At 39.3% G+C, this 72,089-nt stretch overlaps 1 protein-coding gene across 1 annotated transcript; it reads left to right on the forward strand.

The window, feature by feature from the left end:
* Nucleotides 1-11,339: 11,339 nt before the first annotated feature.
* On the forward strand, nt 11,340-30,314 carry LOC309876163 (uncharacterized protein C6orf118; the record flags this gene model as incomplete). Its single annotated transcript, XM_082756163.1, has 10 exons — nt 11,340-12,029; nt 13,782-13,904; nt 14,804-14,863; nt 16,573-16,697; nt 19,589-19,647; nt 23,006-23,193; nt 23,612-23,689; nt 25,697-25,750; nt 26,773-26,834; nt 30,236-30,314. 10 exons carry the CDS (start codon nt 11,340-11,342, stop codon nt 30,312-30,314), a joined length of 1,518 nt encoding a protein of 505 aa, XP_082612289.1.
* Between the last annotated feature and the right edge of the window lie 41,775 nt (nt 30,315-72,089).

The following is a 72,089-nucleotide window of genomic DNA, read 5'->3' on the forward strand; positions in this document are numbered from 1 at the left end:
TAGAGTAGAATAGTTCAGTTGTAAAGGGACCTACAAGGATCATACAGTTCAACTGTCTGACCATTTGAGTGCTATCCAAAAATTAAAGCATTTTATTAAGGACATATATATTATGCCCTAATATACATATATATTTAAATTTATATATGCCTCTTGTAGACAGACAGGCATGGTTCATAAACCATCTTGCTAGGAAGCCTGTTCCAGTGTTTGACCATCCTCAAAGAACTGCTTATTTATTAATCTTTAATTAATTAATCTTTAAGATATATGCTTCTCCCGCAGCCTTTAAGATTCTCCAGCACTGTGTCTATGGTGCATTCAGTATCTGTTTCAAACACAAGTAGCCCAGCAGAAAAATGTAACATGCTATAATTTCTACATGCTGATAAAAGGTAAGAGGGGAGGTTCTTGTGGAAAAACTCTTAAATAGAGAGTGATATTTTGGGCATATGCATGTGTGACGTTTTTACACTGAGGACAGTTACACTGAGTTTTACACTGAGGACAGTTTCAAGGTTGTGTAGACCCTGAACAGCCATTATAATAGCTGGAAATACTGTAAACTCAACATGCTAGTAACATACTGGGAACAAACAGAAACAAACTTCATAACCAGGAAAAATAAAATGGGCTACACCAAGAAAAACATCAGTGTTTTAAAATACTGAAATATTGAGACATAACTTTCTCCACAACCCTTAGCATGTAGCATGTCTCCAGCTTGTTGGAAATGGGGTGTTGGCAGGGTAGGGAAGACTAAGGAAGCTGCAGTTGCTTTTCTCTCTTGTAGTTGCATCCAGCTGTGAGATACTGCACCTCACTTCTTAGCATGGTCTGTTTAGAGTGGTCTAACCATTAAATTGCTCTGCATGCCTTTCACTGCATTGATTGGATCAGAGGGTGCTCAGTGTGACTGGACAGAGTCCTTCCCTGTCAAGGAAGAGGTAAGTACCACTGTTAAGGCAATCCCTGCCAGTCACCAAAATAAACAGTACGCACCCAAATGAATATACACGTGCGCAGAAAACTGGAACAGGAGTCCGTGGTCTTACCTCTGCTCCCAGCAACATGAGATGGTGAAATTTACAAGACCAGAGATGATGTGAAAGCTTACCTAAAGGGCTTGAACCTGGACGGTGTTCCTCTTCACCATGGAGGATAATGAAGTCAGGGCTTTGCTGTGATATGCAGACTGCCATATTCTGTAGAAAATGACCTACAGAATAAAAAAGTTGCAGGATGGACCCCCAACAGTCTTTCTAAACAGGCACCAGTTTTATAAAACATAGAACTTCATTATATTTGAGACTGTTCCCCTATGAAGTTTTGATGAATTCAGCCAATAAATTCAACAGCCTTATGGGAGGAGAATGAAGGTTCCAGGGAGAGAGCAAGGTCTTGCATGATATTACTAGAAAATCACCTAAGATATCAGACTGTTTTATAATTTATACTTTGAATTTAGAGCTATGGTAAAAGAAAAAGATATATTGAAACCCTACATGCCGTATGAACACCAGCAAGCTTTTATTTCTGGTATTCCTAACACACAATCTAAACAAAGCAATTTGCGTGCAGTACCTCAGAACAAGCCTGAGCTTACTTGTTTTTTTTTTGTTTTTTTTTTTTCCCCCTGTTTAAGATGCTTTATTTATAAATACTTTCCTGCTGTCCACAGCAGGAAAAAATACTTCCTAGTGGATGAATCTGGGTTTCAAAACTGAGTGCAACAGTGCTTTGGATTACCTACAGGTTATATTTCTGAGGCAGAAATGTGTGTAGTGTGATTGTGAAACTGGGTTGGAGACAAACATCTAAGTAACACATTATTAAAAATGATTTTAATTTTTGACTTAAGGGCTTTTTTTTTTTTTTTTTAAGTAATTAGGTTAGAAAACTGAGCCTGCTGATGTTGATACCAGCCTTCCCAGTGGTATTGATGTGATGGTGTTCATAGATCCTGTAAATGCTTTCTGATTTAAGGACTCTGTTGCCTCTTGTATAAAACCTTCCCTGCACATCAGACAGGTTTGAATTACCCAGTTCAGGTCCCATGGACCTGAGTACAGGGTTGCTCCTGCTGCAGTAGGCTGCTACACAGATCACTGTGAAAGCTTGCAGAACAAATGCTCCCAGCTCCTCACACAGCCCCCTACACTCTGGTTGATTCTGCCTTTTTACGTAATAACAATATAAATTAAAGTAAATGGAACTCATTACTGTGACAAAGTATGTGACAACTGTAAGATATTTGCATTTCAGGGCATTTGAGGGGAAAGATAATAGCCATAAAACTTGTAGCAATAGATCTGATTTCTTGGCAGCATTTTCTGTTGTTCATTGCAAACAAAAGTCCCACTGTAGTACCAACAGTAATGGAAGGAATGCTGCAGCTTTTCCATTTATGCAAACATGGCTTGAGGAGCAGGAGCAATAGCTCAGGGGTAAGAGAGATTTTTGCAGCTTGGCGCCTACATGTTTCACTAGTAATAAAGAAGTATTGACTTAGCCAAATTTGTGGTCACCATACATAGGAATGCTGGCTGGGAGTGATCACTGCCTTGTGCAGATGGGAGGTTTCACAGTTATTATAAACTATAGCTGGATCCAACTCATTTGTGTCTCCTGAGCATAAACCAGAGAGCCTTTGGAAAGAGAAACTCAGGCTGCTGTGTGCAGGCCTACAGAATGGCTACTGACCTAAGAACAGCTTTCTGAGTCAGGCAGATGTGATGACTGGTGCTGTGCTTGATAATCACCAAAGTGCTTGTCACCTAGTTTACCAGAAATCAAAACACATAGTATGATACTGCTTGAGGTTCTGGAGAAGTGGATTTCACTAAGTATGCTTGTGGGATTAAAGTACAGGCATTGGTGGTATTTACTTAATTTCTTCCTTTCTTCTTGCACTGGGAACAAAGCACATGATTTTCAAGTTAAAGAGCATGTAACCGAATGGCCATCACAAGATGATGAGGCATTGTATATGGTCTTAAAGACATGTGCCTGCTGTTTTCTGTTAGGGATAATCTAGGTTCCCCCTTATTTCCCTTGTATTCTTCCTATGTCATCAACTTGCCTGCATTTTGATTTGATGACTTTGTGCAGGTTCAGATTCTGGTCTGACTGACACTTAAGGAGGTTCCACTTTGGCTGTGGTTTTGCTAGATATTATGTTTTTTAAGACTACCACTTTTTCTTTTTTTTTTTTTTTTTTTTTTTTTTTTTTTTTTTTTTCCCTTCACCCTCTCCCACAAGCCATTTTCTTGTGTACAGACTCAGCTGCAGCCCACATCCCATGTGATGGGTCCTTCTGGTACACCATCTACCTCATGTCACTTCAAGTTCCTGGAGAAGCCTGTGACCTGACTTCATTCTGCATCCAGGTCTCTCACTAGATACTGGCCTCTCTGTGGAAGGATATGGGAATGCAGCTATTAACAGGTTATAAACCTCAGCTCAGTCCTGGAGTAAAAGACTTCAGTCCCTGAATGCTGTCAGCAAAGCAAAGTAGGAAGTCCTCTTTCCTTGAAGGTTAAAATACTTTTGATATATAATGAAAAGTTTTGGTGCTCAGTGAACTAACGGCACCCCCTCAGACAAGAACAGATTTTTTTTGGAGGTCAGACAGTGTGACAGGGAAAAAGAAAAAGTTACCACATGATTAGATATCAGGTCTTGGTGCTTCAGCTCCCTTTGCTTGTTAGATTCCAGTCTCACCATTGTGCTAGAAATTGGTGCCAACAAGCAGCAGGTCAGTGCCCAGGAGACATGAGTGGGTGCTGGGTGCCTCAGACTTACTGCAGCCCCATTGCTCAGCAGTGTTGCATTGGGCCTGCTTTGTCACAACCTTTTTGATTTCTTTAAATGAGGAAGGGAATGGAGACAAATGAGGGAAAGGGGAGAAGGGGCAGAGCACAAGCGAAGAGGAAAGGAGGCAGCCTGTCTGAATGGAAAGCGCTGCTCTTTGTTCATGTGAAAGGGAGCAGCTGAAACTTCATGGTGTGAGTGTGGGGAGGGCAGGGGTGTAAGGTTACAATCACCTTTTAAAAAAAAAAAAATAAAAGGTATCACACAAATGTTGTCATCCAACTGGAAAATAGCAAATATACTACCTGCATTTAAGGACAGCAGACTCGTTCCTCTCTTGTTCCTCTCTTTTCTTTGGTAACTTGTTCTTTTAGACCAGGGAAGCATGATTGTCTGCAGGGGTTTGCAATAGTGTCAGCTGTTCCTGGACAAAACCGAATAAAACAGTAATTAGCACAAGAGGCAGTGGTAATTAGTACAAGAAGTGCCTGGGGGGTCAGAGTGGACCTACATCTGCGGAGTGTGGGAGGACCTGCTGGGGAGGGGAGGAGAGGGGAGGAGATGGTGTGAGGAGAAGGATAGTGCATGCATGGGGACAGAGGGCACCCACAGTAGATCTGGGAGGGGATAGGGGACTCTCAGGAGGGGACTTTGCCAGGGCCATGGTGGGGAAGCCCCACACATGGCTGGTCCCAGATTAATCCTCATGGCCCGGACTGAAATGCTACTGAGGCAGGGTGAGGCACAGGTCTGTGTTGCTGGGCGGGGACCTGGGGTCGGCAGGGTGTCTGGCTGGTGTCCGTGGTGATGGCTGGGCCCTGGTGGACTGGAGGAAGCTGGTGGTTGTTGAAGTGCCAGCTTGGATGCTTGGTGTAAGGTGAGAAAGCCATTTCACCCAGCCTGATGGCCAGCTCAGGGGCTTCCTATGCAGTGGGAAAAGCCAAGCATCACTGGTGTGGTCCATGCCACCACATGGCTACTGCCTTCAGTGACCTTATCAGAAACATCACACCAGGATCCAGTGCATGTATGTGTTTCACTACAGGCAGCCTGAATTTCCCCATGTCCAGGAAGCCATGATCAACTATACTGAAGTGTTTTATTGTGCTTCAAAACTCTTTTCCACCCTCATGTTCTGCAGGCAAAAAATATCCCTCTGCCTCCCTCAGGAGGTATTGAGAGGAGAGGTGAAAATGTAGTTAACATCTCTTCCACTCTGCAAGTGTCAATTACCTTTCTTTCCCCCCCTCAGATGGTCTATATATATAGCTATAAATATAGCCAGCTAAATTCAGGCTGTTTTCAACCTGTTTTCAACCACTGAAGTGGACAGGTTCTATTTTAGGGCTGAAGAAATGTTTGCGTGCCTGAAATCTCCAAGTTTTTCTAACTTTATCACTTGGTCTAATAAAAGAGATTACCTCTTCCTACAGACCTTCCCTTGCTTACATACTTCAGGCACTGTGTCTACAGTAAAACTTCTTTCCTATTGCTTCTCTGCCACCTGCAGTGCACAACTTGAATGCACAAGGCAGAGGATGAGGGAAGGCATATTATGGTATTTCCTGATTTTTTTTTTCTATTGTTTCATTTTGCAAGTTTGAAAATATTCCTGAAAACAGAAAAAGTTGGGTTGGAAGGGATCTCTGGCAGTCACCCAGTCCAATCCTTCTGCCAAACTGGGCTAACAAATTTTGATCAGATGCTCAGGATCTTACCCTATGAAACTGTGAGTACTTCCAGGGATGGAGATTTCACTCTCTCTCTTAACACATGGTCCAGTGCCAAACCATTCTTGATGTGAAGAATTTTATTTTCTTATGTCCAACCAATTTCTCCCTTGCTGCATCATGTAGCTGTGTCCCCTTGACCTTTCAATGTGCACCTCTGAGAGGAGGTTCTTGCTTCTCTACCACCTGAGGTAGTGGGCGACAGCATTTTTTATTTATGTATTTATTTATTTATTTTCTGCCTCCTCTTAGAAGTCTGATCTCTGGTCTATGCAAAATGAGGTCCTTCTGGGGTGCTCCAATCTCTTGGGAATCTCAATACTCCTCTGCTAGTCTCTCTAGTTTGTCAATGTCTTTCTTGCACTATAGTACCTAAGACTGGACACAGTGAGCCGGTGTGGAGTAGAGGAGAGCAAGCACTTTCATATGTCTGCTGTCTATGTATTTGCTTTCTTAATTTCAAGGCACACTGCTGGGCTTGTGCACCTTGACCATAAGGAACCACAGGTACTCTTCTGCAAAGCTGCTATCTATCCAGTCCACCCCAAGCCTGTACTGCTAAGTAAGGTTAGGCCATCCTCGATTATAGGCATTACATTTTTCCTGGTTGACTTTCAAGAGGTTTCTGTTGGCTCATTCCTCCAGTCCTGTTGTCAAGGTCTATGACTTTTTTTTTTTTTTTCCAACCCCCAGTTTTTCTTAAGCATGCAGTTCCCCAGCCTCTTGTTCTTGTGTTTATGCTATGTAAACATGTTCAAAGACCTTGTTCCCCCTCAAGGCAGTATTTTCTTTTACTATAAACTGAATGGGCATGGTGGGATGGCTTTTTACAAGCAGGCTACACTTACCTGAAGTAGATACTCTTAGACAGAGAAGGAAGGTCTTGTGCTGCCCAGCCTGTTGCTCAGTGCCTTCGGACACTTGTACGCCACTAGTCATACTGTCTTCCCACTTACCACGAGAAATGATGGTAATAGGATGCAGACCTGTCCCCTACCAGGAAATACATACCCTGAGGTGTTCATCTTTGCTATCTGCTCATTGATATAGTCAATAAGGAGACAAAATTGTGAATTCCTGCTCCTGGACAGGTCAAGAAAACCCTTTTATTACAAACTACTTTTTTTTTTTTTTTTTTTTTTTGCTTCATGCCTTACTTTACCTCATCTCCCATCCATTTAGAACTTAAAGCCTCAGCTTATAAGAGGGCTGAACTCAAGGCTGCTCCTCCATTGAGGTTCTGAGACTACTGTGGTCTGCCCAGAGAGGAAATTAAGGGACAATATCTGAGTATGAGCTTATTCCACTCCAACTCTAGATGTCTCTTCAGGGTAATTGCAGGCTCTATTCTGAATGGGCAAACAAAAGTAGTCTTCTTATCTACCCTACACCTAGCCAGCATACTGTTACATTTCTAGAATAAATAAAGTAACTTTCACAAGAGGTTTGTGTGTGTGCTTAAAGAAAGAAAAGGGGAGCAAATATAATCAGTTAGACAGTTCTTTCTCAGTAGCAGCTGCCACTGCCTCTCCTCCACTCAACGTACTGCTATATGATCTTTTATCTCTCATGTATTTTTATGAAAAAATCACAATCTTATTATCATGTCAATTTCCATCCCTGCAGCACAAATCAATCACAGTAACAATTAAATGGTTCTCAAATCAGAAGAATTAAAAATAAGAAAATAAAAAATGACTGGAGTGGCAAGAAGGGAAAATTAACTTATTTCCCCCCACTCCTCACTCCCTGCATCCCTGTTGTTGAAGGAATGATAAGGAATGAAGGAATGACTGCCTTAGTAAATGTCAGTCAACAGCTTTTATTCTGTGCTACTTGAAACCTATGCGTATCTATAGGCTTCTAATTCTCCCCAGTGTACCCTCTTCCAGTGAGCCTATCCCATGTAAATATATTACTCCTTGTTATGTAAGTCAAGGCTCTGACTGCAGATAAATAAATATGGGTTTCTAATATTGTTTAGTAGTGAGGGAATCCTGGTGGTTAAAATGTTATCTCAGCTGATGGGTCAGGATTTGACTTTCTGATTGTGTATGTGAGTTCCTAGGTTTATTTTCCCGGGTAGCAAGGGCAGCCATGTATGGTTTTTGCTCTTTCTCCCTTTATTTAGTCTCTTCAGGCTAAATTAAATTCCTCCACCTATATAATTTTTCTTCTCAGCCGTGGTTTCAACTCACTCTTGTCTGGAGTCCTCCATTGTCCTAAATCTTTCCCAAAGAGCAGTGGCTGAAACTGGGCACAACATCTGGCTGGAGCCTCTTCTGTGCTGCTAGCGTTGACAGGAGTATTTCATCTTCAATAGTGCTCTGTACATCCCAGAATGGCATTTGTCTTACTCACCACACTGACACTGTTGAGTGGTGTTGACCTTATCATTCACAATATTCCCAAGATATTTTCTAAATAATTTTCTGCTGAACCAGCTGTTGCTGGCTGCTGGGCAGCTGATTGTTTCTGCACATATTGAAGTTCATGCAGCTGTTCTCAGAATGTCTCTAATTTATCAAGAGCATTTTCAGTTCCAACCCCTGTCTCTGAGACTATCTGCATCCCTCTCCATTTCATGTCATCTGTAAATTTAACTAGCATATTGTGTATTCCATCATCCACAATATAAATAAAAATGCTGGGAAAATCAGGTCCAGATTCCAGGTGAATCTTCATAGAATACTGCTTGGTACCTCCTTCATTTGGATAAAGAAACTTTTAAATTCCTCTTTGAATATAGTTTTACTTTTTTGTTTGTTTGTTTGTTTATTTTATTTTTTTATTTGTTTATTGTACCCAGGCTAGCCTACCTACTTCTAGATTATTATTTTTTCTCACTTAGGAGAATGCTATAAAAGGCAATACTAAAAGCCTAAGTAAAGTCAAAATATGCAGCTACTACTGTTTTTCCCCTGCACTAACACCCTTAATATAAAACACTAATAACATGTGTTTGTTATTCAGCTCATCATTAGTTGTTTAGGTTCTTAAAGTAATTTTATTTTTCCAGGATACTTTTTTCTCTTGGGAAGTTGAAGGTAAAGTTGCTGAGCTTTCACTCCTCTCTTCTCTCTCTTCCCCACTTTTTTTTTTTTAAAGATAGACCCTGTGATGAAGCTTTTCCCATCATTGGTGGGTCATCTGTCTCCAGCTGTCTTCTCAAAAGTAACTGCTAATGCATCTGAGACTGTTTCAGGCAGTTTTTCTCATGTGCTAGACAGATGTTCATCAGGTTCAGCCAAATCAGCAACACATTACTCTAAGTACTGTCTAATCCATCTATTCAGGCTATAACTTTTTTAACGTTTATTTACCCTTCTCTCACTGTGTTACCTGTACTAGTCACTTGCTCCTCTTTTTCACTTATGAGTGAAGGAAAAAGCTTAATTGGGCATTTTTGGCCCCTTGTCTCCCTTCCCTACTGCGTAGAGTGGACATGTTTCTTTGCTTTACCCATTAATGTTAATGCATTTTAATCATGGTATCTAGTACTGGTATAAATGTAGAGGTGGTGCTTCTGTATGTTTCTCTGCAGGGCCTGTATCCCTCCATGAGGAGATGTGTCCTCCTGTTTCAGGATGGCTGTCTGGAGGTGTCACTGTATTGGCAATGTTGTCTCACTGGCTTGAAGGCCCTTTTCTACAAGCACTGATGCCAAGCCCTCCATGTTCAGCACTGGACAGGGCCAGCTTGCCAGGAAAAAACAAAACAAAACAAAAACCTGTTGTGCCACCAATTCAGCAGCCATAGGCAGACTGGCTTGGCTGGGGAGGCAGGAGTGGGCTAAGAGGAACCTCTTTTAACCATATTGCCATCTTGAGAAGGTGAAGCAGGCTGTGCTAGGGAATGTTGTGGTTTAACCCAGTCGGCAGCTAAACACCACACAGCCATTCACTCACCTTTCCCCCTCCCTCTCTGGGATGGGGAAGAGAAATGGGAAAGTGAAGCCTGTGGGTTGAGATAAAGACAGTTTATTAAAACAGGAAAGTAATAATAACAATAATAATAATGACAATAATGATGATAATAGTACCACCAGTAATAATGTGTATGAAACAAGTGATGCACAATGCAATTGCTTACCACCTACTGACCGATGCCCAGCCTAACCCTAAGCAGCCGGCCCCCCACCCTGGCTAGCCACCCCTATGCATGATGTCAGATGGTATGGAATACCCCTTTGGCTAGTTTGGGTCAGCTGTTCTGGGTTTGGCCCCTTCCAGCTCTTGTTGCACCCCCAGACCTGCCCGTTGGCAGGACAGAGTGAGAAGCTGAAATGTCCTTGGCTTGGTGTAAGCACTGCTCTGCAACAATTAAAACATCAGCATGTTGTCAGCACTCTTCTCACCCTAAGCCAAAACATAGCACTCTACCAGCTACTAGGAATAAAACTAACTCTGTCCTAACTTAAACCAGAACAGGGAGACAAAAAGAAGAGCTACTTGGAAATATTAGCTCATTGTAGCTGGCCTTATTGTTGCTAGCACTGACAGCAAAATTCCAGTCATCATGCTGACAATGCAAATGCACTGTTGTGTTTCTCATTGACTTTCTCATGGGTGGCCAGTGGATCTTGGGAGTGGGATGTTGAGGTCAGGCCTTGCCCCTGCCCTTCTAGCATGGCCTCCTGCAGGTACCAGTTGCTTTCATGTATCGTGTGGGTATCTGTCAGGCTGTGTGGCCATTTGAAGATCTTGTACAGATATGGAGAGCTGTCCTAAGCACCCATAGGCTCCTTGGTTGCCTCCTGACACTCAGTCTCTATGCAGCACTGAAAGGAGTTGAATTGTTTCCCTCCAAATTGCTTCCCCCTTTAAAATATCTCACAAACTTCTTGTCTTCCTAATTCTGCTTTTGTGGGCATCACTGCCTCATCCCCTAGGGATACAAGGTCCTGCAGGAGCAGGGTATCTGTGTACATAAGGCTAAATACTATTAAACATATCAGAGCACAACAGTGACTCATTTATTAGGTTACTTTGTGCCAGAGTACAATAATAATCGAGTTTCAAAAAAGTTTGCAGTTTGTAACAGCGATCTCATGTGAATATGCCATCATTACTGAAATAACTAGAAGAATTGTGAGACTTCCTCACAAAACTGACTTTATAGATAAAAAAATATATATATATCAAGCTTGTTTTCTTTTATTAGGTAAAATGAAGGCTGAGAGGAGCCATAATATTTATCTCTATAAAAGACATTAAGGAGTAGATGATGGGAGAGAACTATTAGCAATACAGAAACTGGGACAAGATTAGCAAGTAGCAAAATATAATCTGACGATGAACAAAGGTTTAAAATGAGAAGACTGAATGTCTAAAGCAACACGCTAATGATGATGTTGAAAGTTTCTGAAAGGGATTATTTGATATACAGTAGAAACTGACCAACCATGGGCCTAATGTTAGGCAGAATAGGCTCCTTGAGCAGCAGGACCATGGAGAGGCTGGGGGGGTTGGGGTGGGAACAAACAAACAAAAAACAGAGAGCATTACCTATCAGTGTGAGCAGATGAGCAGAGTCTGAACTTAACAAGAACCTACTGGTGTGTCCAGGTCTCTTTGGTTATTTATATACTATTTATATACTGCTGTGAATAAGAAGGAAGGTAGCATAGTTTTGTAGGGCATGTCTGTTTAAAATGTTCTGTTATAGAACTGGGAGAGTTTTGATCTGTGAAAACGTTTGGTCATCCAAAGCTTTCCATTTTTCAAGTGTATTTTGTGTATTAAGTGTATTATTTCTTCTTTCTTATAAGCATATGGCACAAGAATCCATTTCATCATGGAGAGAAACCGTGAAGTGAGGAGCCTGGCTCATCCCTCAGATAGCGTGGAACTGACCTACAGAACAGATGTTAAACTATACACCTCAGGACACTTAAATCATAACAAGATTTATAAGCCTTCAGAGAAAATAAAACAAGGCCGATGGTACTCTACCAGGAAGCAAACTAGTTTCGTCACAGAAAGAAATCAATTCCTGGTTGAAAATGAGAGAACAAGGAAGATGAAAAATTGTTCTGGCAACTTTTGTTTCAGCATTCCTCTGCTTCCAGCACAGGCTGAATCTTCCTTCCCCAACAACAGACATCCACAGTCACCTGTGATCAGCATTGGTGCCTCAGTAGATGCAAATTCTACTGCACCGGAAATATTAAAGTTGAAAGCACTGAAAAAGAAAGCAGAGGAGGGAACTGACAGATTCCATATGCGTCTGAAAAGAGAGGAGTTAGATATGTCAGAGATTATGGTGCTGAAAAACAAACCAGTTAAGAACAGCCGGCAGTGTGCTGTTGAGCTTGCCAAGGAAGAATACCAGTTCATACCTTCATATTTGGCTGGTGTAACTAAAACTGATCAGTTTAACAAGTTCCTACAGTTCCAGAAGGAGTTCATAGCAAAGCATGAATTGTTACAGAATGACTTAACAGGAAAAAAAGTATCAGAACAGCATGAAAGGAAGCTGGCTAAGGTAAGAGAGCCCCAAAACTGATGGAAAAGTAAATTTTGGAGCACCTTTCTAGGTGGATGGGTTATGTGTATTCCAGGAAAACTGAATGAATGCGTTTAGGCAAAATCACCCTCTTGTTTCTTTTCAGAGAGCTAATCGCATGTATTTGCTTAGTTGCCCTCTTGTAAGGTGCATCTACTCTGTGTTCCAAAGCCTTGAACTAAAACTGTACTCCACTGTTTTCTCTTCCCCCTCTTGTCTTGTGGAAATGCTAAGTATACAGTAAAGAAGGATACTGCAAGCTAGTGATCTGCATGGGAAAATCATTTGGCCAGCAGCTCTGCCTCTTGTCTAGGAGCATGTTTAAGATAAACTGTAAAAGCTACCTTCTCTGTGCATGCCGTAGGCTGTCTTTATGCACAGATATTTGCTGCATTCTGACTGGCCTCATGTGATGGGTAGAATGGGGGGAGTGAATTTGGTGAGTAAAGCAAATACACCTTCTAGAATTTACTTGAGTTACTGCCCTGGGGTAACCATTAGCAATCTCTTCGAACCAGCTGCAGGAGTAAGAATAAGGTACTGGAGTCATAGAAATTAGAGATGGAACTGAATGAAAGCAGACTGGGGTAGGTAAACTAACAAAATGGGTAGTGTGAGTAAGAGCTCCATTCTCCAGTGGATTCTAGGAAGTATCATCTGTCATGCAATTAAGCAACTCGCCAAAATGGTTGCTTCCCACCCCAATAAATGATTTCAAGCAACCATTCTCCTATGCCTCTGGTTTAAGAAGCCAGAGAAAAGGGAAGAAGGGATGGAGGAAAAACATTTAAGGCAAAGCAATGTATTATAGCAGAGTAACAGCTTGATATTGTATTTTTCAAAACAGTTTTTCCCAGAAAAACATTTTATCAGAAACACTTTGAATCAGTAAATTTTTGTGAGATAGGGTAACTCTTGCAGTGATGGTAATCTTTGGCCTTTGATTAAATGGTCAAAATTTCTATCAGCCTTGGTTTGAAATAAGGATATTCACAAAGTGAAAAACTGCCACAGTTGATTATCTACCTAGGAGGCTTGTTTCGGAAAAGTTAATCTTAGGAACAGAGCACTTTGAGGTGAGGCCAGCAGCACTCTGGAGAAAGAATTTTTATGATAGAGGAGGTTTCCTGAGAGACTCTTTCGCTGTCTCAGGTTTATTACTCAGAGCTGATATGTAAAACCATGAGATTATAAGCATATGATTTTAAGCGTTGCATTCCTTAGATAGGGTTTATCAGATTATTTATATATTAATTATGTCTTTCTAAGCTAACAACAGTTGCTTTAAGGGATGCAACATGTTCCAAGGTCTGCTTCTCCCAAACTGGCGATGATCTGTTAAAATCAGTAGAGAGACTAATTTATGCTTATGGCAGGGTTGGCTGTAAATGTGTAAACAAGACATTCAGCAAAAGGTTGAGGTGTAATGTCATAATTGTCTTTTGCAACAAAAATCAGTGACTTCTTCGTTTTCTAATATTTTTATTATTATTATTATTTTTAATAATCAGTACATCCAGTCTTTTTGAATGTGATCTTCTTACTGTGATAAAAATGCAGTTTTCATGTTATGACTATGAAATTGATCTGGATTCTCATGATGTTTCTTACTGCATACTATCAGAAGAAATGACACGAACTTGAACAAAGTAACTTATTCTGACAGTAACTGCTGTAGAGCACCTTCTGCACATGTGGATACGTAGCTGTTAATTTTGGTGCTTTTACCAGGAGCTTCAGAAAATCTGTGGCTATGATCCCCTCAATTTCAAGCGACTACAGGTTGTTGAGGAAGTTTTTGAAGATATATGCAACAGTTCTCTGATATTTGGTGATATTCTCAAGGAAATTAAGGTAAGAATTATTTCAAAGATTTAGCACAACATAGGGTGAATGTACCTGATCAGGTAGGAAGAGCAGTCAGCTTTTGGGAAAGATTTATAAGTTCTTTTCTAGGCTTTCCCCTAATTTAATGTGTGAGTTGCACAGACACAAAACATTTGGCTACATCTTGAACAGTTTGAAAAAGACATTATTAAAAATAAAACAAACAAAACCCCAACTCTAGCCCTAATTCTAAAGTCCATAAAGTATTTTGGAAAAAAAAAATCTATCTGTAACCTACAGGTGAATTAGCTGTCTACCTCTCACTCATGACAGTCGCATGTGAGGAGTGATAATTCTCACCTGACGTATATTAATGACTTTCCTATTTTTTCCTATTTTTTGATTTTTCACTGTCCTGAAGGATGAGGATTGAAGCCTTTTATGTGGGAATCAAATCTGTTTCTCTTCCTGGGCACTCAGGACAGTAATTTGCATGTGAAACAGAAATAAAATGTTTATGATAAAAATGAAGTTACACTCTGATTCTGTACACTGTAATGTGTTGCTAATGGCATAAATTCTACATTAACTTTCCCAGAAAGAACTGAGCAGAAAAATGTAATTCCTCTGTTTGTTGAAAAATAATTACACACTGAAATTCAGCAGCTATAGGTGAGGGAAAGATAGGTATTACAAGCAAGTAATCCTTGAGGAAGAGGAGCTAGCTGGGTAATTGAATTGTACTGGGTATAACATTGGCAAATACTAACTCTGTGTTTTAAGTAAAACCATGTGTGGCAGCACAACTAATCTCCTCATGTCAGCACAAAAGTTATGATTTTTCTGGAACCAAAGCGAAATAAGACTTTATAATCTCTAGACTGTGTTAAACATTTTCTGATGTTCTTTCCTCTCAATTTGTTCAGAGTGAGTATGAGCTGTACATAATGATGCTTCTGGACTCTCTGCCTATAGCACAATACAAGGTAGTATTTGGTTCTTGATCTTTGCTCCTAATTATGCTGTAAAGCCTAAGAACTTTGGTTTTGAAAAGAGACATCTTCATATCCACGTACAGTTGTGAATTTTTCCCTGAGTATGCTACAGAGAAATGAGGTATTTGAAATCGGACAATTTCAGTTTCTGTGGGAGCAACCCTTAGGGATAATAACTGAGAGAGTAGCTGCTGCAGAATAACCAGAGAATTAGCTGAATAGACTTTGCTGGATTTCTGAAGTATCAGACCTATTGTCCTTGTATCAAACTTATTACTTATTTGCATGTGCCCCCCACTGCTAATAACAGATAAAGAGGCTGGCCTGAGCTCCATTTTGGTGGTCTCTCTGAAAAGAGTAAATGACTTCACTCTCAACCCTAGAACAGGCATATCCAACCTTGTGAAAAGTTGCTTTTCCTCTGTGTCCAAACCTTTAGGGCTATGGTACATAGGCAGGTTACAGACATATAGACAGCTGTTGAAGGCACATAGAGGGAGGAGGCCTCAGGTAAATGTCTTCTCTGTTCTTTGTAGAGGTGGCCAAATTTGAATTTCTGCTGTGAGACATGCGATGAATGTGGCAGAAGGATGTGTGCTTATTACAGTCCAGTGTCCTCTTCAGTGGTTCCACGTCAGGCTTACTGCAGAAGTGATGCTGTGCAGGAGGTGACATTGGCTTCAGGCTGCCAGGAGTAGGGTTGTGCATCCCCTTTTCCTCCTAACTCCCTTGTCAGTATCATCTCATCTCTGGAAAAAGGAAAAGGCACCAGGAAAGGCATGCTCCACCACGGAAAGAGAGCACAGAGGAGGTGTCAGACCCTGACACTGGGTACCACCAGCCCTGCCTGTCCCTGCTGAGCCTTTCCAGGGTCTCCTCCCATCCGTGGCCAGGACCCCATTTCAGCCTAGCTTGGACCTGTGAGTCCCTGCTCCCTTCTCTTGCATTCTTCCTCTTTAACCTTCCCTACTCTAAAACTAGCCCTTTTCTGACCTGCTAGCTTTTTATGCTGGTGTTCTCTATTGACCCTGAGCAGACTGGATTTGCTCTGAGGATTTTGCCTTAGTTATCCACTCTCTTTGGCGTTGAGCCTGGGAGCTTCTCTTTGATATTAACAGTCTGTTGAAATGAAAATGAAAGTTTATGCTGTAAGCTGTGCTGCATTCGTCATTAACATCTAGAAAAAGTAACATGGCAAAGCACCTGAAAGGATTGTTGGAAAAGCAGGGGTTTGCATGGGTCTGAGTCTTCATATTGGCTGGTTGGGATGTGCAAAGGAAAAAAGAAATTGTCTGTATAATTGTCTATATTCCTTTTATATATATATATATATATTTTTTTTTTTTTTTAAAAGGGAATATAGACAATTATACAGACAATTTCTTTCTTTTCTTTTTTTTTTTTTTTTTAAGTAATATTTATTTATTTATTTATTTATTTATAATCTGTTACAAGCCTTTAATCTAGTTACAAATTGAAAGAAACTCTTTGGCCAACTCTAAAACCTGCCATAGTTTTTTGGTTCATGCCTGGGCTTGTTAGCTGTTAGTCTCATGAGTATCTCATTCAGAAGTTTTCATCAGAATTTATTTTTACTAAAAACGTAATTTTAAAAATGGTACCAGAACTTGCATGTTTTGCAAAGGAAATGCTGCTGCTACATGACTTGACATTTTACTCTTGTTTATGCATTCTTACAGGCTCTAAAGGCTCAGGCCAAAGGGATGGAAACAATGTCTTCAAGGGCTTCAGAAATGCAGTCTGTCAGAAAATACCTGAAGGCTCTCGTGAAAAAAGTCAGTACTGCCCTGGAAAGAAGCAAAGAGTAAGTGTTGCAAATGCTTTCAATCCCTCTAGTAACAACTACCTAAATGGGCTAAAACAGCAACAAGTAAACCAAGTTCTTGAAGTTTTCAGAAACTTCAAAAGATTAGACCCTGTGGATGACTTATTCTAGGTAATTATCTTTCTGCTTTCTTAATATATATTTCTGATATTTCTTTTTTCTTTCATACCAATCACACTGGGGGACATAGTTTAGCATTGAAGCTAAGGCTCTGAAGTCCAAAGGGTTTCCCGTTTTGCTATTCCTGACTGATGCCATTCAGGCAGCTAATGTCATCACAGAGAAGTCTCCTGACCACATAGGCAGCAGCCTGCATCATGAGATTTTAGACTTGTGACTTCTGCTGGAACCCAACTATGTTCCTTACAATGGAAGCAACAAAGCATGCCCTTTGTTGATTGCTGGTGTCCTGTCCTCTAAAACCAGACTTGGTTTGACTAGCTAATTCTCAGAGCTTCTCAGGCACTCTGCCATCATTGGACTGGCCCCATGTTTCCATGACTCTGTTACATGATGCTGATGTTACACATCACAGCTTCTAAATCTCCTTTCTCCTGCTCCAAACTCTGATCTAGGTTGCTAACCTGAGTGTTGGAATTTATGGCTGGTTAATCCCAGAGCTCTAGTCTTTAAGCTTGAAAACTATCCTGCAGGAGATCTTGCCTAGCAGCTTTCCTCTTCTTTCCCCCTTTACTATCTTTCAACAGCCTGAAGAATTCAGAAATCACTCTTTCACTAAACTGGTGGTTGCCTGACTTATCTATCCCTTTTTCTTGTAAACAGTTTTCTAACTAGACTAGATGACTTGAGGTCTTTAAGTCATTGCAGTTGTTGTTTCCATAATATTTAGTGTGTACACATTAAGCATTACATTGTGCTTTCGAAATGTAGTTTGGATGATTCTGCATTTGAGATAAAGTGTGAAAGAGACTCATGTTCCCTAGTTTCTACTAGTGTAAACAGGAGGATAATAGTGGTCCAGCACTCTACACATGTATGCTTGTCTATACAGAGACAATTCATTATTACATAGTAATGTGGGATAAAGTCAAACTGGCATGAAGTTAAGATGGATCAGGGCATAGTATGTAATATTTATAGATCATGCATATACAAATTTTGTCTAGGCTACAGAGATTGATTTTTGTGCAAGTTCTTATAAGTATTTAAAGGTAAGGGGGAAAATACGACATTTGTCTTCTGCCAAAGGGCTGAAAGAAAATAATGATAAACATCCTAGAATGATTTAGTGAAGTTCTTGAGAGATTTGACAGCTCTAGGTAAATAAATAAATACCCTAGAAGACCTTTCAGTTCTGGACAGTAATCTGTTACCACAGAAATTTAGAACCTTGCTGTATTGTAATGATAAAACTCAAGTTTTGCAGGAAAATTAACAATCAAAATCTGAAATATTTGCATGCGTTATTTGCCACTGGAAGCCTAAGACCAATTTTTTCCTTTTCTTACAATGGACCATGTAGGAAGGAAAACTTGAAGGGTAGGCAGAATAAAAGACTTTCATACAAGACTTTTTGTCTTTTGTTTTGTAAATAAAATTGGTTAGTAGATATTAGAATATCTGATAAGATTTTGGAGATTTGATAAGGAGGGGGGAAGAAAGAATATTAAAGTGTATACAGAACTAAACTGTCCACTTATGTTATTGTGCTGCCTATCTGTCTATGTGCGTAGGTAATGTGTAATTGCTTCAGTATTTTCATACAGTGAACAAGAAATTTCCTCTCCCATGAAAAGAAGCTGCAATTTTAATGAAGCAGAGGGAGACTGAGCACCATGTTCGCTTTTGGGCCCCTCAGGATTTAAACTATGTGAGGCCGCACCACTGCCAAGTACAGAGGGACAATCATTTCCTTAATTCTGCTGACCACACTATTTCTGCTTCAGGCCAGAATGCCATTGGCCTTCTTGGTCACCTGGGCACACTGCTGGCTCATGTTCAGCTGGCTGTTGACCAGCAACCCCAGGTCCTTTTCTGCCAGACAGCTTTACAGCCACTCTTCCCCAAGCCTATACCGCTGCTTGGGGTTGTTAAGACCCAAGCGCAGCACCCAGCCTTTGACGTTGTTTAAGGTCATGCAATTAGATGTGGTCTATCAACCTGGCCTATCCAGTTTCATCTTCCTACCCTCAGGAAGATCAAAATTCTCACTCAGCTTGATGTTGTCTGCAATCTAACTGAGGGTGCACTCAATCCTCTCATCAATGCTGTTGATAAAGATGTTAAACAAAGCTGTGCCCAGTACTGAGGCCTGGGAAACACCACGTGACTGGTGGCCAACCAGATTTAACTCCATTCACAATGACTCTTTGGTCCTGAGCATCCAGACAGGTTTTAACCCAGTGAACAGAACATCGGTCAAAGTCATGAGCAGCCAGATTCTCCTGGAGAAGACCGTGGAAAACAGTATCAAATGCCTTTGTCAAGTCCAAGTAAACAGCATCCACAGCCTTTCCCTCATCCATTAAGTGGGTTATCTTGTCATGGAAGGACATGCCTTTCATAAACCCATGCTGATTGGGTTGGATCAGCTGGTTGTCCTGTACGTGCCGTGTGATGGCACTTGGGGTGATCTACTCCATGACCTTCCCTGGCACTGAAGGCAGACTGACAGACCTGTAATTTCCTGGATCATCCTTACTGCCCTCATGTTTGCCAAACTCTAGTCAACTGAGGCCTCCCCAGTTAGCCAGAACTGCTGTTAAATTATTGAACGTGGCTTGGCAAGCAATTCCACTAGCCATACATATAATAATATTCCTTACATGCAAGAACTATGTACTCACATCATTTGTAAAGGATCTTGAAAATGTTTTTGTGAATCTCTTGTTCCTTTTGTTCTATTCTAGATTGAAGGATGAATTGGAGATGGCGCTATGGATAAGCCAGACTTCAGAGGATAAAACAGGTAAGGGATGGGACAATTCTGATTAAAGATGAAATATGGTGCAAATTGTGGCTCTATAGTGTTCTAAATGGCTGGAAAAATATTCTCAGCTGTTGAGATTTTTCCTGTTAGTATGATCAAAATGTGCTGACATATAATGAAATTAGTCATGTGACATCTTTCTTACATTTTTCACTCCTCGCCTTATCTATAACTGGAAGATGTCAATGGGAGACTTTCTAGCACTGAAGGAACCTAAGGAACTGCCAAATCATCTCTGAGTCTGTGACTGATTCTGTTGCTGTCAGAGTCACAACACTCTGGTGTGTTAAAGATGTCTCAGGGGAGAGTATATTAAACCCTTCAGCTATAAGAAGTGTGATAACTGGATTTCATGCTTTTTGTGAGTAGGTTAAGCCCTAAATCATGTGACTTCATAGCCCATCTTAAGCTTCTTTTCAGTCTTGATTGTACCAGCCCTGGACCCTCTAGTTAGCCATAGTATTGTCCAGTCCCTTTTGGATACTTGCAGAGTACTATATTTCAGTAACAGAAATGAAGTTTACAGTCTGTTTGTGTGCTGCCTGGGTAACAGTATCTTTTGATAAGGCTTTTGATCAGTGGAATCTGGATCAGGATCTTTGAATTAGCCATAGTAAGATAAAATATGTATATCTGGACAGTTGTGGAAGAGAAAAGCTAATAGATGATGAACTGAGAAATCCTGCAAAATTCCATTAGGATACAGTATAACTGTATACAGTATACCTTCATTGTATGCCTTTATTGATAAAAAGTATTCAAAGCATAGTTTTGTTCTAGAGTATGAGAACATGCCAGTTTGCAAATTATAAGGTGGCAAATAAGGAAATAGCTGTTAAAATAGTGATATGAAATGTCTTCTGCATTTCCTTTTGAGGGTAGATAAAGATTTAAGTACTTTTTATGCTCAGTGTGCCACTGTCCTACTCCAGGCTGTGGGCAGTTGTTCACCTCACCATGTGCAGCTCCTACCACTAGCATCTAATTCACTTTTACAAACACACTCTAAGTAGGAACAATGAACAATCAAATCAGCTTCTGCTTGCTTTGTTTGCTTGCTCTTGTTTTTCCTTCCCTTAGCATTTAAAATGGTCCAAATTCCTCCCTAGTATAACTGTTTTCACATCAATGAATGCATTTCTTGATGCAGCTTCCCTGAATATGTTTGTTTCTACAGCATGCTACAGGTTTTGAATTTCAGAGCTTTGCAAAAAACCACTAAAAACAAACAAACAAACATAAAATTGGTCATTGGCTCTAGATCTCCTGCAGTACTAATGAATAAAACAATCAGAACTCTCTAGGCCAAGGCTTTTCTGAGGAATGTTTTTGCATAAAATGATATAAAGACATTTAAACAGTGGGTAAAGGTTTCTCCCCTTCTCCTCCCTACCAGGTACTAATTTCAAAAGTACTTAATCAGTTAACATCATACTTCCCTTCCCCACCTTCCTTAATTACACATTGAGGAATCAAAACCAGCCAAGTCAGAAGGATGTAAACATTGCTGTTCCTCTTTTCATGTTACAGCTGTATTTAGAAGCCCCAGCCATGAAACTGGGGCCAGAATTTGTCAACAAGTACAGGCACCTCAGGGAACAAGGCTCTGCAAATACCGTTTTCCTTTTTGTTTTGGGAGGTGGGATGCTAAGCAATCAAAAAAAAGTATTCACTCAAATTTAACTTGAAATGAGAATTTTATGATTTTTCCAGACAAAAAAATGGGGATTTTTTTTTTTTTTTAATTGGATAAAACGTTTTCCTAAACTTTTCCAAATAAAAAAGTCATTATTTGATTCTCTCAATGTAGCATTTCTGTAAAGCTCTTCCAGGTCCAGTAGCCATCTTGATCCACAGGAAGGTTATTCTGTTTCTCACTTTCACTGGCTCACATGAAAGGGGAGGACTTTTTGAGAAGCTAGCAGCTGTTAGCCCCTGGGATGGGGAGAGATAGGAAGTATGGCAGGGTATTGTACTTTTCCCACACAAGTGAGTGCATCGCTTAAGTCAGGCTCACTCTCTTCCTCCACCCTGTCTCGCTTTCCATCAAAGCTGTCAGCTCTTGCTGAACCTATTGATTGCATATAGATACTGCACCGCAAACCAGAGGATGGCAGAAGGAGCTGGCTGCCTATTGACAGGCTGCTCAGAGAGTAGGAAATGTAGGTGTTCTGGGAGCAAAACAGGCAGTCTTTAATCGTTAAAACATCCTCATTACCCAACACAGTGGCGTAGTCCTGAATTAGACAGCATGGCACAAAATTGTTTGATTGCAAGCATGCCTAACGTGAACTACGGTGGGCTTCAAAAGCCCCTGCCAGCTTCAAGGTAGCCCCTGAATCACCAGGATTTTCTTGATCTGCTCACTGCACCAGTCAGACAAGCCAGGTCACACCATTAGGAAGTCTCATGCAGTGGAGAGATGAGTTGTTCTTCTTCCCTTTCCCATTCCCTTTGCCAGTGATTTCTCTCCCTCTCTTGTTCTTTTCTCCACCTACTCTGCAACTGCAGAGCCTTGGAGGTATAACCACACACCCTGACACTTTTCCTGGCTGTCCTATTTATTTGTATTAGACCAGATGTATGGCCTTGGAGTGAAGGACACTATTAGTTTGTGCCTGCAGACTCCCTCATTTCCTAGATGTATAGCGAGGAGCTGGCTGGTGAGATCCTGTAATGCAGCTCCCACCACAGCAGAACAGACTAGAAGGCTGCAGGTGAGCTAACTGACAAGCTATGAAAATCTGAAAAGTGCTTTGAGTTGAGTGAGACCCTGGCTGGGCAGGACTGTGAGCTGGCTGTGTAGGACCTCGTAGAATCATGCTATTTACTTGTTTTAGTGAGGTGAGTGGGTGAGGTGGCAGTGAAGTTGGCCTGTAAAATACTGAAGTATGTTTTCTGAACTGCTGAGGGAGTACAGCATGTTTATTCTGCTCCTTATATGCTGTTATCAGTTTCTCATGCTGGTGTGGGATACAGGAATTTTCTCCTTGTCTATGTTCTCATTGTATAGAGAGATTGACCATTTTTTTGCATGAAGTGCTAAAGGGCCTTGTTTGGGATGACAGTGAAAGGTGAGTGCCCTAGCTCATGTGCCAGTGTTCAGACATTTGCAGGTGGATATTAAGTGTGGGTACAGTGGGTGCAAGCATCAGCTGAGCTAGGGTAATGTCGTGGGTGTTCCTGTCCTGTACGGTTTGGCTTGGTTAACTCAAGCTTGTTATCGGGTAAGCTTACTGAAAGAGCTATGGATGCAGCCTTAGATGTCAGGTAACTTCCACTTCCAGCTCTGTCCTTTTAACTATGTCTTTGTGTGTGTATGTTTTTATACTTCCAGAAACCTGCAGACAACAGGATACAAAGGGAGCACAAAAACCTCTTTCTGTTTCTGAACAGCATGAATCTATGAGGTGTAAAATTCTCAGTAAATGGGAGGAAATGAAAATACTAGAGACCAAGAAGAAAGAAACAATGGTTTATGCTGGGATAACAGATATTATGGAAAACACCCTTAAAGAAATAGAGGCAAGAAATCACTACTTCTAAACCTTTCCTAGCATTGTTTCTTGGGAAATACTGTTATCTAGGTACTACAACAATGGAACCTTTAGAACTGAGATTGGTAGTCAGCACTCTTCATTTTCTCCTCTAGGAACATAGTATGTTCTTAGAGCACAGGAGCACCTGGATAAGGTGCTGTGTGATCACCACGGTGTCCAGCCTCTGCCCCTGAAACAGGAGGCTTGTAATTTTATCCTGACTGTGGCAGATGATGGTCTACAGACATAGATGTATTTTCTGCATTTATATTCCAACTTTGGGCATTTGTAACCAAATATACCTTAAATAACTAGATTATTGTTAGTTGTTACCTCTTGTATTTCTTGGCCTGAAGGGTGGTAATAAGTTGGTTTAACTATGTCTATGAATGGGATACTTCCAGGTGGAATCTTTTGGGAATCCCAAGTTGGCTAACTCATCTACGCTTGAACCAAATTCTGAAATACTTCTGAAATACCTGGTAACTTCAATGGGGCAAAGATAGGACAGTTCTGATGATCTTTGAAATCTGATTTCTAGATGGCCAAATAACTGAATATGACTGCTGATTCTTTACAGGGGTATATAAATTACCATATCTGTGAACACATTCCAAACACAGGCAGGAGGCCAGGTTTAATTCTAGACTGAAAAAGAGGTTTATGATGTATCGTTGATATCAAATAACTGACTTTTAATAAACGTACAAATACTAGTGTGAATATTTGTAACAGAATAGTGTTATTACTTTTTTTTTGGGGGGGGGGAGGGGGAGGGAATTTGCTAGGCTGTATTGTTACTCCTTGAGCTGTCATTGTGATTGGTGTTGTACAAAGCAAACAGTGGGAGACAGGCTTGTATTGAATACTGTGCAATCTCATCCAATGTACAGAACTTGTAGTAACTTATTTATGTGCTAAAATTTGCATACTGAGAGTGGCTTGTATGAGAAACACTTAAACTATAAAAGTTAAATGCTTATAAATTTCTGCAGGATTTACACATTCAGTGTTAAAAGCATTATACCTTTTGTAATGGCAGTTGTGTAGTTAGAAATAGTACATGATCTCACTAAAACCACTTTTAACCTGTCCTTGTCACTGGTTACGCCAATAAGTGTTCCAGCTGTGTGAAGTAAGGAGGTAATTTCATGCAGCTAAATAGATGTTAAAAGTACATGAGCAGGGAATAATGCGTCACTTTTAATGGTGAGCAAACAGCAAAATGTTTACATAGATCTTAGGTTTAGATAAGCATTTAAAAGGTCAAACATTTCTTCTAACTTTCTGTCCCCTGAAGCAGAGTAATTACCTGTTGACAGAACATCAAATTGATTAATTAATTGTATAGAGAGTAGAGCTAAGATGCCAGAAAATCACAGGAAAGCTGAGAAAAACACGTAACCAAAATTGCCCCAAGTCTATATTTCTGTCTTTACAAGTTTAGGTATAGATACAGCTGTTGTGTTCTTGTACCATACTAGACTGCCCTTAAATTGAATTGATATATTGAATCTCATTGTTTTTCCAGTAAAATTTTTCAAACAGCCTTTTGCACTACTACCTCAGAGTACAAGACAGAAGTCTGTCACTTGTTTTAAAAAATATTTATCAGGCCTCCAGCACCAAAACTTGGGGGGAGGAGGTGAACTCTTGATTAATTTAGACAATTTTACTTGGTATCAAGATATTAGAAAAATGAATAGAAGCAATTAGTCTTCACATTTTCTATTTATTTATTTATTTATTTTCCTGTCAAACAAGAGATCATATGCTCTCCATGCCTTCAGAAATTTAAGATTGTGTACCCTGTAAGATATGCTCCCACAGCATAACGGATGTGTATATGAAATCTGGTCCTCTAAAGAAGTAGCCAAGCTGAGAAGTTCCTCTCTTTCAAGTTTTTGTTTGTTTGTTTGTTTGTTTTTTATTCTATTTAATATGAACATTCAGAGTGTATTAAATATAAATGGCTCGTTTTTTCTTTTTGGGGGGGCAGGGGAGGGGCTTGGGGAGCTTTCGTCGTGCTTGTAATGAAAAAGAAGAGTCAGCAGATGGCAATATTGTATAGTTATTAGAGCAGGAGATCGTCGCAGCAGCAAGGCAGGGAAATCTGAGACACCGTAAGTAGTCTAGATAGAAAACTGAGTAGTCGCTCTAGGCCAATGGAGAGTTTGCCCTCCAAGTATACTTTGGCTGAATGTTTGTGGAGAGTTATTGAGTTTTTATTGTTATTTGTAATAACAATTCATAATTTAAAACCTTTTATTTGGAAGGACAAGACCGTTATCGTTTAAAAAGAGCAATCTAATTGAACCAGTGCATTGCCATATTATTTTAAAAACATGATTTTGTAATGCTCCATAAGTACAATGTGTTTGTTCCCATACAGATTGCATTTTTCCTTTTTAAAGATAAGTGGATTTGATGCATTTGGTTTTGCTGGTATGTTGTGTGATAATTTAACTGATCTCTTACTGTCTTTTCAGGCTGAAACTATGAAACTCAATGCATCAAACATGTTTCTCCAAGGCCAAATAAAAGTAAGTTATTTCCTTAGAACCCATTGTGCTTCAGGCACAGTGCAAATTAGTTTGTATGTGAGATACCTTTAGTATTTCTAATAACACATCATTGGAAAGATTCTCTTTGGCTTCAGCAGGTTCCAAGTTAGGCCTGTTATATGCTACCAGCTAGAATGTTGAAATGTACTGGATATATTTTCACTTTTTTTATTAATTATTTTTATTAAATTATTATTGTTGTTATCATTTTAATTACTGTGGCAAGCTTAGGGTACTTTGATCTGAATATCTAAATCAAAGCTGAAAAAACTCTCTGCTTCCAATTGTACTGAAGGCATTGGAGTGAGGTAAAAGAGCCTGTGGTAGATAACTCCAATATATTAAATCAATGGAATATCTCAGCAAGAAGAACTTAGAAAGATTTCTATAAAATATACACACTAACAGATATCTTGAGAAAAGCGAATAATAGCTTGAATAAAACAGTCTTTGGCTCAGTTGATACTCCATTGCACACTGAAGCCTGAAGCTCTGTGTCAGTAGCCAAAAGAGCAGGCATTGTTTCAGATGTCAATGAAATGTGAAATACAAAACTTACTACACCCAAGCAGAGTTTGTTTTACCAGCTCAATCCAGAAGCCAGAAAAGGATGTGTATGCTGAAAGACAAAAATCTACTCGTTTATATAAAAGTAATTGGTTTAACAAAAGTAATGCTATAAACACCCTTACTTGTTTACACACTAGGACCTGGTTTTACTGTCTGTTGGGTTTCCCTCAGGGTGTAAGAACTGGCAAGAAATGAGGTTTGATGTCAGCCTCAAAGACGTGTGTAACTTGAGATGTAGTGTTAAATTAAAACTCCTGTCACACAGGAACCACTTACTATAATTTATGTCAAGGTTAATGGAGTAAAAAGTATTGGAGTATTTTAAATGCTGATCAGATGTGTTGCTAATTAATACTAATACACTGCAGATTCTTTCTTATGTAATGAAGGATATTTTGATATTTCTCAAAAATTAATCTATTTTTTTACAGGAAGTTGAAGGACATATCACAGGAATTTTAGGTAAACTGAGTATCACTCAGGAAAATCAAAGGTGAGTCTGAAATGTTCAAATAACTATGTCAGTGTGGTTATACAAAAAGTGTTAGAGTGATGGAAATGCCTGTCCTAACAACTTGTTAGACTAAAATCAGATTAGTTATTAACAGCAGCTGTGCTGTATTCAGGTGTTAGTTGTATGGCACATACACAATAGCAGCAGGGAGACAGAAACAGAGATTATAGTTTTAACATAGATAAGGCCCAGAGAATTAAACTAAGAAAAAATATCAATGGGAATTATATATGTTTTTTGATTAACCTCCCTGATTGATTCAGCTGTTTATTTACAGGTTAGTGAAAGGCCTGAGCAATACACAGAATGGCTCACTGATCTTATTGCATTTTGGATTAGCCTTTTAGTTTTTCAGACTTCAGGTAGACATCGTGGAATTGTTTCCTGTTGTTATAACATGATGCTATGTAAGGGAGTGGTTTCTCAAACTTAGATGGCAGGTGGTATTTTGTGACATATAACCCAGAACAATTACTGCAGATTCTTGTGTGAGAACAAATCTGTGAGCTGTGCGCTTTAATGTAGAGGTATGAGAATGTGTGGGTTTTTTTTTTTTTTTTTTTTTTTTTTTAGAAGGCCAAATTAGTACCAATAAATGCTGAAGAAAATGATCCATTGATACAGAAAAGAATGATTCTATTGTGAACTTACTGCCAACATTTGGTGTTAAAAGGAGGAATATGTTTTATTAGCTGACAAAGACAGATTTATTTTTTTACTTTTAAAAATGTAGTAATGTAGTAGAAAAGTGTAAAAAAAAAGGGGGGGGGGGAATAGTGTTCCACAGAATTCTTAAGACTTTAGCAAAATAGAACACTGAACTCAAATCTTATGATGTGTAAATATTTTCAATTAAGTTTTAACTTAATAATGAATTCTAGAAGTCTATGGACTTCTAAAATTAAGGTTAAGCTTTACATTTCTGTAAATTAATCTTTAATTAACATGAGAAATGCCAACATCAGATTTCACAAGGTGGTAATGACCAGGCACAGTAGATTTTGTTGCTGGAGGATGGCAGTGCAAATAGCTCTCAGTTCAAGAGCTGCTACCTAATGATCTAAGACCACTAATATATGATAATTTCACAAACATGGAAAGTAACCTGCTTTATGATATAAAGTTACTGTATATTATGTTGTTAAAATTTCCTGGATGGATGCATTCATTTAGCTTAATGAGGGGAAGGGGAGGAATTGGAAAAGAACAGTAATGCAATGCAAGTGATCTGAATAAACCATGTCCCCACAAAGAGCATGGAGAGCAGTTACCAGGCAGTGTCATATTTCTGGTTTCCTACTTCAAGCTGCAAGCCTTGCTTTGCCACAGCAGAGTACTAGAGAATCTAGAAGCTAATGGGCAGCTACAAATCTATATGCAAAATAGCACAGAAGTCTGTTAGCTACTGATAGTAAAAAATCAAGGCAATTAGTAGTAGCTGTAGTTGAATACAAGGTTAATTAGTCACATTTGTATGATATTAATTATTAAAAATAATCAGCCCTAGGATGCTTAAAGAAGCACACTTAATAAATGTTGAAAAAATTTAACAGAACATTTTGCTTTCAGTAGATCTTAGCTATAAACACTTCAAAGATGTACACTGTCTTGGGACAATTGCATAATAAGATGTTTTATAAAATGGATGTCCAGAATTCTTCCCCTCTAATGTTATGATTCATATTTCTGGAGTTGACATTATTCCATTTCTCCTGGACAGATCAAGAACACTAAAACATTGACTTTCATGAAGCATGTGATTCCTGAATCAAAGTCTATCTTGAGGCATAATTAAAGGAGGGCATCTAATTATCTGAAGTCAAAACTGTATCATCCTTTGCCCTTAATGCACATAAGATAACTTAGATGACATTTAATTAGAGGCAAAGCATGGATTAATACTTACTTAATATCTACAGTAGAAGCTTCCCTCAGGTGTGAAGAGATTGTCCAGTGATTTGAGGGCAAATATTTTGCTTGTGTCTGCAGCTAAATAAATAATTTGCAGCAAACAATTTACTCAGGCTAGTTTCTACTCTTTCTGCATCAAGGAAGTGATCTGTTCAGGCTTAGCAGCTAATTAAAAACATTTTATTTCTTACTACTCCATTAAGAAAATAAAAATATTCAAAATACAGAAGTTTAATTGCTGTTCTCAGGTTGTAAATGGATGGATTAAGTCACGTGGTTTTATTTGTTTTCCTGGTTAGATGGAGGTACCTAAAGCTTTAGTGTAAATAGTGAAATTCCTTTTGGACTTAGCTTTCCATTCTTATTTGTGTTGGTCAATTGTCTCTCTTAAGACTTTGTAGAAAGTGGCTAGGAAAAAAATTAGATGAAGTACGTACTTTTTAATATCAGCGAGTATTTATGAGGGAAAAAAATTAAGACACTATATTTATTGCCAAGTTTTAATAGCACTGCTTGATCCATGTCTAAGTCAGAGTAGGAAAGGATACAGCAGGCAAACAAGCTGTGCTGTGGATATGATGACATCCACACTCGGCATGATAAAAACGTATGGACCAGTGCCATGAAGTTAAACTGTTCTTGCTTTCAGCAAGGAATACCAGATCTAGAAAAGTTTGCTCTCTTGGCCTCTATTCTTTAGAAATATCTAAAGGGGTACAGCACATCTTTATGTATCAGACCTTATGCATTCAACTGAGAAGATTGGGCAGGTATGTGGTAGCTTTCTGCCTAGATCCAATCCAAAAAATTTTCATCATCTGGGGTAGCATGATTTTAGAAAGAATGAACCATTCTCCCTGTGGATATGAATCTTTATATATAAGCAACTGCAGGTATCTGAAGTTAGGTGAGATAGGGCTTAGTTCCTTTTGTATGGCCTATAATGGGAAGATTCCCCAACGCTGTCTGTATTTTCATCAAAGTGATGAAAAAAAGTGAGGAGGGCTACAAAGATGACCAGATGGCTTGAGCACCTCTCATATGATGAAGGGCTGTGGGAGCTGGGGATGTTCAGTCTGGAGAAGAGAAGGCTCTGGGGAGACATCTTTGTGGCCTTTCGGTACATAAAGGGGTCTTATAAAAAGGATGGAGAAGTACTCTTTACTCAGGTACATAATGACAGGACAAGGGGGAATGGTCTTAAACTAAAATAGGATGGATTTAGATTAGATATTAGGAGGAAATTCTTCACTGTAAGGGTAGTGAGACACTGGAACAGGTTGCCCAGAGAAGCTGTGGGTGCCTCATTCCTGGAGGTGTTTGATGGAGCATTTGCCAACCTGATCTAGGTGGCATTCCTGCCCATGGCAGGGACATTGGGGTTAGATGATCTTTAAGGTCCCTTCTAACCCAAGCCATTCTATGATTCTACTCAGTGATTTTGTTGTTTATATGCCATATATTTTTAGGAAGATATGGGAACTGATAGAGAAAGTCTTGTTACGTGAAGATGAAGACAGAGTTTCTGAGAATCCAGAAGAAGAGTAATGAAGTAAAGGAAGATAAATACTCGCCCGTCCAAAAGGACTCTTAACATCCTGAAGTTGTACAAGTGGAACCCAGGCATGAAAAATGTACTGTTGGACCTTAGAATACAATATTAAAACACAATTTCAAAACTGGAAACATTACTTTTTTTTTTTTTTTTTGCATATGTTATTATTGATTGCTATACTGTCTGCATAACAAGCTATATGATATATGTCCATATATCCATATATATTGGTATATTTCCATATAAGGAAATGGTATATTTCCATATATCATTTTAAGAAGATGTCTAGTGCTAATAATTGTTTAATTAACTAGCTGTGTTTTTCTGTGAAGCTTTCACTAGACACTTCCCTCATTCTGTCACAAATTCTCTAAATAGAGGAACTACTACTAGAGGAATATCAGGTATTAAACTCCCAGGACAAAACTCACAGCGGAAAGTTATTTAAGTAAACTGAAGTTGCATCTTCTAAATAAGACATGAAAGCTAGTCTTGAACTAGGCCTTGAATTATGGTGCCAAGTACTGGAACATGAGCATTAGTTCTGTCAGCCTTTTCAGGATTTGTAAATTTTGCCTTTCATTTTATGAAATCTATTTATGGCTGCAAAAATTTTGTGAAAACACAATTCAGGTTCAGATCAGGTAGGCACTTTTCACAGAAAGTCTGAGAGAACAAGTCAAAGAAAAGAAATAGTCCCTTTCTATTGGAAGGGAAGTTATAAATACCAGTAATTCAACTTATGCTATGAGGATGGTTCTGTTTATCTTTATGAATGAATGTGAAGAAAAAGCAGGTAGGAGAAAGATTACACTTTTTGTTGTTGTTGTTGTTTTTAATTGAATCCATGCTAAAGAAACATCTTTAGGCCCATGCAGGATAAATGACATTGGATTATTATTATTACTATTAATTAAAAAAAAAATAGAAGGGGCTCATGAGAATAATCACACAGCATCAAGCAAGAGAAATCCAGACATACTCGTGACAAGACTCATAGACACAGGGATCTTGGTATTTCTTCAAGCCTTTTATTATTTGAGAAAATTTAATGGCTATTTCAATTACTTTTTTTTTTTTTTTTTTAATAAGGTGGTTTCATCAAATTTCACGAATAGGTTGTCACTGTAGTAAGTGACTTTGCAAGGTGTCAGGCTGGAGAAGTTACTTCTTAGAGCTGACTTGTTAGGTGTGTGTTTGTTTGTTTGTTTTCCTTTCTTTAGGTGCAGATCCATAAAAACCTGTAGCTGCCAGAACTAAGAAAATAAAAAAAAAATCTGCTTCCTTCTGTGTACTAGATACACACAAAGACCAAATCCAAAGTAGTCACATTGTACTCCTATGGGATATGCTGTTGAGGCATTAATGTCCCTGTTTTTAACACATAGACATCTCACAGAAGGATTCTAGCTTGTCCTAGGAGTTGTATTTCAAAATACTCTATTTCTTCTTGTGTTTATTTTTGACATGTAGATCCTTTATTCTGTCCCCTGAGGAAGAACACAAGAAAAGGAATGATTAAGAGAATATCCCCCCAGCATTTTCTCCCACCTTTTAGTGAACTACTTTTTGTTTGAAACTGTGTTCTTTTGCCATCCATGTTAGAGAGCAATTAAACAAGCCACAATGAAAAAGGAATAGAGAATAGAGAATAGAGTATACTATCTTCACAGTTTGCCACTCAAGATTTCAGTTGACTGTGGAAACCTGCCATGGAATGATATTGTCACCAAGAAGTGTGAGAAGGATAGGAATTTCTACAGGTAACAAGAGTAGTCAGAATTATAACAAATCATGTTTAAAACAGAAAGGAAGTTGGAAGTAAGCCAGAATCTAATCTATCTATCTAATCTATTGAGTAGAAAGGGGACTTCATATAGCAACATATGGTGCCGCTCACTGCTGGAGACAGAGTTCTGTGGAAAATGCTTCCTCAATTTGGGTCCATGGTGCCAATTCCCATGTCCTTATTTTAGAGAAGGAAAAGTGGGAGCAGCTGTGATTTCCCAGGAATATACTTTAGGATGGTAAAGTAGAATACAGTAACCACAAAGCCCCAGATTCCATATTTTATCTCTTTTTTTCTCTCTCTCCCTGTGGTTTGGAGCCTTGTAGATCATTTCAATAAAATCACAGCAGGGGAAAGGATAGAAATGTGATTTGAACTTTCTTCTGGTAAAAATGTATGCATTAGTCTCTCAGTATAAGACTGCCATTAACCCAGAAATGTTCTATATTAGCATATGAGTAATTATTGATATTTTGTGAACTAGAATGTGCATTTTGGAATCACTAATTATTACAGCAAATTTTTAATAATTCTTGTAACCCTGAATTTCTCTTTATTGCATTTATGAAATAAATATAGGGGATCCCAGAAGGTGAATGTGATATTATTTTCGAATCACCTCTCATCAGGGACTCTAGCAAAAAAAAAAAAAAAAAAAAGAAACACATCAATTAACTTTCACCATGCTGACATATGGGTAATAAACCTATGTTACAGATAAATAATAGGAGTTAAATAACTTGGTCTGGATCATGTAGTAGATTGGGAAGAGTTCTCACACTGTCTCCCAGTTCCTAACTCATGACTAACTAGTAAGCATGCTGCCACATGGTTTATTTACATTTTGAGTCTGTTTTTAATGGATTAAGTTGCTGTTTCTTTTTCCTCTGAATCATCCAAAATTTGGCAACACTGTATGTTAATAAAGCTTTTACATACTTAGGCTGGTATTTATAGCTAAAGAAAATATTTATTGTCACCTTTGGTTGTTTCTAACATTTGTGTATGCTATTCTGCGCCTCTATTCTGATGTCGTCTTTCTTGCACAGATAGACTCTTACCCCTGATAGCTGAGACTCTGGTTCATAGAGCTTGGGAGCAAGCTCAATTCTCTTCAAGTTGCTGGACCTGTTCAGGAAATAGTCTCCAGCTGAGACCCAGGCCTGAAGGGAAGACAGCAGACTCGGGGTACTGAGAGAACTGGCAGAGGAGCTGGCCAAGCCACTGTCCATCATTTATCAGCAGTCCTGGGGATCGGGGGAGGTCCCAGTTGACTGGCGGCTAGCAAATGTGACGCCCATCTACAAGAAGGGCCGGAGGGCAGACCTGGGAAACTACAGGCCTGTCAGTTTGACCTCAGTACCAGGGAAGCTCATGGAGCTGATCCTCCTGAGAGTCATCACGCAGCACTTGCAGGGCAAGCAGGCGATCAGGCCCAGTCAGCATGGGTTTATGAAAGGCAGGTCCTGCTTGACAAACCTGATCTCCTTCTATGACAAAGTGACGTGCTGGGTGGACGAGGGAAAGGCTGTGGATGTGGTCTACCTTGACTTCAGCAAGGCTTTTGACACCGTCTCCCACAGCATTCTCCTCAAGAAACTGGCTGCTCTTGGCTTGGACTGGCGCACGCTTCGTTGGGTTAGAAACTGGCTGGATAGCCGAGCCCAAAGAGTTGTGGTAAATGGAGTCAAGTCCAGTTGGAGGCCAGTCACTAGTGGTGTTCCCCAGGGCTCGGTGCTGGGGCCGGTCCTCTTTAATATCTTCATCAATGATCTGGATGAGGGCATTGAGTGCACCCTCAGTAAGTCTGCAGATGACACCAAGCTAGGCATGTGTGTCGATCTGCTTGAGGGTAGGAAAGCTCTGCAGGAGGATCTGGATAGGCTGCACCGATGGGCTGAGGTCAACTGCATGAAGTTCAACAAGGCCAAGTGCCAGGTCCTGCACCTGGGGCGCAATAACCCCAAGCAGAGCTACAGGCTGGGAGAGGAATGGTTGGAGAGCTGCCAGGCAGAGAAGGACCTGGGAGTGATGGTGGATAGTCGGCTGAATATGAGCCAGCAGTGTGCTCAGGTGGCCAAGAAGGCCAACGGCATCCTGGCTTGTATCAGAAGCAGTGTGACCAGCAGGGCTAGGGAGGTGATCGTCCCCCTGTACTCAGCTCTGGTGAGGCCGCACCTCGAGTACTGTGTTCAGTTTTGGGCCCCCCGCTACCAGAAGGACATCGAGGTGCTTGAGCGGGTCCAGAGAAGGGCAACAAAGCTGGTGAGGGGCCTGGAGAACAAGTCCTATGAGGAGTGGCTGAGGGAGCTGGGCTTGTTCAGCCTGGAGAAAAGGAGGCTCAGGGGTGACCTTATTGCTCTCTACAGATACCTTGAAGAAGGCTGTAGTGAGGTGGGGGTTGGTCTATTCTCCCATGTGCCTGGTGACAGGATGAGGGGGAATGGGCTAAAGTTGCGCCAGGGGAGTTTTAGGTTAGATGTTAGGAAGAACTTCTTTACTGAAAGGGTTGTGAGGCATTGGAACAGGCTGCCCAGGAAAGTGGTGGAGTCACCATCCCTGGAAGTCTTCAAAAGACGTTTAGATGTAGAGCTTAGGGATATGGTTTAGTGGGGACTGTTAGTGTTAGGTCAGAGGTTGGACTCGATGATCTTGAGGTCTCTTCCAACCTAGGAATTCTGTGATTCTGTGACTTTCTTCATACTGCTTTTGACCTGCATATTGTGAAAACCGTATTTCTTTTATAATAAACAGCACATTCTCATGATTTCCACTTAGTCAAAGTAGCAATCTTTCCACCAGTATCCATCCCAACCTGTTTCTACTTACCACAAGTCAAAATCTGCATTCACGTTAAGGCACCTTTTTCACACAGCCCGTTTTTCAATCTTCCAAATACTTAAGAACCTTCTTCAACGTCAGGCTGACCTGTGTGTACTTGGGTTTCTGAGGCCTTTTTTTTTTTTCCTCCAGTGCTTGGAAGGGAGTTTAGAATCCACCTAAGTAATTTCACAGAAAACAGATAAGGTGAAGGAAGTACTCAAACTCCTCAACAGTAACAACCACAGAACCCAGGAACACTTACCTGCTGTCTTCTGAACTCGAGTCACTTCCAAAGTGCTTTGCAGTGAAATAGTGCCACCAGCGTTTTTCTGAAGAAGGCACCACCAATGTAACTAGCTCATAAAGTCTTTAAAACTATTTCACAGAGAGGGCAGAAATCATGAAGGAAAAGCAGCCTAGTAGGGAACACTGAGCCTGATTCACCACAAGAGAAAAATGTCCTAGGCTACCCAAGCCTCAGTCTCTCCTGGGGAGGTAATTCCCCCACACATCCTCAGGCTTCCTATGTAGCAAAGGCCAAATGACCCACACCTGGCAGGTTTCACTTAACAAGGGTGGAGCCAAGAGACCTTGTGGAATAAGCTCGTCTACCTGGCTTCAAAGTTTTAAGGTCTATTTCTCCTTATCACTAGTAGAATTAACCTGACAAGGGGCTTATTGGTTACAGTTGACCTAATGAATTAACTACAAAAGGTGCCCAAGGGTCATGTTTCTGTTAGTCATTCTGTGAGCAAAATTAGTACAGAGCCTGTTAAAAAAATAAGTACAAATAAATAAAAGAAATGAATAAAAAAGAAAATGACCTTAAAGGCAAACTTGCCATTATAGATTCTCATCTGTCTAGTCATGACAGATAAAGAATTTAGCAATCAGAATTCCTTTTCTTGATATTAATGTTATTTACATTTTATTCTCTGAGATCCCTTCTTTATGCAGGACTTTTCTAAATCTAGCCCCATGACCTCTGACTACACTATTTATAGAATCATAGAATATCCTGGGCTGGAAGGGACCCATAAGGATCATCAAGTCCAACTCCTGGCACTGCACAGGTCTACCCAAAAGTTTAGACCACGTGACTAAGTGCACAGTCCAATCACTTCTTAAATTCAGACAGGCTTGGTGCAGTGACTAGTTCCCTGGGGAGCCTGTTCCAGTGTGCGACCACCCTCCTCTCGGTGAAGAACCTCTTGTTGACGTCCAGCCTAAACCTTCCCTGCTTCAGCTTAACACCGTTCCCGTGGGTCCTATCACTGGTGATTACGGAGAATAGGTCAGCACCTGCCCCTGCACTCCCCCATGCGAGGAAATTGTATGCTGCAATGAGGTCCCCCCTCAGCCTCCCCTTCCCCAGGCTGAAGAGGCCCAGTGACCTCAGCCGCTCCTCATACGGCTTCCCCTCTAGGCCCTTCACCATCTTCGTTGCCCTCCTCTTGACACTCTCCAGCAGTTTAATGTCCTTCTTGTACTGTGGTGCCCAGAACTTCATGCAGTACTCGAAGTGAGGCCGCACCAGCGCAGAGTAGAGCAGGACAATCACTTCCCTCAATCGACCAGCAATGCCGTGCTTGATGCACCCCAGGATATGGTTGGCCCTCCTAGCTGCCAGGGCACACTGCTGGCTCATGTTCAACTTGCTGTCTACCACCGCCCACGGATCCCTCTCTGCGGGGCTGCTCTCCAGCATCTCATCACCCAGTCAGTACGTATAGCCAGGGTTGCCCCATCCCAGGTGCAGGACCCAGCACTTGCTCTTGTTAATCTTCATGCGGTTGGTGATCGCCCAGCTCTCCAATCTGCCCAGATCTCTCTGCAAGGCCTTTCCACCCTCATCTGAGTCTACAACTCCTCCAAGTTTGGTGCCATCAGCAAATTTGCTCAAAACACCTTCTAGTCCTACATCTAAATCGTTTATAAAAACATTGAAGAGGACTGGCCCTAAAATGGAGCCTTGAGGGACCCCACTAGTGACCATGCGCCAGCCTGATGTGGCCCCATTTACCACAAGCCCTTGAGCCCTGCCTGTCAGCCAATTGCTCACCCACCGTATGATGTGTTTGTTAAGTTGTATGCTGGACATTTTGTCCAGTAGGATCCCACGGGAAACCGTGTCAAAAGCTTTGCTCAAGTCCAAAAAGATCACGTCAGCTGGTTTCCGTTGATCAACTAGATGGGTGATCTTATCATAAAAGGAATTCAGATTTGTTAGGCAGGACCTACCCCTCATGAACCCATGTTGGCTGGGACCAATGACTGCATTGTCCCCCAGGTGCGCTTCAAGAACTTCAAGGATCATCTTCTCCAGAATTTTACCAGGCGCTGATGTGAGATTGACAGGCCTGTAGTTGCCACGGTCTATTTTCTTGCCCTTCTTGAAAATTGGTACGACATTTGCCAGCTTCCAGTCCACTGGGACCTCTCCAGATTCACAAGATCATTGAAAAATAATTGAGAGAGGTCCTGCGATGGCATCAGCCAGTTCCTTAAGCACCCTGGGATGAATCCCACCTGGTCCCACGGACTTGTATAGATCCAGGTGGAGCAGCAAATCCCGCACATGTTCAGGGTCAGTTGGGAGCTGATCATTCCCACCATCGTGGTCCTCCAGCTCAGGGCACCCGGGGTGTATTTACTTTGGCTGCGTAGAAGCTATCATGCATAAATGCCAGGCTCCGGATCCTCACTCACTATTCAGGTCAAGGACTGGGCTGCAAGTTTTGGCTTTAATTTGGTTACGTGCCTACATTGCTGTTTCCTGGCAGGTCATGGGAAGAAGGTTGGCTGGCTTGCAGCAGCTTACGTGCACGTGGCTTTTAGGCTGCAGCCAAAGCGTTCCTCTAGAGCTGGAAGTTTGAAGATGGTTGGAAAAGCTATCTGAGTGGTTAGAAAGCTGTCTGGCAGAGAAGGACCTGGGAGTACTGGTGGCTAGTCGACTCAATATGAGCCAGCAGTGTGCTCAGGTGGCCAAGAAGGCCAACAGCATCCTGGCTTGTACAAGAAATGGCGTGGCCAGCAGGACTAAGGAAGCCATTGTGCCCTTGTACTTGGCTCTGGTGAGGCCGCACCCCAAGTACTATGTTCAGTTCTGGGCCCCTCGCTACAAGAAGGATATTGAGGGGCTCCAGTGAGTCCAGCGAAGGGCAACAAAGCTGGTGAGGGATCTGGAGAACAAGTCTTATGAGGAGCGGCTGAGGGAGCTGGGTTTGTTCAGCCTGGAGAAGAGGAGGCTCAGGGGTGACCTTATTGCCCTCTACAGGTACCTTAAAGGAGGCTGTAGGAAGGTGGAGGTTGGTCTGTTCTCCCATGTGCCTGGTGACAGGAGGAGGGGGAATGGGCTAAAGTTACGCCAGGGGAGGTTTAGGTTGGATATTAGGAAGAACTTATTTACCGAGAGGGTAAATTTCTTCTCTTCTCCTAGGATATCCCTCCTCTATTTTCTTCCTTCCATCCATCCGAGGTTTAAAACTTTTGCTCTGCAACTCCTCCTGACACCTGCAAATGATTCTTTCTCCATGCAGGTATTTGATCCTACCCACGTGCACTTTCTTCTTGCTTTCTCCCTCCTCACTATTTCAGGGGTCACAGGCATGGATAGTCAATTATCCTGACTACCTTCTGGGACTGCCCATGCCTCCAACTGGCCCGTGGGCTTTCTTCAGGGAAGCTTCAGCTGTGTCAGATAAAAGGGCAACAGCACCTGGGAAACATGGTAACACAAATGAAGAGTAGTGTGATTACTTTCAGTATTTCCTGGTGTTAGGCCTGCATTGCATATATTTAAGTTTGTGATAGTGTTTTTCCTTCAAGTATGTCTGGCAGATATGATTTTGATATGAAATTGGACCAAGCTGGAGAACAACTTTGTTCTGAAGGTATGTAAATCCCACCAAAAATATGGGGAAAATATGTAGTTGTCAAGAGCAAGATGAGCTAATGAAAAAATCCATGGCTTGCTGAAAGCTGAAGCAATATAAATGCAAGTTATAAAGCTGCTTTTTGGAGGCTTTATATATATATGTATATACATATATACACACGTACATGCATATATATATATATATGGATAGGTACATTTGTATGCTTTACTGTTTTAAGAGTGTTCAGGCACAAACCTGTCCCACTTTACTAAAGTGGGAGTGGGGTGACTAATTTGAATCTAAAGATCCAGAAAGCTCTGAAATCTTTATGAACTAGTTATTATTCAGGTGCCAAAGAATTACTAAGATTTAAATTAGAAATATTACAAAGGTAATAGGGATGCAAAGAAACTAGAAAAAGAAAACCCATATAGCTAAGGTGTAGTGTGCTTCTATTTGTATAATGGAAGAAGGGGAGTGAACGAGAAGCTTTCACTTCAGAGGGAAGTCAGAGTGCTTGTAAAAAAGCAGGCAAATGTGTTTTCTCTTTTGGGCGGTTGTATTTAATTACTTGCATCACTTTGGAGATGGGTTCTACCGATCTTTTCAGCAATAACACAGGGACATGGAGCTGCTCCATTCCATGGTTGTGTGTGTTGTATCCAGTTTGATGTTCAAGGGTTCTAAACCACTTGGGTTGAATTTTAGTTCTGTACTGGAGTTCTGCAAGGGTATGGCTTTCAATAAGAGACGTTTCTTGTATATTTTTTTTATTTTTTAAAGACATCAATTCCTAGGTTCCTCTGACTATAGGGCAGGACTTTATGTGGGAGGGGGAATTTCTTTTACTGGCCACAATGCATTACTTTTGGCTTTCTTGCACTGTTCCTGGAGGATAGCCTTTGTAAGGATTTCTACATGTGACTGCCCCCTTTCATCTAGTTTACTAGCTTCCTTGGGGTTTCTTTAACTGCAGTGAGATGTTTACATCTCTTGACGCTTAATGAACCACCACAGTCTTCTGTGGATGGCTGGATGACTCTTTATGGAATGCAAAACAGCACAAGAACTTCCTGAAGTAGCCTCCTGGTGCTCCTTAAGGCTGTTTGGTAGAAGGGAGCAGGTAATGCTTTTTAAATAATCACTTTCAGGTGAAGTAATGCATAATGTTGACTGGAATTTGAGCTTCAGGGAGAATAACCTCTTTTTAAAGATAATTTTCTGGTATTGTCTAGCACCTCTAAATGACACTGATTTGAGTCTCTCATCTGCAGAGATGTTCAGAAGATCTCTTCTGCAAGAAGGGTTGGTGCTGGGGGATTGATATTTTGCCAGTGTGTGAGAGATCACCAAATTCCTGACTGCTTCTGTGAAAAGACAATGGCAACTTTGGTACACCATGACTACAGTGTTTGTTTACACAACAATTTGGAATTGAAGCTTAGTTTGTGGTGATAAAGCAATATATTTCTGTGTATACTGCTGCTAACACTATCACTGGGTGAAGAACTCCAGATGTTGCTTTACTCACTGTTTTTATAAGTCCAAGTTAAGACCTGATCTTTGTACCATGCAAATGAGCATAAACATAATCTTGCCATCTGTATCTATATCTACAGATTTTTATCAGTGTAAAAACCAAGACAGTAGACTTTTTGATGCCGTCACAAGTTCCATGTCTACAGAGTCTGTATTGCTAAATGCAAACCTTACCTTTTTTTTTTTTTTTTTTTTTTTTAAATATTACTTGTGTGCAGAGAGGAAATGCAGACCTTCTAAACACAACTATGCTTTATCTTTGAATGCCAGATCCCTACTATGATTAGGGTGATAAAGACACCTGGACAACTATAATCCTTGCAAATTGGCTTGCATTTCTTGTCTTACTACCCACATGATTATAACTAAACAAGAGGCTAGACATGTCAGAATTTGGATAATAATGTGATGAAATGCACTTCAGAACTACTTCTAAAAATGTAAGGCTACAGGAACCTCTAAATCATCTTGTTTATTCTATGCATTTCAGGCTACGTAACTAGGGTGATGCTATCAATCTGAATTAATATAAACTGTTTCATTCCTTAGAATGAAAGTACTAGTATGTCCCAGGCCTAAACAGTAGCAATCAAGATATTTAATGGTGAAGGACTGCTAAAGAAGCGACTACTATTGTTAAATATACAAAAGAATGTATTTGTGTGTGTGGTGCTTCACTGTAGTCCTGCATTAACTTCTTGTAACAGAGACATAACGGTGTGGATGTAGTTCAAATAGCATCTTAACAAAGGTTGCTATTTGCTGCAAAGTTGAAGTATATTTGAATATAAGGACACTTTCAGCATATTTGTGTCATCTTGGGGCAGCCACAGGGAGAACTTCTGAGACTGTAAAGCCTATGCAACCAGACACATCCATAATTGCAGACTTTCTTTATTAAACCCTGTGACCAGATGTACTGGGTCTGGCTGGAATGTTAACTTTCCCGGCAGCAGCCCATACAGTGCCGTACTCTGTACTTGTAGCTGGAACAGCAGTGTTATCACACCAGTGTTGTGTCTACTGCTGAGCAGCAGTGGCACAGCATTGGGCCTTTCTCTAACCCTCCTAGGGGGTGGGCAAAAAAGTGAGGAGAGAAACATCACTAGGGCAGCTGACCTAAACCAATCAAAGGGATATTCCATACCATGTGGTGTCACACTCAGCAGTAAAAGGTGGAAACAGGAAGAAGAGGGGAGGGGTGGGCTCTCGTTGAGAAGACGTAGGTCCTCCTCTCGAACACTGGCTGCGTGCGTTCAGGCCTTGCTTCAAGGACGTGGTCAATCATCGCTCATTTGTGGGAAGTAGAGAGTAATTTCTTTCCTCTGCACTTCCGTGTAGCTTTCATTTATTTTGTTTGTTTGTTTTCCTCCCTTTTTCCCCTTTCCCTTTTATTTCCCCTTATTTAAATTGTTTAGTTCATGATAGTCTTTATTTAATTATTATAACTGTCTCCCTTTAATTAAATTATCCTTATCTCAACCCGTGAGTTGTTCTTTGCTTTACTTCTCTCCCTCCTCATCTAACGGAGGGGGAATGAGAGAGCGGTTGTGGGGTTTAGCTGCCCAGCACGGTAAAACCACCACACCAGAGTAATGCTGGATGTGGAATGAGATTCATTTAAGTATTTACTGAGAAATAATAAAAATGCATTTCCCAAGCAGAACTCTTACCTGTATTTTCACAGGCTGACTTGGGGAAACAAAAGAATGGAGAGATCAGCCAGCTTGCTGGAAAGTATGAGCTACGTAGTTGTTGGAAGACAATAAATTTGTAGTTGAAACAACAGCAATTAATTCATAACTCCTCCTATATTTATATAAGAAAGCTTATTTGTGCAAGAAAGTTTCAGCAAATTAATTGTTCTCTTTTTGAATGTCTAAATTCCCCCCAAACTGAAGCCTGAAATTAGGATGAAATTATATTTTGTTAGAGTGACATTCATGTATTTCTGTTTTAACTATCACTCTTTGTATTGTATGAATGATTGAGCAAAACCTGGTATTATGTATAGAGTCAGATGTAATTTTTGCGAAGGCATATGAAACTAGTCAAAAATCTGTTTCTGGCACTTCTCAAAATAGGCCTGCAAATTAATTAGAGCAAGCATCTCTAACACCTGATAGTAAACCATACAGTGAGACCCCAGAGCAGTGGGGAAAAGAAAAGTGATGGTGCTATTACCATGGGAGATAATAAACGTGCATATATTTTTCTTGGTTGTTACTCCACTGAGTGTAATGTTCACTGATCTGGAAAGGACTGCTACACACCCAAAACTGATGAAGATGATGTTTCAAGACATCACTTCAGTGATGTCCAAGCATTATGATAGCAGTCTGCAGTTCGAGTAATCTTTCCTCCGCCCCACCCCCCAAGACCTGACAGCCAACTGAATCATTTCCCTTCCTGACCCAGCCCACCAATGTTGTTGCAAATCCCAGGGATACACAAAAAATACTTGTCTCTCTTAATGGGTATTAAAATTGAGTAAATACTATCTTTATTCTTTTATTGTTTTGACTCTATTACTTTGTGTGTGAGAAAAATGCCTGAACTCAGGAGAAAACTTTGAACCTTCTCTGGAAAAATGAAAATGCTCCTTTAAATGTATATTGTCAGCTAAAATATATGGCTATCTAGTGATGATATGCCAGAAAGCTGTAATTTTATTTCTCATTCCCTTATTCTCCAGTGTGGATGCTTCCAACAGGAATAGGATCCCAAACTTCATGAAGCTTATAAACTTGTTAAGTGTGGAAATGGCAGAACAGTTCGGGAACTCAGGCAGTCTGGCCAAGGAACACAGTATATCTGCTACAGATACCCCCCAAGGCACTTAATTAAAACTCCCAGCAGGCAACATCTGCATGAAAACAATTTCACTTTTGGTGAGACTGGAAATTTCAGCTTTTTGATGGATTTTTTTCTTCCCTTGGTAAAAGTCTATTCTCTAGTGTATGTGTAAACAGACCCCATGGATTGCATTATAAACTTGCAAATTTCTTTTACAAATAATGTCTCTGTGGTGTTCTCACCATGTCTAACATAAAGAAGTGTCAGAATTGTAATGGCGATCACTTGTGTATGCATGCTTTAGCAGCTTAAGGGTAAATAGCATATGCCTTTCTATGTCATTGAAATGAGTAACATGTAGTAGAATTGGCAATTGCCAAGTAGTAGCAATATTGTGTGATGGTGATCCACTTGCTAATTCAAATGTATTATGGGGGCAGAAAAAAAAAAAAAAAAAAGAAATGAACCTCCACAGGCAAAGTAATTACTAAATAGTATGTGGACCGTTATACTTCAAACTGCTGGGTTAAAGTACTATTCACAAGTCGTGGCCGTTTTTCCTGTTCTCTTCTGCTATCCCTGCCTTTAGCAGTTCTTATTATTGACCTGGAAGTGAGCACAATTAAAATCTTTTTTCCAGTTCTTTCCCATACTCATCTTTAAACTTGACGGGAATTCTTAGTATTGAAAATGCCAGTCAGAGAAGTTAATCGTCCACCCCAGGCTTTAGAACATCATATTTGCTGAAAATGAAAGGAGAGTAATTTAAATAGCAGTAATGATTTCAAAGTGTCTCCATTTCATGTCATGGCTAGCATCGCCTGCTATTAGAGGTCTCTGAACCCCGATTTCATACTAGTTACAATAAATCATGCTCTTATGGTAAAGAGAGAAAGAGCAGCCACTTAAAGAGGACAATGTATAAGCCTCAAAGGGAAAAAATTCTGTGGTCGGCATTGAGGTCCCTCAGGGAAGGGAAGAAATATGGGAAATGTATTGACTTCTTACTAATGTATGTACATGCTTAGCCAGAAATGAGTAGGGATGAAAACATTACTAATCAGTAAAAAATAAAACATTAACAGTGGCAGAAGGAGATTCTAAAGGATCTGTTTATACTCTCTGGCACTTCCTACAAAAGGTTTTGTAAGGGATGGACACTAAATAAAATAGAAGGACCATGCTCTAGCACATGTAAAACTGAGAAAAGCCTGAATATTCACTGTGGATCTGCGTGTCCAGTGCTAGAAATAATCAATGTGTTTGAAAAATATGCTAGTTTATGCACTTAATTATTTCTTTGGTCTATTATTTTGCTGTTAAAGCAGAGATCTGCTGAGTTCAACAAGTGACAAGCACCCGTACTGCAGATACTAATAATGTACGATTAAATAAATGAAATACTTAGCAGGGTAGATCCTCTACCTCCTTTCTCACATGAATGGTTTTTAGGTGCGCTATCCACATGGCTGGGACTTGCACAGTTAGACTCTGCATTCATGAAAATGTTCCCCTTCCAATATTTGTTTGTATGTATCTGGTAAACCACATTAAGTGTAAAAGCAAGAAGATAGTTCATTATAATTCATGCTGAAATACCTGTTTCTTTTCCAAGATGCTTCATACCTGTAGCATGTCTAACATCTGATTACTCTAGAAAGATGTAGTCCCTTAGGTAACTGAGTTCCACTTTGGTACAACTGGAGGTTCAAGGCAGTATGATAGTATCATTTTCTGTTTTGGAAAGGAACTGTATGAATGACTATATGAATTGAAAAGGATATTGCTTTAATCTTAATAGTACCTTCAGTAACATAAAACCTTAAAAATTATAAAATGTCAGGAAAGAATTTTAACTGTAGTAAAAAGCTTCTGGGGATATCTTACACCTTCAGCCTCTGATGTACCAGCAGCTGCAGCCAAGAGGTTCTCTTTCTTTTGGACGAGCTGTTTGTAGTTTTTACCAGAGATGATTGAAGTGTGGCTGAGTCCCACTGGGACTGGCCTGGTTCTGGGTATGGGCCCTGGCTAGCTCCAGACCTTTGGGCTTTGGTGTGGTAAGGGTATTGTGGAAGTGTGGGAGGCTGCCATTCGATCTAGCTGAAGACAAAATTTCTTACAGGATGTGGTATCAATATGGATGTTCAGAAAAAGATAATATACAAAAAGTGTTGGCTTGACTTATTGTGCTACGAACTGCAGACCCTTCTGTCAACCAGTTCACTGAGGATCAGAGAACACTTGATGTTTGTTTTTCACATTTTTTTTTCAGGTGTCAAACTTGTTCCTACATCAGCCTTTCTATTTTTTTTTTTTTTTTAAATTTAGCTTTTTCTGCTTATTTAAAAAATAAAACAATCCCCTGCTCCCCCCCCCCCCCCCCCCCCCCCCAAGAAAACAAAATAAGCCTTTTCATATAAAAGCTTTTATAGCTTGAAAATTGTTAACTTGCATGGCCTACTAAGGGGAGAAATTCTTTCCTGCCCAATACTACAGGTACTGGGGTGGGTGGTGTGTGTCAAAGAAATATCCATGTTATGATGTTATGGTTTATCATCAGTTAATAAGTAGCTGGCTTTATTCACTTGCATTTTTCAGCATCTTGTTTATTAACAAGTTATGTAGTTTTAATCAAATAAGTAACAATTACAAGAGGTAATAATGCCAGCTTTTAAATGAAAGGCAAATTAGTAAGAATCTAGGCTGAGGAACCAGTGGCAGCAATGAATCCTTGGGAAACAAAAGGGTATGCCTCAACTAAATGAGGGAATGCCTTGGAGGTCAGGAGAAACGGGAAGCTCTTGGAAGAGAAATCCATTGAGGGATGTCAATTATTTGGATACAACATGTGGCTCAGGAACAACCCCATCATGAATGGTGGGAAAGCAAGAGAGGATGCTGTGCATCACAGGCACGTGAAAAGAGGCATAGATGCCCTTTGTCTTATACTACTTCCTGGGTATCTGCTCATGGTCACTGTCAGTGACTGCACCTATTTGAGGGTATTTATGAGGTTTGGGTTATTTTGTGAAGTCCTAAAAATGTGATATTACCATCTTAGAAAGTTTGGGTGTGTTAGGGATATTTCAATTATACTGCATTTTGGTTTTAATCATATTTTAAAACTTTATAGAAAGCTGAAACTCAGGAGGTGTAATTTCGATTTTTAAAATAGTCACTTCATCAAAGAGGTCATCAAAATTAATGAAATATCTTCCTTTTCAGGTTTTCTACTGTTTGTAATAAAACAATCTAATGCTTCTGTCAAAATATTTATTGACAATAGAAGCAGGAGATGTTGATCAAGAAGAAACGTCTGTTTCAATCCTCATTAACTAACAGAGGAAATATTTTAGCTTTTGCATAAAATCAACCTGAGTCATTGATAGCTGTAGTAAAGTCTGTAGTATATTGCTGCTGACTTGTCATGAAATGTATAATTTGTTTAGAATATTTTGCAATATCAAATGTTGAAAATTCAGGATGCGTTTTGTTTTATTGCTGAGGAAACTCTTGTTTTGCTTTGAATTGTGGTGAACCATACTCTGGAACATCAGCATTTCTCACAACATATGAATTCTGAGTTGCCTCTACTACACACACTAAGATGGTGGTTTTGCAATGTTGTAAACCAATAGTTTATTTATCAAAGACAAGGTGGAACAATGTATTTGGAGAATTTGTTTTAGGGAGTACTACTTGAAATGAATTGGATTAATGCTGAGATCAATATAAGTCTGCTCAGAGGAATAAAACTTCTATTTCATGCTCAACAAGTTCAAAATCTTGCCTCTTGCATGAGAAAAGTCACCTCTGATTTTACTTGTCACCTTTTCTATACTTCTGAGTTGATGGTAGTTAGTTTGTGATTCCCAGATGTGATGCAATATGACTTTCAGAAAGAATTGAGTGATTCTGCTCGTGCTTCAGCTCATCAGACCTGAACTCTTGCATTTCTAAACATACCACTTTAAAGTTTAAATGCTTTGTTTGTAATGAGAGTCAGAGTTTTATTCACTGATAGGTGCTCATGAAGAATAAATGCAAAACAAAACTTATGAAAACCCTGCACTTCTACTGCAGATTTTTTTTTTTCAATTTTCTTACTTTGATAGATGCAACTAAAGAATTTAAACAACCTTTCTGTTGAATATTCATACCAGATTCTGTCTTTACTGTTACAAATTCCATTGAAAAACCCATCTTAAGCAGTATTTTAATGTATATATTTTTTCCCAGATTCAGATGATTTTCCTTCATTTTTCCTCTATTATGTAGCAGTGTTCTTCTGTGCTTTCCAGCTTTACTTGTTGGTTACTTGTTCCTATAACTGAAGAATATGGATAGAACGGAGAGAAGTGGCATTTTTTATTTATTTATTTATTTTCCCTCCTCTTCTCTTTGTATTTTTATTGTTCTGTCTGTGTGTGTAACCTTCTGTAATGGTAGGTCGCTTCTGTCCTGGAGTCACATAACCCAGTGAGTGCCCTTCAAGACTTCATCACAATTCTGTAAAAACTTCTATTTCATTCTAATTATTATGTTATGATGAGAAATGTTATCAGCTTCCTTTGAAAGAGGTTGTTACACGTTTTTCAGTTAAGAGGTTGGTGGAGGTGATTTACAAATCTCTGATAACAGTTTCACGACGGTTGTGAAAGTATGATATCATCAGTAGAGAAACAATATTTATAAACTATTTTTCAGAATAAATGCTCTGTATGTTTGTTAGCTTGTAATTGGCAACTAATGCCCCGTAGCCCTGAAGATTAAAAAATAAAATAAAAATAATAATTCTGCTACATATACTAAAAGCATGTGCACTTTTTTTCATATGGTTGCCATCCCAGTTTTTTTTTCTAAATATCTTATAAAATTAAAAATATGCTGTATTCTGTAGCTTAACTGTTATTAAGCAGAAGTACTTAATCCTGGTGTCAGCCTGTGGGGCTGCCTGTAATAAATTTCATTTGTCTTAGAGGTGGCTAGGCCTTTTCTGCTTGCCACCCCTTTGGGGAAATATACTGTTTTCTCTCCAAAACTTCCCATAAGTGGGGGTGCTGATCCTGGTGAAGGGACCTGCAGGACTAAGTAAACAGCGTCCCTAACACAGGCAGGGTAGGGTATAGCAGGCTGGTAAGAAAACAGCCATGGTGCTGAAAAATGAAATTCTTCCTGCTACTAGCTGTTGTCAGTGTTGCTTTTCAGGAGAGTAAAAACAGCAGGATCTTTTACCTGCTAAGAACATGATTTCTGGATGGGAGTTTATTCAAAAGATTGTTTTAAAAATCCATATGCTTTGAATAGAATATTCATTAGTTTTTGGATTCTGTACCTATCATGATATATACCCTGAAGAATAGTTTTTAAACTGTGTATTCATAAAATACAATGTACATATGATTTTCATTAACATGAAAAATTCCACTCTGCTTCTGTCCAGAGACCATGATTTTTTTTCTAAAGTACCTTACCTCACACTCCATATTTTCTGCAAATTTACTGAACTATGAGGCAATGAATTGGTGTTGATTACATTATTCAGCTATCAGCTTGTTTTATTCCTTCAGTGGGTGTGGGGGGAAAAGTTCCGGAAGAGCCTGTTGTAAAGCAGCAGTATTCCTGTGGCATCTCTTCAAGTTCAGGCTGGTTCTTGCTGGGCTCCCATGAAATGCCAGTGCTGTGATAATTTGAAGAGCATGGAAAAGAGGGAATGGCTTGTTTCCTGGAATAAGAAAGTTACTGCAGAACTGCATTTTTTTGTTGTTTGTTTGTTTTTGTTTTAATGCTGAAATCTGTACTTTTCTGTATAGAGTCATTTAATTTGAAGCTTTTTTTCCCCAGGAAAACTTCCTTCTTTTTCCCCCATGAATTGCTCTCTCTTTTCTATTTCAACTACTTCCAAAAATCCATTTTTTTTCTCCTTCTATTTAGGATACAACTGATATGCTGTTCCAGTCATCATTTGTGTTGCACATCGTTTTTCACCATTCTGATACTCTCCATCTCACATCAAACATAAGCTGTAGTTTTTCTCTTAAGGCTTAACTAACTTTTCTCACAGCACCAAGACTTTGACTCCCACCTCCAGTAAGCTCCTGGAACTGTCTGTGCCAGGTTCTTTCACCCTCATATTTTATGATATGTTTATGAGCACTGGGCTGTGATACCAAGCATTGGTTTCTTCTTGCTTCGTGACCCTTGCCCACGCACCCCTTGCTTCATTTCCCCAAAAGCTTGGTGTGCAGTGCTTTTGCCTGCTTGGCTGCCATGCTGCAGGCTGTTGTGTGTGTGACCAGCAGGTTGGTGGGAGAAGGGCAGACAAGGAGTATGTGCCACAGCTGTTGAGGATCATCCATCCATCCACTAGCTTGTTATGTATCTTGCAATCTCATGATGCTCAGTGTTTTTACTATGTAGTAAAAATCTGTAGTGAGAAGTGTTAACTATTATTGCAAATCTCTGTTTTGGCTGATATAAAATGCAAAGGCAACCTAAACATAAAGTTTCTGTTAGTTCCTTATATTTATTTAGCTGTTCCTTGCACCTAGTTTGTAAGTGCAACAAGAAAACACTTGAGTGATATACTCAGAAGCTAGAGAGGAAAAAAAAAAAGGAGCTGTCACCCCTCTCCATACATCAGAAAGGCCTAAAGAGACTGTTACGTACTATTTTAAAATAAATAATAATAATAATAAAATCCCTAATAGAAATGACTTATCTCAGTTTTGCTCTTCACAAAAATGTTAGTGTTTTTTTCAAAGACTTTTCTACTTTTACCATCTAAATGTTAGTTGAACTATTTAATTATTAAGCACTGATGGCTAGAAAAAAAAATATATATATTAATTATGCATCTCCTAGACCCCAGAAAAAAAAAAAAAAGCTATTTTAACAGGATACAGAATGATTTAGTATGCATAAAATTTAGCATTTAATAATAGCACCATGAACATTTATTTTAAATGTTTCCATATTCCAGTCCTGTCTAATTAATATTTAAGTGTTAGTGCACTAGTTATGCTCTGTTGTTTTGTACAGAAGTTTTTTGTTTAGCTGCCCTTTGTAGAAGCTTCCAGAAATCTACACAAAGGAGCAAACAGGCTACCAGTTGTGGGCCCTGGGATCCTGAGGTACCTCAAAAGTAAAGTTAAGAAATTATCATGAGGAGTCTTTTTTGTTACAGAAGAATGTGAAGTATTGTTTATCAGCACAAGTTATACAGAAGAGGGTTTGGGAGGTATAAGTGGGTTAAAGAAAGTTGTATCCCTCACTCCTGCATTTCCATGCATAACTAGAGAAGCAGTGAAGATGGAATCTCAGTGTGAGATCCTATGATTTACTTTTCAGTCTCAGAGCTAAAAGTTTCATTTTATTCCCTTAATGAAATCAATTTATTTTTTACCATTTAGCTTCTGTTGAAGGTGCCCTCGGGGTAGTGACATGTTTAGGGTGTTTCTTCCTTGAAAAGAAACCCTCCTAAATACAACTATAGGAATGGGATCCTTAGGAAAACTGTTATGTGGGGTGTACTATGGTCTGGAAAGTGTCTTCCACTAAGTTACAAGGCTGGTAGAGGAGCTAGCATTGCTGGATTCGTATCCCACTGGCAAGGATATAGGAGGGTCCAGATACCCACCCCTTATCCCCTAAAAGTTGTCAGGCAGCTCTGAGTAGCTTTCAGAGCATCTCACAAGGTACCCTTGTCTTCATGTTCAGCAGCAAGTGACTCCTCATTTTGTAAACTACCATGAGCATGGCTGAGATTCGTCTGTGGAAGAGATCACCAATCACTTCTATTAATAACAGTTTTGCATGCATGAATATTCTTGTGGTCAAAAGAGGAAAACTATACCCTGAAATGATACCTTTCAGTATTGTGGGATTGTTGTTTTGTTTTATTTTCATGGGTTTGGTGGCTTCATTTTATTTTTTATTTTCCTTTTTGCTAGTGTGCTGGTATCCTTATGGCATCTTTGGAATTACAAAGAAGTGGTGTGGAGTCAGGGCTAAATGGGGCCAAGAGCTGGCAAGATGCTGAAAGAGGGTCCTTGGGAAAAGAAGAAAGAAAGAGCTGTTGCTAAGGAGCCATCTGAGCAGGCTGTCTGCTTTGTAGATCTAACTGCAGTTTGTAGTTGCCAGCCTCTGAGTCAGTTTTGGACATGTTTGGGATTAGCGAGTTTGCAGTTTGTGTTAGGCACGACTGTGCCCTTGAGGCAACAGATAGCAATTCAGAACTTGATTTCACTTTTTTTTTTTTTTTTTTTTTCCTTCCCTGCTGCTCTATGTGACAAGAAATGCTGCCCTTCTGTATGTGCTGGTGGGGAGAGAGAGAATTACAAGGAAGACAGCTCTTCAGCCTGAAGTCTCTGCTCTTTCAGTTCATCTCCTAATCCAATATTATTCTAATACTTTTTAGTGGTCTACAAGAAAAGCAAAGTTGAGCCACTGATAAGGTTTTATCTACAGGTAAACATTCCATTTTGCTGAAAAAACAAACAAACAAAAAAAAAAAAACAACACTAGACTTTAGGGACCTATAAGAAATTGCTTCCTTTTCCTCTGCACAAATTTGATGGATTTTTATAAGAAAGTGGTGGTAACGAGGGAGTTGAGGAAGAGGGAGCAAAGAGACAGCATCTACCTAACTGCAAATACAAAATGCATTTAGATTTAATAAAGGCAGTGAGCAAAGGGATGGGACTTGAGCAAGTGGAAAGCCTTGATGGCTCTGACAAGCCTTTTCTTTATTCTCTTGAGCTAATTGTGTCACTTGACAGGCTGGCATCAGGGTACAGTCAAATTCTGACAGGCTAATTTGAGCTTGTGGTTCCAATGAAACATGCATGCGGCACTCATTATATTTAGTGACAATCAGTGTCATTTTCTGCTTAAACGCAGACAGCTCAATACATTTATTCAGCTGCCTATCTGTAAATGAAGCAAGCAACCCTATGATGAAGGTGAAGCAAAAGAGTTAGGTCAGGGGGTCTATTTGTACTCCTGATAATGCTTGGGGTCCAGAAAGTGGGAGGCTGACTATTAAACTGGTCTGGGAGAGAATTGGAAAGAAGAAGACAGGAGGGTAATTGCTGTAATCTGCTGTTTGATGTGGTAAAGTGAGAGGACTTGTCCTTTCTAGAATAATTGAGCCAGGGATTGAGAGGACTAGTGATGAATGTATCCCTACTTAGCAGAAGCTGCCAACTGGACTCTGAGTAGGCACAAAACCACTCATTGTCTAATCTAATCCATCACAGGTTAAAATTTTTTTTAAAAGTATGCCAAGTATGTGTGTGGAAATATTTATAGGACAACCAGATACATGTGTCATGATGCTACTGTGATAGGGCACAGAACTATCAGGAAAGATACCTACTAGAATTTATTGCAATGCTAGCTGCAAGGGGAATACTACACTACATGTATGTGGTGGCATTCCCACTGTTGCTTTTACTGACGCATTGTATGGAGATTTCCAGCATTCTCCTCTGTCTGCAAACTTTTCAGGAGTGCACTAGGTGATGTGAAGGATCACCACCTTCTGAAATGGAGGGAAGCCAGCAGAAGTATCATTTTATTCCACAAGCAACCCTGTGAATCAGCAGAGATTAAAGACCCTTTATTTCAGAACTCTCTATGGTACAGGACTACTTGAATTTGAGGTCTGTTAAGTTCAAGGCCTGATTATGAGTACCAAAGAAGATAAGTATTTTGTTTCTTCCTAGTTTCCTCAGAAGAGTCAAGATTGTTGGGGCATTTCATTTCTGCCTTTCAGGTATGGGGCTATAGCAATACCCATCATTGTGTTTTGCTTTTAAGATAGTAGTCATGTTCCAATACAGGGATATGTAAAAACACAACACCACTGTCAGTGTAAACCACCACAGAGAAATTGCTGCTCCTACTCACACCAAGTGAGTAGTCTGAAAACAGAAGATCTGTCCTAACAAAGGAATGGCTTGTGGCTATTGCTGGCTGGACAGCTTCTGGCAGGAAGGAGGCAGAGATGCTTGTTGGGAGGGGTATTGGGAAAGGAAGCCAACTGCACTGTTGGAAGATCACTCCCTGAGTCATGAGCTGCCCTTCGAACCTGTGGAAGTTGGACTGCATGCAGGCTGTCACCTTGGAACAAATAACAATCAGTAATAAAGTTCTGGAAATAGAAAACGAAGTGATAATTAAAAAAAAAAAAAGTGCTAATAATTTGCATTTTCTTAATGTAACCTTTGTACAGATACTCAAATTTGATTTGAGGTTAAAAAAAAAAAAAAAAATACCAGATAAATGTTTCACAAGGACATAGTGTAGAAGGAATATATATATATATATTTTCAGTTTAGACCAATGTTTCTTGTTAAGTCTATGTAAATTCCAGTAACTCGGGGTTAGGACCTGATCCTTCATTTTGTTACATCATCTTTATAACGTTAGCCAATTTTAGCACTGTTCTGCTGTAAATCTCACAGAATGGAGACTCTGTGACATTCCTCTCTCTCCTTCCCAATTTTTAAATTCTCTAATGTTAGAAATATTTTTCTCTTGGTGAAGATGGACTGCAAAATATCTGTAGTATGTACTGTCTGAATCTTTATTGCACCAAAGACAAAAAGCATGTATATTTGTAGTGCTGTAACATAATTCCTTTTTTTTTTTTTTTCCTTTCTCTGATCATGGTTGAGGCTTGTGTACAAAGCAGATGCAACTTACGTACAGTGTTCTTCTTGACCATTGCTACATTTGTCATGAATAATACTACTCTGATATATTCCTAAAAAACAAGAGATGGATATGTATAAGATCTGTCTGTCTTGGGGTCCTATCTGTCCTTCTGCTCATGGTGACATAGGTGTGTGTTGTATGTTTAGGAGAGCTTTACCATTTTTCTGATCAGCAGAGGCCTATCATAGGGCTAGCAAGGATGCAAGAATTCTGCACTGAGCTATATTATGGTGGATTCATATAGCCTCCAGCTTTAACTTCCAGTTTACTGATAGGCTTGGTTTGACAATTCTCAACATTCATTTGTTGCTTTTTAGAGGGGAGGAGGGGAAGAGAAGCTTGTGTTGAAAGCATGTAGCTGGATTTCACCAAAGCTATTTGGTTCCAGATTCTGGCTTTGAACTGTTGTTACTACTAGTTGCAGGACTATATTTTATTTTTGTTTTAGTTTTCCCAAACCATTCTTATATAAAATGGCCACTGTTTAGAAGCTGAAGAATATTTAATTTTTATCTCCAGATACATGTACTATCTATTGGAATCTATCAGAATACAATTCCCCACATCTGGGGAATGTGATAATTTTCTGTAGGCTTTTGTTGGTTCTAAATCATAAGCATGCTTCTTCAAGATGTTTCCCCATCTTGCATCAGTCCAATCTTGCATTTCTCCACACGGTTATGTTGATTATGTGCTGATATGATGATGCTGTCATTCAAAATGAAAATCAACACTTTAATGCTAATGCACCAATTTCAACTTTGCAAAGAAACCTGTGGTTAGCTCTATCAAGGCAACTTTGTGTGACATATGTCACTGTTTGGAAATGATCCTACTAGGTGTTGTGTTGTAAACACCTTGTTTCCCCTCCAGTGTTCAGAAGCTGAGATGTAATTTATTTATTCCAATCAGGATGTACTTTGACAAGCCAGCTGAATGGGATGCAGCTGTTGTTGTTAAAATATTTCCATCTCCCTCTGATTTTTTTTAGGTTTTCCTAGACGTCATCAGCTTCAGAGCTCTCCATGCTAGAGCTTCTGGCAACTCTGACAAGGGTTAGGAGGAAGTAGGAGTGGGATGAGTTGGAAGGAGAAGTAACCCTTTATGCTTGTTATCTGGAGAGATGGACAAAGGGTTTTGATTGGAAAAGCCTTCTCCACTGATGAATAACTAGTTCACTCAGATGCTAAATCTAACGCTTATTGTGTGTTTGATGAACACTTTGAAAAATCTATATCTGGAAAGACATTTCATAATAATATGACTAATACGCAATGAAACAATAAGCCTTTTTAAACCACAGATATTACCTGACCTGAAATCTGTTTTTGTTTCAGAACACAGAAACTTTGAAGGCCAATGTATTTCCCTTCACTAAACAATCCTGTCAGGCAATAAGCATTGCAGTAGACTTCACACATAAATAGAGATGTCTGCTTTATGAACCAGTTCTCCCAAGCCAGATGATTTTTTGCTGGATGACATATACAGTTTGTCATTGTCCTTTTTTACTGGCAATATCATAAAGTTATTTTCACTTTGACAATATTAATACAGATTTGTATGGCTGTATTGGAAAACATGCATGGGTTCAGTTCATTAATATTTGTTCTCTTCTGGAAAGGGTCTCAGTCTTTTGTTGGAGCAAGTTTCAAAACAGGTTACTTTTTTAACTGTCACAGTTTGTAACAAGGTGAAATCAGAGTTATTCCATAAGGTCCGTTGAAAATGTATTACTGTGAAATGTTATATGAAGCTGTCTTCTGAAACTGAATCATTGCCTCTCAAAGATTGAAAAAGATACAGTAAAGCTTACCTGTATTTTGTTTAGCCACAAGTGCCACAAACTTACAACCTCATCCTTGTCCAAATGCATATACTTAGTCAGATAACCCATAGCACAGAAGACCCTGTCTTGAAGTTGACTTCAGTGGAGCTCTGACTTTATTATCACTTTGAACGAGTGGGAGAAATTAATTCCCAACTTTTTGTTTTGCTTTACAATGGCTAGTTTTGTTTACAGTCTCTCTTTTTCTGCAGTCAATATTTCTACTCAAACAGTGATATAAACTGGGAGGAAGGGAGACAGTTACACCTTTTGTCAAAGTGGAGCAAGTGAAATTAGAACTGGCTCTCAATTTTTATTGACTCTTGTGGCCTTTGTTGCCCTGTTGTTCTTAACTGAGGCTAGGAAATAAACTTCAGTCTCTGATCTACACTTCATGTATCAAGCATTCTTACAGTGGGAATAATTCTTTCTATATTTTTCCTAAGCTCCTTAATTGGAGGGAAAATTGACGACCATCATCAAGGAATTAATTATTTTCCTCTTGGGGATGAAGTTCTGAGAAGGAAACACAGTCAGTAAGGAATTAAAATATTTAAGGGCCTTTTAAGACATTCCTAGGGTTCTGGAATGTTACTGAGCAGACCTGAGGGTAGACTAGATTAAACTTGTAACTGTTTCTTAAAGAATGCTTCATCTATGCAGAAAGTCTTCCCAACTCCAGCACATACTATAACAGTGCAAAATTCTTCAGGCTGCAATGAAAATTCTTCATTTTATTCAAAGGGTACGCTAAAGTTTAAAAGTAATTATACCCATTTGGGTAAGAGCCATGTGGATTGCTAAACTGACAACTAATGCAATTTATAATGGTGGCTTCTGTGATTCATACTCTAGTGTTCAGAGATGATTTCGGCTATCCATTTTGCATAAATGGAAAATAGTGGGAAAAGGAAAGCTGGTGGTAACTGACTATAACTTATGAATAGGGTTTGAATAGGGTTATAGGGACCCTATTCATAGAAAGCAGAAGATTTGTAATCCACTAGCAATTCCTTGGGCCATCTGTTACACCTCTAAAATGTGTCCCACTTATGTATTTTTTTTAAAAAGTCCTAATGGAAACCATATCATCTTTCAAGTCTACTAGAATCTATTCATTTATTCAGAAACAGCCTACCTGCGTCTAGTTTGTGTTTTGTTTTTATAATATTTTTTTTTTCTTCCCCCCAAAAGCCTTTTATATAAGGAAATCTGGAAATCATGAGAAAATAAGCTCATTCATATTTTTGTCCTCATCCACAGGTTCTGTGTTACATACTTAGATGAACTAAACAAGTGACAAGTTATGGAAAAGCTTATAGGTACAGAGTCCTATTGAAATCAAGCTGCCCACATCAGTAAGTGACTTCTCCTGAATATCATCTTTTCCTTACATTTAAAGTCGCAATATTGCCTCTACAAATCCAAGGTGATGACATTATGAAGCTATAAGCAAAAACAAGCAGGGTTGTCAATGTTAAGATTCAAGATTTATTTGCATATGCATTTATTTTCTGAACCTTGACTCCACACATGAAATGTCAAGGGTCACAGTTGCTCACAAGCTGTGAATTCCATCAGATCTTTCATCAGAATAACTAGCTTCTGTTTTACCACATTCTATCTTGATTTCTCCGTGTGTAGTGCCCAGTCCTGAAAAAAATGAAGCTGTATTTGAGTTAAGTTTCAGGGTGATATAAGCCAAACTGAATCTCCATCATATTGTTTATTTCAAGACACCTCTACTTTGAATCTGGGGACTGAAATAAAAAACATGTTTTGAGAGAATTGCAGTAATTTAAACTATTATTATGATTATGGAAACTCTCAGGAGTCACTTGGGAAATAGACACAGTGGGCATTGCTGTACAGACATACAAATGAATTATTTCAAGCAAGGAAGGAAAAAACACTCTTCCAATCTAGATTTCAATATGCAATTTAAAAAAAATATTAAAAATTGTCATGTGATTCAGCCCACTGGTATACTTATGACAACCGTCCAACACTTTAGAAAAAGGCCAATAAATATGCACAATTCAGCCAGGAATCAATGACATTTGTGCTGTAAATTCACAATTAAAATAATATTCTAAAGGATTAGTCTCTGAGTTGATAGTACAGCCTGCTTTGCTGAAGTGCACGTGATATGTAAGGATTAAGAATGTGTTTTAGTGCTTTTTGCTGGCTTAGTTTTGTCAGTGTGTGTTACTGGATGCTTCTTGACCCCTTGCATAGGGAGGTGCCAAGGTGGAGTGTCAGTTTGCAGTGTTTTTTCTGCTTACTATATTAGGCTTTAAGCCTAAAATATTTTGGGCATAGAGAGTAGTTCTTAATGAGAGTAAATATTCCTGTTAAAATAAGTTTTGCTTCTATTTAAGTTACCATAATCTGGTACCATCAGTGCAGAAAATGAATACCCAGAACAAAATGCACTTTCATTTCCTATGTAACAACTTCACATATTGTACGGCTACAACCTGTTTTAAAAAAAAGAAGAAAAAATGGAAAAAGTATGGGAAAATAATGATACTTGCTGGGAAGTGACTGTTATTGAAAGCTTGTAGGTTGCAAAGCAGAATGAGGTCAGCTTTCCTTTAATAGCTCTGCAATCAGAACCTTGATTTTAAAATATGTGAATGACCAGTATTATTTTCCTCTCCACCTTTATATAATGGCTAAGCTATCTCATCTGCTTTGTGGTTCACTTTTGTTGGCATTTGATAATCAGAAGTTGAGTTATAAAATCTTTTTTTTTTTTAACATGTAAACTAAATTTATTTTTGGTCAGCAGTTACTGCCTTCTAGAAATTTGATTTTTTTCAGCATCTCCTTAGATTTGAAACCATCTAATTTTTTTATTTATATTTTTGAAAATAGTCTGAATTTAATAGAGCAATTTGTGAAGCCTTTTCAACATGATGGGTACAACTGGCAAATAAACAGATCCTTGCAGGCTCATTGCCTTGCTCTTTCCATGTTGCCTTCCACACTTCAGTGTCCAGTAGGACATCATTCATCAAAGGAGGCTTGTGGCAATGATACAGTCACTGTTGAAGTTAATGAAAATTGTGTAGAGATCTTCAGCTGTTTATCAGTGAAGCTCAGCTTTCCTTGTTGATATCAAAAATATCATACCTAGGTTGATCAAAAAATTGTGTACTGTTTTATGTTACAGATGGTGTATTTTTATTATTATTATTATTTTTAATCCACATACAATATGGATAAAGGTGTTCCCATCTTTCTGCTAGGTGTTCCTGTCTCAGGCATTTATGCCCAGATAAAATAGACATTGCTTTCAAAGCTAGACATAGGGGAAAAAGTTTGCACATCTTGGAGTGTTTCCATTGTCTGGCTTGAAGTTACAGTGCTTGAAAGTTACTGGTGTATAATCTGCTATATTTCTCGCACTGGTTTGTTTCCTGACTCTTCCCTCCCCCTCCTTCCAGTCTCACTCTCCAACCCTCAAGTAAGCAATGATTAATTTTCATTGGTCTCTGTGAGAATATTCTTCTTAAGAAAGAAAATTGGGAAGTTAGCATTTTCCATTACTCGTTACTCTTTTCCCATCTCTTTTACTCGTTACTCTTTTCCCATTGATGGTCCCACTGTGGACCATCAATGCTATTTTTATCTTTTTTTTCTTTTTTTTTTTCTCTTTGTGATTCCTCCTTCAAAGTGACGATAAGTTTCTGTGTATCTCTTAAATGTCAGGCTTACCACAAGTAGAGCTTCTACTGATTGCTTGTCATACCAGTGGGGAAAAATGTTTGGGGTTGAAATGTAAAATTCCATCTTGTCCAAACAAATTTAAATAATAATTCTATAAATGAAAGGGCATGCCATGTTGTAGGGCTGTCATCAGAAAATCTGTTATCGACAAGTTTGCACATAAAGAATTGCAAATGCACCCAGATTTTTCTTTAGAGCAGAACACTTACTTCACGGAAAAGATGGGAATAGAAATGGGATTTAATCTGTTCTTAGGGCATAAAACTTTAGATATGTCTAGGGAGGGAGAGTGCTGTTGGATATTCTGAGGAAAATGCAAGTATCAGACATATCTATTTACAGAGAGGCCAGTTTTCATACTGCTCTTCCCAGAGCTCTTATCTGAGATAACACACTCATTTCCAAGCTAGCATCTAAATATGTACTGAAACATATTCACAGTCTTAAAAATTATGCTAATGTTGCTGTGGGGTTGGGTTTGCTCAAAGATTGTGTTGACACTCACATTCTTATTACACTGCATATATCTCAATGAAATTTAACTTAACAATACTGGATAGAGCAAGGCTAGCAAGATGTGCCAATGTCTTCAGTAAATGACGTGTAAACCATCGTTTCACTACCGGCATACAGCTCTCCATCAATGTGGGTTCCCTCCGCCTTCTTCCACATTGTTTGCTATTCATTGACACACAGGGTTTCATGAAGCTGCAAAACAACTTATACAGACAGTCTTGAGCCCTCACAGTAGATTTTGCACAATACATGATGTCATAAGTGGATCAAAAAGGCAAAGTATGTTGTTGATCCACAAGTTACATATTTTCATAAAGAGAGGTTTTAATGTGATCTTTCAAAGTGGTTTCACTGAAGCTATTTCACTTCTTCATGTTAATCTGCCTGGAGCCATTTATTATATTAATAATGTTGAAGATTAGCTAAGCATGATGTTCAGTGTGACAGTGGACTTTCATGATAAACGGATGCTTGGGCTCTACGAAAAAGTTTTTCCTTGTATTTCAAAAAAAAAAAAAAAAATCAAAAATCAGTAGCTTTCACTGCTTCCTAAGAGTCCATTATGTTCTCTGTGGCAATACTTATTTTATTAAAGCATCATGCTACAGATGCTCTCCCCACCACTACCTTCTTGACTATTTCTGGTATTTCATAGCTATCAAGCTGGTTTGTGATGAGCAGTATACATTTGTTTGTGCATTCCTATCTATAGCCCATGTTTGTTGTTATTAGGTTAATCCTCTAGAAAGTGATCCTGTCTCTTCATTTATTAGCAGCTGCTCAGGAATTTATACTTTCATAGGTGAGAAAGAGGTGCCTGCAACAGAAGTGGTACAGATGGAGAAAGTCTGACTGCACTCTCTGATCCTATCAAGTTACCCACCTTACATCTGCAGAGGAACTGAAGGATAATTGTGTGTGTTGGTTTGATTTCCTCTGTCACATTTCTCTGCACATACTTGCTCTGGCCACAAGCAGAAGTAGAAATGACAAAATTTGATGAGACAGGTGCTACAGTTGTATGGCTTGGCTAAACTGGTGAGCACAGAATCACAGAATCACAGAATTTTCTAGGTTGGAAGAGACCTCAAGGTCATCGAGTCCAACCTCCAACCTAACGCTAACAGCCCTCCACTAAACCATATCCCTAAGCTCTACATCTAAACGTCTTTTGAAGACTTCCAAGGATGGTGACTCCACCACTTCCCTGGGCAGCCTGTTCCAATGCCTCACAACCCTTTCAGTGAAGAAGTTCTTCCTAACATCTAGCCTAAAACTCCCCTGGCTCAACTTAAACCCATTCCCCCTCGTCCTGTCACCAGGCACGTGGGAGAACAGGCCAACCCCCACCTCGCTACAGCCTCCCTTGAGGTACCTATACAGAGCGATAAGGTCGCCCCTGAGCCTCCTCTTCTCCAGGCTGAACAAGCCCAGCTCCAGCACAAGACATATTCCAAAGTGACACAACTAGTGCCACTTGAACGTCCCCTGTTTCTTTCAGGAGAGAGATCCTACTGGTACCTCCATGAGTAAAAGCAGACCAGTCCAAGCCTCCCCAGTCCCATTTCTATCTTGTGGACACCTGAAGTATCCTCCTCATTATCTGGTGTTTGTGCATTGATATAGTCCCAGTGTGGGTCTAGACCTTGCTAATTTTTAGTAGCTTCACAGCTTAGCTCCTGCATGAAGTCCTTGTCTGGGATTCAGGGACACTTCATCTCTGCTTTTCTTCTAGCAGCTGGTACTATGTGGGGTTCCACACTGCTTGGTGGTGGGCAAGGCATTAGGCATTGGCCCTGAAATGAGGGAGATGGTGGGATTTGGCCAACATCTTTTCAGCGGTTTGTGGGGACAGGACAAGGGGCAATCGCTAAAAAATGGATCACAGAAGTTTCCGCACCAACATGCAAAAGAATTTCTTTGTGGTGAGGGTGACAGAGCACTGGAACAGGCTGCCCAGGGAGGTTGTGGAGTCTCCTTCTCTGGAGATATTCAAGGCCTGTCTGGACACCTACCTGGGCAACCTACTCTAGGGATCCTGCTTTGTCAGGGGGGTTGGACCTGATGATCTCCTGAGGTCCTTTCCAACCCCTACAATTCTGTGATTCATTTGTAGTTCACCTGTCTAGGAAGAGCTCTGCCACCTTTAGGCCTTTATAAGGCTTCTTGATTGCTCTGCAGCTGAATGAATTCATCTTGATGTTTCCTTATGGACAGAATAGTATAAACTGTGAATGTAAGTAGACGCTTTTGTTTTAAATTCCATTAAGCTCATTGGCCTAAAAATTTTAGTACCTAAAATCAGATGTTCTGTATGGAGATGTACTTCACTATATTTGTTTAAATATGTGTGGGCAACTGCAGAAGTGGCAAGAGGAAAAGATAGTGACACAATTATTGGAGTACAGAGGAAGGAGGGTATTCAGCTGAAATCATAGCTCATTCTTCCAGGTTTGTTGTATTGGGAATTGACTGAATACTGCTGCACAATCAAATGCTTTGCAGACATCATTTGCTCAAAACACCACTTCCCCATTTAATGACTGGTTGTTGAATGCTTTGTCTATCTAGCATTTTTCTCTTTTGCTACTTTGAGAATAGCATGCTGGTGTTCAAACTGTTTGCTTCTATCAGTGTTATAATATGTTGAGTTCAAACGACCGTAATTGAAGATTCTTTTCTGATACCACCCAACAACTACAGAAAAAAAATGTTTTGATTGCATTTTTGTATTTCTGCTTAGATGGAGCAAGTGGAAAAGGTAATGCTCTAACATTAGCCTTCAAAGAGACAAGACTTCCTTTTTTCTTTTTCACTGAAGTATCATTTTGAATTGCTTTGTGCAATTATCAATTTGGCGCTTTTTTTTTTGTTGTTTTTAAAGCTCCTCTTCCCATCTTTACAGCCTTTTTATGAAAGCTCCAGTACATCGCGAAAGTCTGCAGAGGAATAAGTATGCAGAATAAGTGATATGTTAGTGAAAGAGTTTCTACAGCTCTTTTTGTAGAAAGAAAAAAAAATGTTTTCTGGTAAAAGCAGTCAGAGTAAGTCTGAGGAATACAATGAATTGAAAGGAAAGATGTTTTATCATCTTTGTGTAGAAAGCTGTTCATTCTGATTAACTGACAATGCTGACTACTGCATGCTAGTTTGAAAAATATACTATTGCTGTTGGTTCTTTTTCATATGAGTTTTCAGTGTGAGAGAATGTAATTTCTTCCATGTAGAACATTAACCTTGTATCCCTGAGTTTGTTTCAATTTACTTCTATGCTGCTGCCTTTGTCCCTTGTATTCAGTAACACTACAGCTAGTATTTAAATGTACAGACAACAATGTAGGAGTATGTCTACTGACTCTAGTAATGTATTCTTAAAGTTGTGCTGAGCTATACATTCTTGAGTGAGGTTTGATGTTTGTGAGTTGAAAGCTTAACTGTCCAACACAGTAGCAGAATTCATTAGAACTACTTAAACAAGTTCTTAGCTATTGTTCTCAGCTACTGTTTTGAAAGCAATGTATGCTGCATTTTGTTGTTGAAACAATGAAGCATGTTAGTGTATGTACTTAATTAACAACCAACCAACTGAAAAATATGCAAATCAAAATTGTGAGGAAATGTGTAAAGAAAGAAAAAGTACTACAGGAAGAAAAGAACAGGAGTCTGTGATGCCTTCACCTCTGATCAGGAAGGAAGGACTACTTGAAATATAGTAATACTCAGAAAAGGGGTGCAGCACTTATTTCAGCATAAGATTTGCTCAGCCTCTGTTCTCACTCAGACTTCCTGAAGAAAATGAAGGTGATACTCAGCCCCATCCCTGTGAATATTACCACTGCCTTCTTTGGAGCCACATTTCATAGAAAAGCTGTATTGGTTTAGCTGTTAATTGTGCAGACCCAACATAACCCCAGAACTGATCTACATTTGCAGCAGATGTCAGGGTAGAAATGCAGTTGTTAGGTGAAGCCATGGTCCTGAGCGATATAGCTGAGGGCTGAGACAAAGTGTCCCTTGCAGAATGGGTGGGCATCTGGTAGAGGAGAGCCTAAAGTGCAATTCAGGGCTGACACAGCTGAGCAAATCTGGTATGCAATAAGTGGGCATTAATATACATAGAGATACACAATGCTGTTTAAAAGTCACTTTTCAGGATACAACGTATTTAAATTCTGCACGATTTTCTGTTTCTTCCTGACAAAATAATTTGCACATGAGTTTTGCCTATATAAAGCAGAACTGTTCTTGCTGCTGTAAGAAAAGAAGTTATTGACTTTGAAAATAAAAATACATGTTCTGCAGTTGTACTCTTCTGAATAGTTAATTTGCATACACTGTGTGCAGCTTACATGAAACTATGCCCTTTTGTTGCATATGTTTCTTTAAAAGAAAAAAAAGCACTCCTGTGTAGCTTATTACTTTTTTAATTATTGTTATTAAAGCATGCATCTACTGCCCTGCATCTAATGCTTTGCCAAAATGATGATGCACCTGTTTGATTGAATAATCCTTGATTCAGCAAAGGTAGATGTACTTATTATATGTGACTTCCTAACAAAACTAATCTTATATGTGACACGCTCTTCATTAATTTAAATCTTTACTAACATAAATCTTCATAGATTTATGGCTTAATCCTTGTCTCCAGATAAAATGGATTCCTTTGGAAGGAAGAGTGGGAAAAAAATCAGTAAGTCTCATTACTGTTTGGTTCCTGGGAGTGGTCTCTGATTTTGAGCATAGTCTTTGCTGATGCTAGCCTGTATGCACCAGTGATCACTGTTGGAAGTTGTCTTTGTTGTGGAACACTCATGTCTGTTGTCCTGAAAAAATAAGTCTTATACAGATACCATAATGAGCAGAGAGTCAAGTGTGGTGTCTTCCAGGTGCAGATAAATCACTTAGTACTATGTAGCTGTCATGCTAGTAATGGAAAGAGAAAGTTCAGGAGATCTGACGAAACTTCTATCACTCAACAGAAGTTTTGCTATTGTTTCATAGCTTTAGAGTGAACACAGAAGTAAGTAGAAGTCTGTCTAGCTGTTCAAGGTGTTCAGGAAATTCCTGATTCAGCAGTTATTAGAGCCACATGCTTGTTGAGTCATTGTTAGATACTCAGGCAGATCATTCTTACTCGTATATATGACAGTATGGAGTTATATGGTGTTGTTATTAGTAGAAGAGTTTCTCAAGGATTTAGGTAAGGGCATGCTTTTGATAAAATCAACATTGAACATTGTCTTTTATATTGCTAGCTGATGGATTTCAGTTAATGTTGCTGACTGGGGCTTGCAAATTTGCCAAGTTAGAGGATTTTAATCTTCAAATTCTAAATCATATCTTCAGCCAAGGTTAGGTGACACCTCTTCAGAGCTGTGTGGTACCCTCTGAAAAAACATAGCCCTTGGTCTGCTCTGTATCTCCACTTATTCAGTGTTGAAATATTTTATGATCCTGCCTTGCAAATGGAAAGCTTGCTTGTTTTATTGAACTCTTGCTAACAATTGGCTCTGTATTTAAAATCACCCCTGCTAGGGCTCAAAAATCTTTTACTGCTCAAGAAAAGCATTAAGGTGAATATGGACATTTTGTCAACAATGCTAGGAGGCTTAGGCTTTTTTTATGTTTATTATACTACAGTGTGTGTGTGTATGTACATGTAGAAGATGATGCTGTCTGTGGCTTTCAAGGGACTATATAACTATAGTCACACAAGAAAAGGAGCACATTATGAAGGTAATTGCATCAGCACAGACATAGAGTAAACCCTGGAGATGAAAAAAGTCTGTGAATTAATTTCTCCTGACAACCATAACAACACACAAAACATACCAGACACATAGCAATTTAATTAGTGAGATTAAATAATTAAACCACCAGTGCAATATATGCCCCTATTATTACTTACAGTAATATACAGTATTGAAAGCCATAGCATTAACTCATATTCAATGCCAGAATTCTGACTTTCTAAATCACTGTTTTATTCAATTTGTTCCCTTCGTGAAGGATCCCCCAAAATTTTCATCTTGAGCCATACCTTTTACTACAGAAAAGTACCCGCAGTCCTCCTTCAGATTTCTAGATGGATAATATTTGGACTGAGCGTGTGTCTGTGTGTTGGGGTTGGGAGAGAATGTCAAAAAACTGGATTAAGGGGGTAGGGCTACAGGGTTGACTGTGTGAGAGCTATTTATGGGCAGAAAGGGCTGTTTATTTCTCAGGATCCCACTGTAGAGAAAGGCGAGGATCAATAGCTCACTTTCAGGTAAAGGATTGTTATATACAAAGCAACAGCAGTTTTAATGATGAACTCGGTCCTTAGTTGCTCATATAAACAACCTGAGGGAAGTCAGAATTCTACCTAATAACTTCTTACAGAAATTCACTATCCTGTGTTTCCAGATATTAAAAAACAAACAACCACCAACCAACAAACAAACAAAACCCACAACATTGTATTCCTCTTTTCCTCTGTGTACACTTTTTTGTCTTTTCCTCATATGTGTCCAGATTTCCCACCCCAACTTGCTTTTAAAGCTGTGTATCATTTAGCCACCCAGACCTCTCCTTATCACTTAGTTATTTGGGTTGTCATTCTGTTGAATTATTTTCTTTTCTTATTTTTTTAATTATTCTTTTTATTTTCTACTGTTGGTCAATTCTTCAGTAAATCTGGGAAGGATGTGTGTCCGTCCGTGTCCCCCCCAGATTTGATAAGGGAATCTGGAACTGTTTAGAGCCAATCTCCCACAGCTTGTGAATCCATTACGACAGTTGGACCTTCATGGAAGGTCAGGAACAGTAATGTTTTTCAGATACACCTCTCCTTAATCTCATCATCTACCTCAAGAAGTTGTGCTTTATCTTCTGGTGAAGGGAGCTTTATGATTCTATAATGTCTCTCTATAAATAGTTCTTAGATCAGCTGCAAGTGGATGAAACATTTTCCCTAAGGATGCTAAAGCTTCACACAATTTCTGAAACATGCTTTTTTGACTAGTTTTTCAGAATGGGGAGCAGTGCAGGCAAGGACATTGATGAGGTTCAGCTTACCAGCTGATGATCCAAATTCCTAGTATCTGATATCTTCACAAATTATTCCCTTGGGCATCATCTTATGGTATCATCTTCATTGAACAATGAGCAGCATTTCACATTATTATACATCTTTTCCAAAAACTTTGCACGTTTTCTAAAGTTATAGCTACTTGGGTGAAACTACTTCCATTAAGATATTATTTACTTGTTAATAGAGTAGACTTTGAACCCACCTTTGAAACATTTGGTATCTCAATGCCTTTTGAATATATATTTCTGAGCGTGTGTTTTATTTTTTTTATTTTATTTTATTTTTTTTTTAATTTAGCGGCTTTCTGCAGAATTACAGCCTTATGAAAATAAGAGGATTTAAAATGAGAGAAGCTGAATGCTTAGTGTTAAGCTTACCTACAGGTGATCAAAATCTGTGGTCAGATTTAAGTTGAGGCTCCATCTGCAAAGTCTCTTTACTGAGTGTAATTTTTACAAATTGCAATTATCATGACTGCAGAAGTTGCAAAGTAAGAGACTGATCCTTGGAGGGTCTGTACCCACCTCATATGTGATTTTCATCAAATTCAGTGAATTTATATGTACTTCCTATTAATCAAATTCTTTGGAGGGAACTATTGATGTTTAAATTCTGGGATTTCTTTGGAGCTGGAGCTGGTCATGTTTCTGTTTGCCTTCAGGTTTCTGATAAGATCACAGCCTGAAATAGAAGGAGTGGAAAGAGAAGGGTGATCGTGTGACTAGATGTGAAAATATTCCTTTGAATAAACTTAGCACCAGTACTCATGAAAGTGTATTTCTGCATCAGTTGAATGAGTAATAAAGTATAATGAGGACCAGGATTTCTGCCTTCATCACTGCAATGAATTTTAATGTATTTTAAAATAAAAGCTCTGCTGTTTAAGAGTGACAACTGTGTTGTACAGTGTACAACTTGTGGAATTCCGGTACGGAAACTCTCATTAAGCTTTATTCTGCTACTTCAAGTGTATGTCCATGTATAACATGATTTTGAATTCACAGCACAGTCATGGGAAATACTTTAAAAATATGTTTTTAATATTGGAAGAATAGACTTGTCATGATTTTTGGATGTGTTTATATCCTTGGCTACATTGCCTGAAACCTCAATTACTCTAAAGCCAAACCAAAACAAACAAAAAACCCTCATATCTATGGGTTATTTTAAGCTCTCAATTTAGATTTCTTGGGGTGAAGAAAAGCATATTTGTGGAAGAAGGGAGAATAAAGAAAGAAATACTTGATTGGAAGAAGCGATGGAGAACAGAAAGGATTCCTTTTGATTTGTTCTGATTTTATGAAATGTCGACTTTCTAAATATGTGGGATTTATTTTGTGTTATTATAAGAAATAAGAGCCCATCAGTTAAAACTTACCTGTAAATCTCAAGCACTCATGAACTATTAGAGAAACACAGAGAATTTTCTTTTGCTATTAATTTTATACAGCTCTTCCGTCATGTATGGGTGTCAAAATCTTTTTAATTAGAGATCCTAAGTACTCAAACAACGGTAGCTATTTCATGTCAGGTTCTCAGCCACCCTTCTTCATTATCTTTACTCTCTGTAAGGCAGTGATGAAAATGAACAACTCCTATACAACAATATAAACATTATTTCTTTTGTCTGCTTTCATACTTTGCCTCACATATACAGAGAACATGACTCTTAGTCAATACTTTATTTAGTAAAGCCTATGAGACTATATGTATAGATATATAAAATAAAAGGCATAGAAAGCAATTTTCAAAAGTAAACTTTTTTACCTTCTATATTCTTTTATTCACGGCTTTTAAAGAAAGCTATATGTATGCCCAGGGCTTCTGACATTAGTATCTGTGCTATGAAAAACCTCCTAAGTGGTCTCTGCAAAGAGACAATCATATATATTAGGGAGAATAAGCAACAGGAAACATATGTGATCTTACGGACTTTATCACCTTATGCTCAGGGCACAGTATATGTAAACTTTGTCCTTTTATGCTCTCAACCTCAGCTAAGGATCTGTTGCAGGATGGATTTGTGCTGCTTACTGTTTGGGTGGTGGCCTCCCCATTCAAGTTATCTCATGAGGGAAGAATTTCTGGATGTGAAGTCACCACAGCCCTCCTTCTATGCTATTTACTCCATGTTTTAATATTCATGCTTAAATATGGGCTTTTTTTTTTTTTCTTACAGGGTTTGGGAGGGAAGCAGGGAGGTCTTCATTATCAGGTTGTCTAGTTACTTTATGATATAAAATCAGTGCAAATGAGGAGACAGGGTCCTGGCTAGGACTGAGGAGAACAGGTCCAAACTAGCAGGCCTTCATTATCAAAGAAGAATCAGTCTATTCACATGGTGTCAGTAAATCAAAAATCCTGTTTTGTAGGCCAGCTCTGTATGTTGGAATAGTAAGCACATGATAACATCTGACATTATATCCTTTCAAGGACAAGGATGTGCACAGGACCCAGTTACTTCCAGCCTATTGCCATACCAATCAGAGCCAGCTCCTGAGGCTGCATCTTCTGGCTTCTGAAAAAGGCAGGAGAGCAGGGGGAGCTTTGACTTCTTCCACTAAAGCCACCAGATAATGATGAATGATCTTTCTGCTGCCAGAGAGAAGCATAAGAGGCTGTGTTGCAACGGGTGTGCACAAATCATCCATTAAGGTCAGCGATGACAGCACTTGCCTTCTTAGGGGTGCATCAGCTTTCACTTGCTCTTTTCATAAACACAGAAGAATCAGATTAGATCCTGTACTTTAATAGCTGAGATTTTTTTCCTCTGCCTTTTCCCTCATCTCCAAATCTACCCCAATGCTGTCACAAGTCCCACACTAGGGCGGTCTCTTATTAACAGAAATGTTGCTGATCCCAGAGGAGAGATTCAGATTGGCAAAATATCCCATTCCAGGAAAATTGTCTCTTCAGCTCTGGGTTATGATGCACGAGTGTCTTTACTGCTTAGCTACAGGAAAAGCAGACTTCTGCTGTGACATTTTTATTCAGTGTCATGGCCAGCTGGAAAAATGTAATAGCGTTTTTTTTTTTTTTTTTTTTTCCTTCTCTCTTTATTTTTTTTAATTATTCTAAAAGGCCTACTGTGGTTATATCTAAGATCTTCCATATTTTTTTTTTTTCTTTTTCTTTCCTTTTTTTTTGGGGGGGGTTGGGAGGTGAAGGGGGAGGGAGGGAGTGTTGTGAGGATTGAATGTAGTTGTTGTAGGACAGAGGAAAGGAAAAATCTCCTCTTAGTGCAGGTTTCTCTTCACAGCAACCTGCCCCAGTTGTGGTGTCACAATGTAATGGTTTTCTCCAGTATCTCAGCCCAGTCTCATGGGCTTTAGGTACTTGAAACTCTCCAATTCTTTTTGGAAACTACAAAAAACAAAAAGCACGTATAAGAGGAAATGGGTTAGGTGCCTGATTTTGAGAAAGGGTTATTGACATAAGCACAGACCCCTTGAGCTCTCTTGGAAAACTCTATTTTTGGAGAAAAGCTCAGAACACGTATTGCACAGAGATGACTAAAAGCATCCTTAATTTCCCTGCACAAAAGAAGAAGATAGCGAGTGGTGAATGTCCACAATGTATAGAATAGAAAATGCAGCCCCCAATTAAATTTCTGAAAGACAATAAACAGGCATAGTGACCATACAGTTTGCATTTGAGTATGCTGCTAATGCACAAATTGGGAGCTGGATTTTGTTGTTGTTTTTCCCCTTGGGAGAGAGTATTCTTTCCTGCTTCCCTCTTTTCTAATCGCTGGAAGCTGGGGAGGTGCTTTAAGAACATGTATCTATGCTTTCACTGATTTTAGACATTTTTCCCAGCCATTATAGAAGCAGAACTGTGGACCAGATGGAAGTTTACCCTGACTTTGTAGGGCCACTTCTGTGTTACTGCAGTGAAATGCAAATATCAGACTTGCAGAATTTGGAGGCTTTTCTTCATAAGGTCAGACCAACAAAATCAAAATGTGATTGAACTGAAACATCATACATAGTATCAGTATTATGTAAAATAACTTTTTGAAACCATAGCTAAGAAAATGAAGGAAAATAAAGTGTACCCTGTATTTTTGGCTTACCTAGGGTGCTTCATTATCAATGAGCTTAAAATAAAGTTTAAACAAGCTGAAGAAGAAATGTCTAATATAAATGAGTTTTGTTGTTGTTGTTTTAAATAAAAAATCTGTCAGAAATGCTTGGTCCTATTCCCGTGATAATGCAGAAACAGGTAAATGGAACAAGTTTTCTGAAACAAGATGGCAGATGTTGCCTAGCTTGTTGATTTAACATATACTGTAAGTGATGCCTGATTTCTATAGCTCAGAAAAAAATACTTGAATGTATTTCTACATAAATTCATCTCTCTGGATTCTATAACAATAGAGGGAGGGAAGAACTGTCAGAAGAACTTGCAGAAAGACAATCTAGGATGTAGTTTCTGGAACATTTTGAATGAAAGGTGTGGGATTTGTTCAGAGCAAGGAATTACTCTCACAGAGAAGGCAATCTGTGTCTATCATAGAGCATGAATTGCACAAGCTGTCAGTTCCAGAAGCATAGTCAGCTTTGACCAGAATTGCTGTACTGCATCTGATGAGTGGATTTAGTAGTTCCTGGGATCACATTTTTAGTACTGCAGCTGCAGACCTGACAGACTGCAAGAGCTTCAGCTCTCAGAGCTGCAGCCCTCAGAGCTTCAAGGAAGGAGAAATAAATTTCCAAGAGGCACCATGCATGAAAATATTTATATAATTTCCTAGAAGATACTTATGCCTGTTCTTTCAGTGAAACATACATGTGAAGAAAGTATATGAAAAAGAGCAGAGCCTAGGTCTTTCTTCAGGATTGCAGTAGACTCATTAAGGTGATTTGTGCTATGTGTAAACCAGGAATGGATCAGGATAGTAAGTTAGAAGATATGACTGGAAGTTGTCTTTCTCAGCCTTAATTTTCCTCCATCTGACAGGTGTTATACAATAGCTTCCAAATGGTCTGCTTACTTGCACTGCCTAGATATAGAGTTGAGGCTGTTGTTCCCAGCACCAAATACAGGTATGATAGTTTAAGTTCCTGT

This window comes from Aythya marila (assembly GCF_965140915.1).
Source record: "Aythya marila genome assembly, chromosome: 3".
NCBI lineage: Eukaryota > Metazoa > Chordata > Aves > Anseriformes > Anatidae > Aythya > Aythya marila.